The 70,763-nt window shown below is 47.8% G+C and overlaps 6 protein-coding genes across 12 annotated transcripts in view; all 6 read right to left on the bottom strand.

Annotated features, from left to right (window-relative positions):
* LOC135820741 (uncharacterized) overlaps positions 1 to 6,886 on the bottom strand; it is a 12,193-nt gene extending 5,307 nt beyond the window's left edge. The window contains exons 1-2 of one of the 2 annotated variants that reach the window (XM_065333757.1): positions 6,860 to 6,886; positions 6,679 to 6,744 (exon numbers count right to left, since the gene is read on the bottom strand). The gene's annotated coding sequence lies outside the window, so the exon portion shown is untranslated. Of the gene's footprint in view, positions 1 to 6,674; positions 6,745 to 6,859 lie in introns of both variants that reach the window. The other variant, XM_065333755.1, reaches the window with a different exon arrangement.
* A 14,896-nt stretch (positions 6,887 to 21,782) lies between these two features.
* Positions 21,783 to 37,583, bottom strand: LOC135820742 (uncharacterized). 4 transcript variants are annotated; one of them, XM_065333761.1, is made up of 2 exons: positions 37,518 to 37,583; positions 21,783 to 24,163 (listed from the first exon to the last, which is right to left on the bottom strand). In XM_065333761.1, the coding sequence occupies exon 2, from the start codon at positions 24,056 to 24,058 to the stop codon at positions 22,457 to 22,459; it is 1,602 nt and encodes a 533-aa protein (XP_065189833.1). In that variant the 5' UTR covers positions 24,059 to 24,163; positions 37,518 to 37,583; the 3' UTR covers positions 21,783 to 22,456. The 4 variants fall into 4 exon arrangements, with proteins under 4 accessions (XP_065189833.1, XP_065189832.1, XP_065189831.1 ...); XM_065333760.1 differs by having other exon boundaries at positions 37,514 to 37,583; XM_065333759.1 differs by lacking the exon at positions 37,518 to 37,583 and adding an exon at positions 24,585 to 24,693.
* Positions 37,584 to 41,657: 4,074 nt separating this feature from the next.
* Positions 41,658 to 44,628, bottom strand: LOC135821327 (uncharacterized). The gene is made up of 2 exons (XM_065334385.1): positions 43,673 to 44,628; positions 41,658 to 43,364 (listed from the first exon to the last, which is right to left on the bottom strand). Exon 2 carries the CDS (start codon positions 43,257 to 43,259, stop codon positions 41,658 to 41,660), a length of 1,602 nt encoding a protein of 533 aa, XP_065190457.1. The 5' UTR covers positions 43,260 to 43,364; positions 43,673 to 44,628.
* Positions 44,629 to 50,136: 5,508 nt separating this feature from the next.
* On the bottom strand, positions 50,137 to 53,053 carry LOC135820743 (uncharacterized). Of its 2 annotated transcripts, none has more exons than XM_065333763.1 (2): positions 52,963 to 53,053; positions 50,137 to 52,531 (listed from the first exon to the last, which is right to left on the bottom strand). In XM_065333763.1, the coding sequence occupies exon 2, from the start codon at positions 52,424 to 52,426 to the stop codon at positions 50,825 to 50,827; it is 1,602 nt and encodes a 533-aa protein (XP_065189835.1). In that variant the 5' UTR covers positions 52,427 to 52,531; positions 52,963 to 53,053; the 3' UTR covers positions 50,137 to 50,824. The 2 variants fall into 2 exon arrangements, with proteins under 2 accessions (XP_065189835.1, XP_065189834.1); XM_065333762.1 differs by having other exon boundaries at positions 52,834 to 53,049.
* Positions 53,054 to 56,576: 3,523 nt separating this feature from the next.
* On the bottom strand, positions 56,577 to 59,475 carry LOC135820745 (uncharacterized). 2 transcript variants are annotated; one of them, XM_065333765.1, is made up of 2 exons: positions 59,403 to 59,475; positions 56,577 to 58,971 (listed from the first exon to the last, which is right to left on the bottom strand). In XM_065333765.1, exon 2 carries the CDS (start codon positions 58,864 to 58,866, stop codon positions 57,265 to 57,267), a length of 1,602 nt encoding a protein of 533 aa, XP_065189837.1. In that variant the 5' UTR covers positions 58,867 to 58,971; positions 59,403 to 59,475; the 3' UTR covers positions 56,577 to 57,264. The 2 variants fall into 2 exon arrangements, with proteins under 2 accessions (XP_065189837.1, XP_065189836.1); XM_065333764.1 differs by having other exon boundaries at positions 59,274 to 59,465.
* Positions 59,476 to 63,704: 4,229 nt separating this feature from the next.
* On the bottom strand, positions 63,705 to 65,915 carry LOC135821328 (uncharacterized). Its single transcript, XM_065334387.1, has 2 exons — positions 65,843 to 65,915; positions 63,705 to 65,411 (listed from the first exon to the last, which is right to left on the bottom strand). Exon 2 carries the CDS (start codon positions 65,304 to 65,306, stop codon positions 63,705 to 63,707), a length of 1,602 nt encoding a protein of 533 aa, XP_065190459.1. The 5' UTR covers positions 65,307 to 65,411; positions 65,843 to 65,915.
* Between the last annotated feature and the right edge of the window lie 4,848 nt (positions 65,916 to 70,763).

The raw sequence follows: 70,763 nt of genomic DNA on the forward strand, positions 1-70,763 counted from the left end.
GTTTGTAATGAGCCTGAAGTGTGTCCTTTTTATGAGTATTATCGCATTTTTGTCTCAGAGGAAACTGTTTATCTTTCTTTACGGAGTTGTTGTTGCTGTTCATTTTGCTACTCTTTCTTTTTCCCTCCCCTTATTTTTATTTATCGCCGTGGTTGGCAATCACCCACTCTCTTAACATTGGCCGGTGTTTCCACCGAGTCTTGAGATGTTGTTATAAATAAATAATACGGAGCATCAGCAAATCGAATATTCGAGTGAAATTCGAGAATCGTCACGTAAAGCACTCAATCAGTCGAAACTAGGGCTTTGTTCGACTGAAAAATGCCCGCAAACAGAAAATACTTTTCGAATACTTTTCGAATGCTCCGCGCGTGCTCTAGTACACGGCGCACTACGACTACGAGTACTCATTCTAGTTGCGCATGTAGCTACTAGTTCTTACCAGGGAGTACTACTCGTAGTTGCACATGTCAGTGCACAAGGCACAGTCGAACCGGACTTCTTGTCAATCTTGACGCTTTCCTCTCTCTCGAACTGTGAAAAGTTTTATCAAGTGTGCATTTTGTTTCATTTCAAGTATCCTGGAATCATGGCTTTGTCACCAACTACCAGCTCCGGTATGCCTCCTGCTCCCAGTACTGCAGTAGCCCTGCTGGCGTTGTCTCGGCATCTGCGTCTATGGTGAGTTCCCCCCAGGGAGAGGGCAACTCAAAGTGTGCCAAATATTCGAGGGTCGACCTTACCATGGATCTCATTCTGCTGAGGCAGTGTAGGGCCCACCCTCAGCTATTCGTCCGCGGGTCTCCTGATATGCAAGGGATAGCGGAGGAGCTCGGCCGAGATCCGCCTTTTCAAGGGGTCTCCAAGAGAGATCCTATCGCCAATAGCCTGAATCGGATGAAGCATCCGCCGCTTCGCGTCATCCCCAAAGGCAATGAGAAACAACAGCAACTCCGTTCATTGCACATCTCAAACGCCAGTCCTCAACTGCTCAAGCTAAAAAAACTCGATTCGAAAATACTGGACTGCGCTACATGCTGAACCTCTTTTTCATTCGAATTTTCTCTCTGATTTTCTTTTTGCCATTCGAATAATCAAATCGAAAATTCGATTTGCTCATGCTCCGTAATAAAATAAATATAATAATCATTTAGGGCGGAGCATTGTACACAAGAGAGAGATTGGAAGCTTTGTTACAACTCAGAGTTGTAACAATGCTTCCAATCTCTCTCTTGTGTTATGTATTCTTTATGACTGTATTCTTTTTTGTATTCTTTAATAAGGGGGCGGCCTACCCATAAATTTCATATGGCATTCAATTGACCGTAACTTTGGTGTTTCTCAATGGATTTGAGTGAAATTTTGACCACACACTCCTGCCACTATGCTAGCCCTCAGGACATGATTTACAAGTTCTTGCGCATCACTGACAGGCTTTCCGGGCCGGAAAAACTCAAATTTCCGGCATAGTGCCGCGGTGTGCGAGCCACCCAGGAGCCAAACAAATGCATTTACAATTTTTTTCACATTTTCGTGCCCATTCTGTCCGTGCGCGGGACCCAAACCTAAAACAAGTCCAGAAGCAGCCATGGGATGGTGGGGTAGGGCCCCACAACGTGGCCCTGCAATCTGTCACAACGGAACGAGTGGGCGTTCTCTCACAGACTCCCACAGACCCAAGTCAATTTTTGAATTTTTTTAGGTTTAGCACGTGCTACGAGGTCGTACCTTTGATACAGGCGGGATGGACGAGACAGAGAGAGTGCAGAGGAAGCGGAGGATGGAACGGACGGCGGAGGGAGCAGTGAGTCGGAGAGCAGTGATGGGAGTGATGGTGAGAGTGCCGGTGAGAGTGTTAGTGTTGTGCGTAGGTTTCGTGGTAGCAAGTCTTCAGTGTACAATCATCTGCTGGCTAGTCCTGATTGTTGCGGTGCGTATTCTGACTCTTCGTTCACTGTATTGTGCCGTGGTCGTCATGGTTATGGACTACAGTTAAAAGTGTTGGAAGCTTTCTATCAGCGTCTGTACAAGCCTAATTTGTGTGTACAGAAAGATAGTATAATTGGGTTGAAATTGTTCAAGTAACGTGTCGTGTTTAGTGCGGCCAAGCTTGGCCGTTAATGTTCTAGGTGTAATGTACTGCTGTTATGTGTTATCACGTTGTCTTTCCTTCCTTTCTCCTTTGTTCATTTCTCGCTTTGATTGTTAAAATTCACACTTGTAAATTTCACTGTTGTTGCTCTTAGTGTTATTTCTCTAACTTAGATTTTCTATAATAGTTCAATTTTTGTTTCAGTGTCCTTTAGTACAACGATGATTCCTGATGAGTGTTGTACGAAAACTTGTTTGAATCCCTTTCTTTCTCTACACAATTTCTTCACATTTTTCATCGTTTTATTGCACATTGTCTCCACAGTTTTACAATACATGAATACAGTGTACACAAATGTCGATCCAGCTTGTATTACTTTTGGTTTGCTCCTTCTTTTCTTTTTATCTCCTTATACTGTAAATCAACAAATTTTGGCCGATGAGAAATAGAAACCTCTCTATTAGAGAGGTTAAGATGCACGTTATTTCCGACGTGACGCGCAATTTCACGTCAAATTTGAAATCGATCGGTATTTTTGCTCTAACATGCATCCATTGCTCAATCATGCATCATTTGCCTATATGACAAACTTTGGCCTGCGATTTACTTTGGCCGGTTGGTACCAAGCGGCGAAATCAGCGAAATAAATTAAATCGCCAACGAAAATTAGTCGATTTTAATACAGTATTAATAAATCGGATTTTCTGGCCTTTTTGTAGTAATACATGTACATTGACCTGTTGAGCCAATGACGACGCCGAATGCATGGTTGCCTGTGGAGCACATTACATAACTTAGCAGTCTCCTAAAATACGTATCCTTTCCGACGACAAAAGAGTCTGCAGATTTAGTTTTTCTGCGCGTCGACCGGATGTCTGCGACGCGAAAGTTCAGCTCGCGTTATTTGGCTCGCACGTCGAAAAATCAACGCGAGTGGCCTGCTGCTCACGTGGAAATTTGGACATTACATAACTTTACAGTCTCCTATAATCCGCATCCTGTCCGACGGCAAAAGAGGCTGCAGATTTAGTTTTTCTGCGCGTCGACGTTACTGAAGTACTCTCTCTCTCTCACTCACTCTCACTCTCTCTCTCTCTCTCTCTCTCTCTTTCTCCACCCCCCCCCCTCTCTCTCTCTCTTTCTTTCTCCTCATCCATTCTACCTCACCTTCTCTTGTCTTTATCGCACTAAATCACCCCCCTCTTTTAGGCTATGGTGCGCAAGCTCACGTTAACGCCGAGACCATAGGTCGGTGTTGTGGGCTTGCCTCACCAGCACAGGCTTGCTTTGCAGCCCCTACTCTCCCTGCTGTTTTGTCATTGTATACTCTGTTGTCTTCTCCCCTTCTGAGGAGTAGGTTGTGTACTTAGTAAAAAAATAAAATAAAATAAAAAATAAAAAAGTAACGTCTTCTGCATAGCTACGGGAATAAAAGTATTGTGGCCAGCTGTCTTTGCTGGTACGGTACGGTACGGGACAGATACGGGATAGCGCCAGGCGTGACACAAACACACAAACAAACACCAAATTAAAGCTGTGTGGACCCTGGCTAGCGCCAGACGTTACTGAAGTAACGCCTTCTGCATAGCCACGGGAATGCATAAATAATACGAAGCATCAGAAAATCGAATATTCGAGTGAAATTCGAGAATCGTCACGAAAAGCACTCAACCAGTCGAAACTAGGGCTTTGTTCGACTGAAAAATGCCCGCAAACAGAAAATACTTTTCGAATACTTTTCGAATGCTCCGCGCGTGCTCTAGTACACGGCGCACTACGAGTACTCATTCTTGTGCATGTAGCTACTAGTTCTTACCAGGGAGTACTACTCGTAGTTGCACATGTCAGTGCACAAGGCACAGTCGAACCGGACTTCTTGTCAATCTTGACGCTTTCCTCTCTCTCGAACTGTGAACAGTTTTATCAAGTGTGCATTTTGTTTCATTTCAAGTATCCTGGAATCATGGCTTTGTCACCAACTACCAGCTCCGGTATGCCTCCTGCTCCCAGTACTGCAGTAGCCCTGCTGGCGTTGTCTCGGCATCTGCGTCTATGGTGAGTTCCCCCCAGGGAGAGGGCAACTCAAAGTGTGCCAAATATTTGAGGGTCGACCTTACCATGGATCTCATTCTGCTGAGGCAGTGTAGGGCCCACCCTCAGCTATTCGTCCGCGGGTCTCCTGATATGCAAGGGATAGCGGAGGAGCTCGGCCGAGATCCGCCTTTTCAAGGGGTCTCCAAAAGAGATCCTATCGCCAATAGCCTGAATCGGATGAAGCATCCGCCGCTTCGCGTCATCCCCAAAGGCAATGAGAAACAACAGCAACTCCGTTCATTGCACATCTCAAAATGCCAGTCCTCAACTGCTCAAGCTAAAAAAACTCGATTCGAAAATACTGGACTGCGCTACATGCTGAACCTCTTTTTCATTCGAATTTTCTCTCTGATTTTCTTTTTGCCATTCGAATAATCAAATCGAAAATTCGATTTGCTCATGCTCCGTAATAAAATAAATAAAATAATCATTTAGGGCAGAGCATTGTACACAAGAGAGAGATTGGAAGCTTTGTTACAACTCAGAGTTGTAACAAAGCTTCCAATCTCTCTCTTGTGTAATGTATTCTTTATGTATTCTTTTTTGTATTCTTTAATAAGGGGGCGGCCTACCCATAAATTTCATATGGCATTCAATTGACCGTAACTTTGGTGTTTCTCAATGGATTTGAGTGAAATTTTGACCACACACTCCTGCTGCCACTATGCTAGCCCTCAGGACATGATTTACAAGTTCTTGCGCCTCACCGACAGGCTTTCCGAGCCGGGAAAACTCAAATTTCCGGCATAGTGCCGCGGTGTGCGAGCCACCCAGGAGCCAAACAAATGCATTTACAATTTTTTTCACATTTTCGTGCCCATTCTGTCCGTGCGCGGGACCCAAACCTAAAACAAGTCCAGAAGCAGCCGTGGGTGGTGGGGTAGGGCCCCTCAACGTGGCCCTGCAATCTGTCACAACGGAACGAGTGGGCGTTCTCTCACAGACCCAAGTCAATTTTTGAATTTTTTTAGGTTTAGCACGTGCTACGAGGTCGTACCTTTGATACAATATCCAGTGCTGGGACGTCCACAGCAAGCCATTTCCACAGCGCTGCACACCAAATCCAGGATACCCTCAGAAACCGGCAAAGACTACCACTCATGTTCCGCTACTGCCTAGTACTGAATCCTACCTGACTTCTTGACACGACTGAAACTTGCCAAAGTCACTAAATCAACGTCAACTACAATAATCAAGCCACATATCTGCAACGTCACGAGGGTGCTGGCAAACGTCCTGCCGCCGTGCAGCCCAATACATGGCTCAAAAACGTGATATTTTGGACTTGGAGCACAATTCTGCACACTTTCGCGTGTTTCCATGATACGACAAGTTGCGCACGGTCTGCTCACATTCAAATACAGTGCTGCCAACAAATGACAGCGCACAACAAAAAAATCTTTCCTTACAAGGGCACATTTTCGGCCATAACTCTTGAACGGCTGGTCAGATCGAGACAAGATTTTCAGAGATTATGCAGCTGTTCATGCTCTTTCAACTGATGTAGCACTCGATATGAATTTACAAATTCGATTTTCAGGGATTTTACGACCAGGGCGCCCCCTTAACTGCGAATAAGAGAGCAATAAGAGTAATTATGAATAATCTACCTTCGAACAAGACGAGAAACCTGTCAGTAGTATAGGAATAAACGTCTACATGCGAACAAGACAGCAATATGAGTAATATGAAAACTCTAGTTGATTCAAATGCTGGTCACACCTGGCACAGTGGCAGTATGGCGGTAAATACATATCTGCCCTCACACGTTCTCTAGGCTGCAAAGTAAGTTATTCTAGCACATAGCTCTCCTTCTCACCACCACCAGCACACCATCAGTTCGCGCCTTGCGCCTAGTCGATGCATGGCTGGCGGTATCCGACAAAGCAGGCTGGCCCATACTGCCAGGTGTGTGTTTTACCAACAGTTGAATCAACCATAAGTACTGCTGCATTGGTGTCCTCAACTGCATATCTCATGAATATCCTCTGCCTGCGAAAAAGACGAGAAACTAACTTGTCAGCAGTAAAGGAAACTTCTAGCTGCGAACAAGACAAGCAAACCTCCACCCGTAATCCGAGCATGCATTACAGTCTATGCACAGTTGAGTCACAGTGTACAGTGGATACATTTGTATACTGAGCTTGGTGTACGCCCACACATTGTTATGTACTGAGCTTGATGAGCTTGATTCTACATTATGTGGCGCCAGACATTACTGCAATGTACGCCCACACGTCCCCCAGCTAGTACAGGGCAGTATAGCTGATACCAAAATGCCATCAAACGTCCTGAAGACGTCGTTGGCAGAGCGACTGATCGTACTTGTAGTGAGTTTTAGGTACACCTTTCCATCTAAGATATTACTAGTGGATCTCGCTAAGTGTGTATTGTGACACTAGTACTCACTCAGCTGAAGCACACTGTTACAGCCAGTTGGAAAAGAAATTAAAACTTCCTAGTCAAAGAGATAACAAACAGAACTTACTCACTGCAGCTGTTCAGCAGTCCTTCAGTTCTTCCAGTGTCCAAGAACGTCCAGCCTATCCTTCATAAACCTGTACATGCACAGACAGAGGCACGAGCAGTTGCTGTTTCGTAACTCTGAGTTTCACGAACTGAATCGATCATCAGACGAAAATTTAACCAGTAATAGAAATTTAATGTACATACAGGTAGCGGCACTTGTCTTCCGCAATCTTGGAATACTCAAAATCTCCAATTGAACAACACGTGTGGCCTTTTTCTCCTTCTACTATTGCCTCAAATTTCCACGGTTTCCTTTCCTAAAGAATAGCGTTGTTGGTTGGTTGGTTGGTTGGTTTTTATTTCACTTCGCACATTCAAACGGGATAACGACCCAATAAAATGACGGCGAAGGCTTAGCCTAGAAGTGGCTATGGAAGAACATAGTAAAAGCTATGGAAGCACATAGTAAGAGAATAGGATACTAATAACTGCGGGTAAACGGGGGGAGAGAGAGAATACGATGTATCTGTGATACTACGTGCGGGTTACTGAACTGCACGGGGAGGGAGAGCAGACCGATCAGCAGCAACTCGAACTACTCCCTACAGGCGTATGGTACACATGCATGCTTAAACTCAGGTAGCCGGGTAATTGTGTGGACCTCACCAGGGAGAGCGTTCCACAGCAGAGCACCAGCAACAGAAAATCTCCGCTGACCGCGGCGGCTACGGTTTGCCTGGCTTAGTAGGCCATTTGACTGCTGATGGCGGGTAGGGGTGCTTTGTGCCGGGGTCAGAAGCTGGGCGAGCACAGGGCTGGTGCGGGCGTGGATGCACCGCCAGATGGTGATCAATATTTTCTGCCTGTAGAGCTCGCTGACACGGTACAGGGAGTGAGCAGTGAGCAGCGGCTGCATGGCTGTCCGGGGCGGGTTGCCATCGATACAGCGGATGGCTCTGTTTTGCGTGGTTTGCAGTCGTTTCAGTTGACCCTCTCGCATTGCGGCTGAAAAACAGCAGGAGCCATAAAGCAGGTCGGGCATTATGACCGCCTTCACATACACCTGACGAGAGCGTCTTGATAGGCTTCGGCGTGCCCGCCACAAGGCGCCAATTTTCTTGGCAACCTTGGTGACCACATAGTTTACATGGGTGTCCCAATCTAGGCGATTGTCAAGGTGAACGCCGAGGTAGCGCGCAGAAGACGCTGAGGGGAGGAGACAGTCGCCGCTTTTGACTGTTACTTTCTGTACATGCCGCTGGGGAGAGATAGTCAGAACCTGGCTCTTGGTGGCGTTCAAGATGAGGCCTCGGGACTTCAGCCAACCGGCCAGAGCAGTTGCCGCTGTGGTGAGGGTTCTGGACGCTTCCGCCGCTGAGGCCTGGGAGTCGTACAGGGCTATGTCATCTGCAAATTGTACACTTGGCACAGGCGAGGAAACCAAAGGGACATCGCGTGTGTATATACTGAAGAGGACAGGGCCGAGAACAGAGCCTTGGGGTACTCCGCAGGTGCAAGCCAGAGCAGGGCTGGTTAAAGGCGAGATGAGGATCTGCTGCTTGCGGCCGGACAAGTAGTCGACGAACCAACTAAGGGCTTTTCCAGAAATTCCAACCGCAAGGAGGTCTTGAATTAACTTGTCGTGGTGCACTTTATCAAAAGCCTTCGACATGTCTAATAGGCACAGCCCTGTGGTCTTGCCACTGTCTCTCGCCTTCTGCAGATTATCAGTCAGCACACAGAGGGCGTCTTCCGTGGAACATTTCTTGCGGAAGGCAAATTGTGTTTCGGGTAATGCCTGGGTCAAGTCCAAATGACGAACTAACTGGTGTTGCACTACCCTCTCCAGCAACTTGGACACTATTGGGAGAAGGGATACAGGTCTATAGTTGGTGGGGACTGATGGGTCACCGGCCTTGTACAGTGGCACGACAGACGCCAATTTAAATGCGGATGGAATGGTTCCAGTCCTCAGCGAGGTGCAGAACAGCACAGCAAGAGAATATGAAAGCAAGTCAGCACACTGCTGTAGCAAAGAGCCCGGTATGCCGTCACTACCTGTGGCTTTCCGCGCATCCAACTTCTCAAGGAGACGTCGGACGTCAGCAGGAGTCACAGGATCAAGTTCGGTCAAGGAGACGGGTCCAGCGGGACCGTGCGGGGTACAGAGTTGTTCAGGACGGTTGGGATCGGTGACAATGGAGTGGAACGTGTCGGCCACCTCGCTGATGCTACAACTAGGATCTTGGCGGCGACGTGAACGCCCAGTGACTGCATTTAGAATGGCCCAAGACTTCCTAGGGTTGGCCACATTTTCTTCGCACTGACGGGAGAAGTACCCGTTTCGCTTGCGCCGATACGCGTTCCGAGCAGTGCTACGTGCTTGTTTAAACTCTGCATACAGTGTGCCGTTTGTCCTATCCTTCCGCCAACGGCTGTGCAGCCGCCGTTTACGCTGTTCGAGCTGGTGCAGCTCTCTGTCAGACCAGGGAGGTATCGCCCTCCGGGAAGGCTTAGAGTTGTGCAGCGGGGCATGCTTGTCCAAAACGTACAGGAACTTAGTGTGCCACTCTTTCCACATGTGATTTACATCATTGTGATCCGAAAAATCATGTAGAGAAGCCTCAAGGATATCTTGCCGAAAAGAGTTAATGTCAACGCCACGTATATTCCTGGTCAGCCGCGACGTCGTGGATGACGCGGGTGGAACGTCAACGGCAAGCTGAATAAAGGCTTCCACAGCGCTGTGGTCACTAATATCAGTGGGCACAACCGTTGCTAGGGACACTAGCGCCGGGTTGGTCAATATGAGATCAATCATCGTGCCTTCAGGGCACTGTGGAGTTTCACGGGTCGGCTGCATGACGATGTTCTGGAGGCCAAACGCAGCACAGAGGTCGGTGAGGTGTTTGTGCTGGGGTGCCGGATGGGCTGGGTCCATATTTACATTAAAGTCTCCAACTAGGGTCACGGAAGAAGACTGCACAGCTGCTCGTACAATATCTGCTTCCAAATCTGCCCAGTAAGACACTGGCTCCCCCGGTGGCCGGTACACGCAACCAACCAGGTGCCGACTTGGTTTTCCGTTTATTTCTACCCAGACTGTTTCTGTAGATTCAGAATGCAGATCTGGGCGGGATCGAACTGGGAGATCTTGACGGTAGTAGAAGCAGACTCCGCCACCCAAGCGTTGAGTGCGGTCTTTTCGAATCAGATTGTACCCGTCAATACTGAGCTCTCCGTCTGTAATCTCGGGATCTAGCCATGTCTCTGATAGACCCAAGATGTCGTACTGACGCGTGCGGATGAGGCTGGCAATCTCTGGCAGTTTGTATCTTAAGCTACATGCATTGAGCGTGGCTATTTTCATGCCAGACTGAGTCGGCGTAGATGCATGGGGTATAAAAGGTGGTGCATGAGGATTGAGAGGGAGAGTCATAGTAGGGGCTAAAATGTTGATGCAGATAGATACAGACAAATGCGGAATAAACCTCTAACAACTTACAAGCTGTCCCTTCGCCTGCTCCCGAGCTTTCGCTGTGGCATACTCATCCGAAGCCTTGTGACGAGTTGACGAATGGCTTTGCTCTCCTCTCTCCTCACTTTGCTCTCCTCACTCTCAGTCACCTGGACCTGCTTTGTAGCAGGAGTAATAACACGCGCTGGGAACGTGTGTTTCCCACGAGCCAGCTTGAAGCCTTGGTCATCGGGTGATGGGTGACCAGCTTTGCCTCTACTCATCGGGAACGCGGGTGTGGATGAAGATGTGGGGGCAGTCGCCTCGGTTCGAGCACTCGTGCAGGGAGTGTGAACTCCCAACGCATTGGCGTACGTCCAAGGTTGTGGTGCATCAGGGACATGATCCTGTGCCTCCTTGTTCACATTGCCTTCTTGTTGCTGTTTTGCTGGTGTTGGTAGCGCTGCCACTTCTTGGTTTTCCTGCCCCTGCCCAAGTGGTTCTTGGGGTGGTCCAAGCTCGCTTGTTGACGTTGCAGCTCCCGGACTGGGCTTGGTGCCTTGCTGCGAGATCGCCCTGCAATCCCTCGCCACGTGGCCGGGGGTGCTACATTTCCAGCACGTGGGGGTCTGCCCTTTGTGCCAAACTCGCAGTTTGTACCGGCCTACGGTGATGGAGCTGGGGACTGCGATTGTGGGTACCATGGTGTAGTATACGATACCTGTACTGAAGGTGCAGCCCTCAACCGTCTTTTTCTCGTTCTTCGCGGGCCCCAAGAGTGTCCCAAAACGACTCAGTGAAGACGCAATGGCCGACAGCGCCATGTCCTCCGGAACTCCAAACACATGCACCGTTTCAGCAGTGCCATCCCCTGGCAACAATTCCAAGGTCTTCCCTTGGGCCGACAGTCCGCGGGTGAGCAACGTGTCACGGGCAGCTGTCGAGGCAAGAGTTACTTTACACGTACCTCTCCTGCCCTGAATATCAATAACTCGGATGTCCGTGCTCCGAACCCCTGCTCCGAGAAGCAGCTTGACGAAGAAGGCATGGTCCTCTGACGCAAGATCCTTACTAAGGTTGATGCAGCAATTCCTGGAGGTACTGCTAGACATACTTGGGACATAAGCTAAGAAAACCGCAGAGCGAGAAAATCTGCATCCGCACTCAAATTTGAAAAATTGCACTCATGTAAGTCTGCGTTGTAACTTGACTGTATTATTAGTGGCCTGTACGCTACAATACGCTGTTACATACATATAGACACAAAATTACCTGTGCGTCTTCTACTAAAGTCAAATAAATACAGACAGCAGAGCTAACCTTTCTCAACGCGAGGAATGTAGTTATGGTGTCAATGGGTACGTTTACAGCTACTATACTCCCAGCTAAAGCACGTATTGATAGCTGATGTGCGGGGTAGCGCGGCGCCCACATATCTTCCACTTGAACTCTGAGCTTCATGCGGCGCTAGGCAATCATCAGACACTTGAACTGATACTCGAATCTACCCAGCAGTAATTGCCAGTATGCTTATGATAGCACCCGCTACGACTGGTACGACCATGGCCGTACCATTTTTCGAAAAGCGCGGTCCACCCGAAACGTGCAAAACCGTAATAAAAAATCAGGATCCATCGATGCATAAGCACCCTTCCAAAACCCCACCCACGCCCCTGTTATCAAGATATAGCCTTAGGGCCATACTAGTAAGCATAAACAAATTCAGCGCTAAATCTGGTGACGTAATTTTTGGGGAGAAAGCTGGCTCAGGCCAACGTCACCGGATTTATCATTGCTATTATTTGGAGTCAAGTGGTTTGCTTCACTGTCCGAAGAGTGCTCAATGCCCATGTAGGGCAGAGCCTTGTACACAAGAACAAGAGAGAGATTGAAAGCTTTGTTACAACTCTGAGTTTCACGAGCGGTCGGATTTCAGTTTCCAGCGTGACTGTAGCATTGGGTTATAGAATACCACTACTACATGGTCTAGCTTTGGGAAAGGGCTACATGTCACGTGACATCTCCAAAGTGATAACGAGTTGAGCAAGACGCACACAGGCTAGTAGTCCTATTACGGGTGGATCCGATTATACATGTACATGTATGTCCAGTGCAAGAATAGTAACTTTCATTTTTCACTCACAAAGCAACTGTTCAGTACATGGGGTAGTGGTCTACCAGAGCAATCACACTCACCACCGTAGTGGTTTTCAGAAATGAGTAGAAGCAAAAAAAACACACTCGCAGCCACTTAATAGATAAATAGCCGAAAAACATCTAAATCCATCAAAGAACCGCCAGCAAGCGAGAGAAAAGGCCGTAAAATCAAGTGAAACAGCATGGCCAGTGGTGAGCATGGGTGACTGGGCAGCAGGGGAGCGCCTGAAAACAATGACTCCCTATATTTCTAGCCGCGACCGATCAACCGGGCTAGAGGAAAAACACGCCTTTCGGCCAAAAAAACCTTTCTATTTCAATAATTCCTGCCCCGCTGCCAGTCGGACCCAAGAATAGAGACAGCAAGAAATGGTAAGTTATATCCAGTGTATGTCATAATCATAAGCCACACACATTGGCACAGAATATCAATAAGAACAGCGGAAGACCCCCATGAAACCAGGGTGGGCGGGCAACCTCAACTACCAAGAGGAAAAACAAAGACCACGATGGCAGGTTCAATGGAGTTGCGCAGAACAAGAGAAAACGCATGAAAATATTTGCGCGCGAAAAATACGTTTTTTGGACTCTTTCACTACGCTCAGCCGTGAAAAAAACAAAAACGCAGACAGCTCTGTGGTTACATGAAGAGGATAAAAGAGTAGCAGTAGAAGAAGTAGCAATGGTCAAGAACGGCCACTGCAGTATACTATTTAAATAGAAATTATTAGAAATAACACCAGCTATTGACACCGGGAATGTAGCCATGCTTGCTCATGACCTGAACAAACTGGCTCGCATCGCTTCCAAAGTAGGCAACAATGACTTGCTGGTGTGTGATGGCATCATCATTGGTACTATCACCTGGCAAGTGAGACTCTAGTGGCTTCCGCAGAAAGCAGTGCGGGTATTCGAGTAGCTTGTGGAAGAAGCTGGAGAAGAATGCCACATTCACAACAAACACTCCCGAGTCATACTCTCCAGCGTTGAACTTATCCATGGCTGCACCAACGTAGACTGCCAGTTCGTCATGGTCGTCAAAGCGGGGTCCGGAGAAGTTTCCCCAAACTGTTCCTCTCCATGGTTTCATGTATCCATGGGACATGTGCGTTGTTTCTGCATCGATGACACACTCCTCGTTGCTTGTCTCCGCTGGGCACACGGACACATCAAAACCAGGCCTAACCAATCGCCTGGCAATACCAGCCAGTTGTCCTTGTGTGATGGATATTGGAATAAGTGCTGGTAGTGGTGGTAGTGCGTTGTCTGGTGAACGAACAGCAATGCCACTGATTTCATGCCGTTCATACTGTTGGCCGTGTTGCTGGTCATTGACCATGCCGTGGCCATTGTTACCACTGGTACTCATCACATGTCTGCTTGGGTGATTGCGATGTCTGCTTGGGTGATTGCGATGTCTGCTTGGACGATTGCGGCGCTTTGCTTGACCTGCGTGTGTCGTCCGACTGTTGGTCTCGAACATTGGTTGCTCATCGGCGTCGTCATCAGTGTATCTGTAGGCACCATTGTAATCAACGTCACCATGCGCCTCACAGTCGATATCATGTTGCTGGGCTTGAGAGTAACCAACGGATCTGCGCTCATGTTCCCAAACTGGCTGCCTGCTCTTGTTACTGCTAGCCACCTGGGACAAAGCAGAGGAAGGTAGGCTCTCCTGCATTTCAAAGTCATCACCATGGAGATGATGCTTTGGCATGGTGTCCGCATTGCTGGTGCCGTTGCAGAGTATAGATTTGCCCTTGGCCAGGATCTCCTTTGCTGTCAATTGATGTATGTTCTCTGGTGGTGTTGATTCCAGAATTGCTTTCCAGAGCTGAAACACCTTCACTGCATTGTCTTCCAAAGAAATATTGTTGAACACTCGGAAATGCGACAAAGCCGTCGGAACTAACATGTTGGGGTCTTGACTGCGGATCATTCGTGCTATCTTGTACCCGCGAATATACTCATAGGCGTTGCTTCGTGACAGGCCAACCTCAGTTTTCGTCCACACGTGAAAACAGCTAGTGCTTAGAAGATGCTCGTCGTATAGAATGGAATGGAGGGCTTGTCCGACGGCATAGTACGAACAACGTTCATTCTGCTTGATGATGCCTTTCCAGTGCAACAGCCTATCACCGACAGTCTGCGCCGTTAGTGCTGGAGCTACTCCTTCACTGCTTGCTGGCAATTGCGCCTCCAGTGATGGTGGCGAATCCCAATTGACCATCACGTCCATCACCACTTCACAAGGCGAGGTCGCCCCGTGATTCTGCACAACCTTTGCTGCGGTCGACATTCTCGCTTCAGACTCTCACCTTCGTTCTTTCCTGAAGTTCTGCTTGGAAAGTCTGATGTCGTTGAGGTGCCGGTTGAGTTTCCGTCAGGCTTTTGGTCAATGCACCTGAAAACAAGACAAATATACCAGTATTAAGTCAAGAAAAGAGTACTATGTGAAAACCTCTAGCTGCAAACAAGACAATAAGCCTGTATTCAAAGTAGAAAGTATTCTTGCCCATGAACAAGACCCGAAACTTGTATGCCAGCGATGAAATAGGAAAATTGATTGGATGTCGTTGAGATCCCGCTTGCGTTTCCGTCAGGTTTTTATTCAATGCACCTGTGCGTTTCGGTGTTACTGTGACAAGGAAGGAAATGACACTGATAGCACTGCAGTAGCTGATAAGCTGTAAAATCCAATCTTACCGATGTGTTTTGAGTTTCTTCTCGGAAGCGATCCCCTGGCACCTCCGATACGATCGATTCGATCCCGAGCAGCTTGTCTACCACTGGTAGTAATTTATTTATTCCTCTAGACGCGAGTACTTCACAAACCTTCTGTCTTCTTCTTCAATCTAGCCGAGATGAGCGCACCGTACAGCTCCGCAATAAAACAAGGTCCAACTGAAAGAACATTAGGCTTGACTGTCGTTTATGTACAGCTGCTGAAATACAGGCGAGCTTGTCCCATTGGTCACAGCCATGCTTGACACAGGGTGTATTCCGCTTTGGAACAATCATGATGTCCAGTGGTCGCGGGGGAGTTAGACCCACTTACGTTCTCTGCTGGATTGTGCACTTCAGTATACGATGTAAATAGAATAATATTATGTAATGTCGATTACAAAATCGTCGTGTGTGCTTGTGGGCTTCTTCATTGCCGCTATTGTATGCATTCTTTATGTATTGAAGTTGATTGTTCCAACTAGCAGGCACAATGTTCCTCAGCCTACTCAAGCTCAACTGATGAGGGGTGAATTCCCCGAAACACTGTGTACTGAGCAGGGAGTGGTACTTTCATCTGCGTCTATGGTGAGTTCCCCCCAGGGAGAGTGCAACTCAAAGTGTGCCAAATATTTGAGGGTCAACCTTACCATGGATCTCATTCTGTTGAGGGAGTGTAGGGCCCACCCTCAGCTATTCGTCCGCGGGTCTCCTGATATGCAAGGGATAGCGGAGGAGCACGGCCGAGATCCGCCTTTTCAAGGGGTCTCCACTCAAAGTGTGCCAAATATTTGAGAGTCGACCTTACCATGGATCTCATTCTGCTGAGCCAGTGTAGGGCCCACCCTCAGCTATTCGTCCGCGGGGCTCCTGATATGCAAGGGAAAGCGGAGGAGCTCGGCCGAGATCCGCCTTTTCAAGGGGTCTCCAAGAGAGATCCTATCGCCAATAGCCTGAATCGGATGAAGCATCCGCCGCTTCGCGTCATCCCCAAAAGCAATGAGAAACAACAGCAACTCCGTTCATTGCACATCTCAAAATGCCAGTCCTCAACTGCTCAAGCTAAAAAAACTCGATTCGAAAATACTGGACTGCGCTACATGCTGAACCTCTTTTTCATTCGAATTTTCTCTCTGATTTTCTTTTTGCCATTCAAATAATCAAATCGAAAATTCGATTTGCTCATGCTCCGTAATAAAATAAATAAAATAATCATGTAGGGCAGAGCATTGTACACAAGAGAGAAATTGGAAGCTTTGTTACAACTCAGAGTTGTAACAAAGCTGCCAATCTCTCTCTTGTGTAATGTATTCTTTATGTATTTTTTTTGTATTCTTTAACAAGGGGGCGGCCTACCCATAAATTTCATATATATATGTAATATAATAATTGCTTTCAGGTTCGGCCTCATTTTCTCTGTGCTGCGCTGATGAGTTCAAAAAGAACGAAACAGCATGCTGTCCGCAGATTGAGTATATATAATATATTTTTTTTACTTACGCCACACTGCGGCTTCCAATCATGACATGGCATTCAATTGACCGTAACTTTGGTGTTTCTCAATGGATTTGAGTGAAATTTTGACCACACACTCCTGCCACTATGCTAGCCCTCAGGACATGATTTACAAGTTCTTGCGCCTCACTGACAGGCTTTCCAGGCCGGAAAAACTCAAATTTCCGGCATAGTGCCGCGGTGTGCGAGCCACCCAGGAGCCAAACAAATGCATTTACAATTTGTTTTCACATTTTCGTGCCCATTCTGTCCGTGCGCGGGACCCAAACCTAAAACAAGTCCAGAAGCAGCCATGGGTGGTGGGGTAGGGCCCCTCAACGTGGCCCTGCAATCTGTCACAACGGAACGAGTGGGCGTTCTCTCACAGACTCCCACAGACCCAAGTCAATTTTTGAATTTTTTTAGGTTTAGCACGTGCTACAAGGTCGTACCTTTGATACAATAGGGAGGTTTAGTTCCCACGTAACGGAAACGCGTACGTGGGTGATCCACGTAAAGTGGATGAAGGGCACCCACGTTGCAATGTTGTGTTTAGTCACACGGAACAAACAAAAGCATAAAGCGAAAGGCCCAAACCTGGTCAAAGACGAAGCTACCCGGGCCTACCAAGCTCATCCAATATTTTGATTTCGTGCTTCGGAAACTTCTTCAGCTGAGCACCCTCACAGCTCGCACAATGCGCTCCATTCTGATTTTCACCCACGTTTTGGCGGAACGTGGGTGAGCCTCCATACACGGTAGGTCGTGAATCAGAAAACGTCTGTACGTGGGTCACTGAGTATCACGTGGTACACACACGTAAAGTACCCACGGATTACGTGGGACTAAACCTCCCTAATATCCAGTGCTGGGACGTCCACAGCAAGCCATTTCCACAGCGCTGCGCACCAAATCCAGGATACCCTCAGAAACCGGCAAAGACTACCACTCATGTCCCGCCACTGCCTAGTACTGAATCCTACCTGACTTCTTGACACGAAATCAACGTCAACTACAATAATCAAGCCACATATCTGCAACGTCACGAGGGTGCTGGCAAAAGTCCTGCCGCCCTGCAGCCCAATACGTGGCTCAAAAACGTGATTTTTTGGACTTGGAGCACAATTCTGCACACTTTCGCGTGTTTCCATGATACGACAAGTTGCGCACTGTCTGCTCACATTCAAATACAGTGCTGCCAACAAATGACAGCGCGCAACAAAAATTCTTTCCTTACAAGGGCACATTTTCGGCCATAACTCTTGAACGGCTGGTCAGATCGAGACAAGATTTTCAGAGATTATGCAGCTGTTCATGCTCTTTCAACTGATGTAGCACTCGATATGAATTTACAAATTCGATTTTCAGGGATTTTACGACCAGGCTGCCCCCTTAACTGCGAATAAGAGAGTAATAAGAGTAATTATGAATAATCTACCTTCGAACAAGACGAGAAACCTGTCAGCAGTATAGGAATAAACGTCTACATGCGAACAAGACAGCAATATGAGTAATATGAAAACTCTAGTTGATTCAAATGGTGGTCACATCTGGCACAGTGGCAGTATGGCGGTAAATACATATCTGCCCTCACACGCTCTCTAGGCTGCAAAGTAAGTTATTCTAGCACAGAGCTCTCCTTCTCACCACCACCAGCACACCATCAGTTCGCGCCTTGCGCCTAGTCGATGCATGGCTGGTGGTATCCGACAAAGCAGGCTGGCCCATACTGCCAGGTGTGTGTTTTACCAACAGTTGAATCAAGCATAAGTACTGCTGCATTGGTGTCTTCAACTGCATATCTCATGAATACCCTCTGCCTGCGAAAAAGACGAGAAACTAACTTGTCAGCAGTAAAGGAAACTTCTAGCTGCGAACAAGACAAGCAAACCTCCACCCGTAGTCCAAGCATGCATTACAGTCTATGCACAGTTGAGTCACAGTGTACAGTGGATACATTTGTATACTGAGCTTGGTGTACGCCCACACATTGTTATGTACTGAGCTTGATGAGCTTGATTCTACATTATATGGCGCCAGACATTACTGCAATGTACGCCCACACGTCCCCCAGCTAGTACAGGGCAGTATAGCTGATATCAAAATGCCATCAAACGTCCTGAAGACGTCGTTGGCAGAGCGACTGATCGTACTTGTAGTGAGTTTTAGGTACACCTTTCCATCTAAGATATTACTAGTGGATCTCGCTAAGTGTGTATTGTGATAATAGTACTCACTCAGCTGAAGCACACTGTTACAGCCTGTTGGAAAAGAAATTAGAACTTCCTAGTCAAATAGATAACAAACAGAACTTACTCACTGCAGCTGTTCAGCAGTGCTTCAGTTCTTCCAGTGTCCAAGAACGTCCAGCCTATCCTTCATAAACCTGTACATGCACAGACAGAAACACGAGCAGTTGCTGTTTCCTAACTCTGAGTTTCACGAACTGAATCGATCATTAGACGAAAATTTAACCAGTAATAGAAATTTAATGTACATACAGGTACCAGCACTTGTCTTCCGCAATCTTGTAATACTCAAACTCTCCAATTGAACAACCGTTTCGGCCAGCTTCTCCTTCTGCTATTGCCTCAAATTTCCACGGTTTCCTTTCCTAAAGAATGGCGTTGTAACTTGACTGTATTATTAGCGGCCTGTACGCTACAATAAACTGTGACATACATATAGACACAAAATTAGCTGTGCGTCTTCTACAAAAGTCAAAGAAATACAGACAGCAGAGCTAACCTTTCTCAACGCGAAGAATGTAGTTATGGTGCCACGGGTACGTTCACAGCCACTATACTCCCAGCTGTAGCACGTATTGAGAGCTGATGTGCGGGGTAGCGCGGCGCCCACATATCTTCCACTTGAACTCTGAGCTTCATGCGGCGCTAGGCAATCATCAGACACTTTGTTGTTGTTGTATACTTTATTTATAGTGGAAATCAAAACAGGCAAAATGCCTAATAACATTGGACCCACTGTGAATAACATGTTAAAGGATATTGTGGAGAAAAAAAAAAAAAAAAAAAAAAAAAAAAAAAGTAGATACAAGAGAAAAGAGAAAGGAAAAAATCACGGAAGGTTGGTTGCAACGAACAGATACATGTATCAATCCAGTAAGCATTGGAAAACCTATGTCGCTGATAATAATTATATACTGCAAGGCTTGAGATTTAAAATCCAAATACCTATTTGAACAACACTTGAACTGATACTCGGATCTACCCAGCAGCAATTGCCAGTATGCTTATGATAGCACCCGCTACGACTGGTACGACCATGGCCGTACCATTTTTCGAAAAGCGCGGTCCACCCGAAACGTGCAAAACCGTAATAAAAAAATCAGGATCCATCGATGCATAAGCACCCTTCCAAAACCCCTCCCACGCCCCTGTTATCAAGATATAGCATTAGGGCCATACAAGTAAGCATAAACAAATTCAGCGCTATATCTGGTGACGTAATTTTTGGGGAGAAAGCTGGCTCAGGCCAACGTCACCGGATTTATCATTGATATTATTTGTAGTCAAGTGGTTTGCTTCACTGTCCGAAGAGTGCTCAATGCCCATGTAGGGCAGAGCCTTGTACACAAGAACAAGAGAGAGTTTGAAAGCTTTGTTACAACTCTGAGTTTCACGTATTACTACGATCAATAAAAATAGGCCTCGACCAAATATGTTTGCGCATATTTCCGCATATATGGCTTGTGGAGCGACAAAGGGAATAAAGCCAGCATATAATTCAAATATTCTAAAGAAAATGAGGCCAAAACATTCATATTATGGACAAAATGCGTTCAGAAATACCTTTTATGGATGAATTTGGAATGGTTGAGGCGTTTGCTACATTTCCCCATGGATGAACACTATCGCTACGGTTGCTGGGGACACACCCCAGCCATACTATTCCGCATGTGTTTTTGATATGCACCATAAGCATGATAGCCGTGAAGCAAATGAATATTCCAAGGTTCTAATTTTACTGAAATGATCTACACTTTCTGCTTATGTCGAGCATTTTTTGGCATAATTTGGCATATCTTGCTAAGCCTTTGGCACTATTATGGACGTTTTCCCTGATATGCGACGAGTATAATATGCTCTTTTTTTGTAGCATATTTGGTCGAGGCCTAACTACGATCATCAGGCAGTGGGGTTCCCTGATGATCGTAGTAATACTTGAAACTCAGAGTTGTAACAAAGCATCCAATCTCTCTCTTGTGTATTATTATTAAATTTTGTATTTGTCCGTTGGGACCATCTTGTACCAACGCGTATAGCCGATTGGTTTCTAGTCTTGTGTGCAAATCATGAGATTTCATAACAAAACCTGCGCTGGTTACAGGGAGTGTGTTTAGTGCGGCAGTGAACTGGTTACAGTGTACTCATTTGCTCGGTGTGAGCTGGCAATGCACTTCCATGTCCATGATCTAGTCCATGTAGCGAGTTTTAAGTACACGGTTACATGATGATGTTAGTTTGACAGCATGAAACAAGGTGGAGGACACTGTGTTCGAAAACAGTCACCTTACTAGAGCTACAACCATCCACGGTTGGTAGAGCCCCGGTCCGTTGGGACCATCTGAACCATAATTATGCGTGTTGAACCCAGTTCTATAATACTACACTGCTGGCAACTGAAATCCGACCCCTGAGCGGTGCGCTCACATCGCAAAGACCCAACACGGGATGGTGAAACTAGGAAACAGAATAATAATCTGATATCGATACTAGTAATGTGCATCCACCGCTCAGGTGGTCGGATTTCAGTTGCCAGCGTGACTGTAGCATTAAGTAAGTAAATTATCGTATCCGTTCCCGAAGGGAACTCACGACGGCCGCTAACACCCGATAAACCCTAGCGGCAGATGCAGCGCCTTACGGTGGGGGTGAGTGGGCAAGTCTCACAACCACTGGCACAAGTGCCGAAAACGACCCCATTAGCTGCATCCATGTACCCCTTGTGCCTGGCCACAAGTTCCCAGTTGACTGTGGGTAGCAGCACGGCTGGAAAAACCGCTCCCAGGCAGGACTTGAACCAGGTACCTCTCGTATCTCAATCATGGTCTTTGACCAACCCACTGTGCCTGCCTGGTCGCATTGGGTTATAGAATACCACTACTACATGGTCTAGCTTTGGGAAAGGGTTACATGTGACATCTCCAAAGTGATAACGAGTTGAGCAAGACGCACACAGGCTAGTACGGGTGGATCCGATTATATGTCCAGTGCAAGAATAGTAACTTTCATTTTTCACTCACAAAGCAACTGTTCAGTACATAGGGTAGTGGTCTACCAGAGCAATCACACTCACCACCGTAGTGGTTTTCCAGAAATGAGTAGAAGCAAAAAACTACACTCGCAGCCACATACAATGTAATAGATAAATAGCCGAAAAACATCTAAATCCATCAAAGAACAGCCAGCAAGCGGGAGAAAAGGCCGTTAAATCAAGTGGAACAGCATGGCCAGTGGTGAGCATGGGTGACTGGGCAGCAGGGGAGCGCCTGAAAAACAATGACTCCCTACATTCCTAGCCGCGACCGCTCAACCGGGCTAGAGGAAAAACACGCCTTTCGGCCAAAAAACCTTTCTATTTCAATAATTCCTGCCCCGCTGCCAGTCGGACCCAAGAATAGAGACAGCAAGAAAGGGTATGTAATGTCCAGTGTATGTCATAATCATAAGCCACACACATTGGCATAGAATATCAAGAAGAACAGCGGAAGACCCCCATGAAACCAGGGTGGGCGGGCACCTTTAACTACCAAGAGGAAAAACAAAGACCACGATGGCAGGTTCAATGGAGTTGCTCAGAACAAGAGAAAACGCCGTGAAAAAACAAAAACGTTCACAGGCTCAGCTCTGTCGTTACATCAAGAGGATAGAACAGTAGCAATACAAGAAGTAGCAATGATACCGTATGTCCACTACACTGCATAATTTGTATTTCTATAGGAATGATTAGAAAGGACACCAGCTATTGACACCAGGAATGTAGCCATGGTTGGTCATGACCTGAACAAACTGGCTCGCATCGCTTCCAAAGTAGGCAACAATGACTTGGTGGTGGGTGATGGCATCATCATTGGTACTATCACCTGGCAAGTAAGCCTCTAGTGGCTTCCGAAGAAAGCAGTGCGGGTATTCGAGTAGCTTGGGGAAGAAGCTGGAGAAGAATGCCACATTCACAACGAACACTCCCGAGTCATACTCTCCAGCGTTGAACTTAGCCATTGCTGCACCAACGTAGACTGCCAGTTCATCATGGTCGTCAAAGCGGGGTCCGGAGAAGTTTCCCCAAACTGTTCCTCTCCATGGTTTCATGTATCCATGGGACATGTGCGTTGTTTCTGCATCGATGACACACTCCTCGTCGCTTGTCTCCGCTGGGCACACGGACACATCAAAACCAGGCCTAACCAATCGCCTGGCAATACCAGCCAGTTGTCCTGGTGTGATGGATATTGGAATCAGTGCTGGTAGTGGTGGTAGTGGTGGTAGCGCGTCGTCTGGTGAACGAACAGCAATGTCACCGTTTACATGCCGTTCACACTGTTGGCCGTGTTGCTGGTCATTGACCATGCCGTGGCCATTGTTACCACTGGTACTCATCACATGTCTGCTTGGGTGATTGCGATGTCTGCTTGGGTGATTGCGATGTCTGCTTGGGTGATTGCGATGTCTGCTTGGGTGATTGCGGCGCTTTGCTTGACCTGCGTGTGTCGTCCGACTGTTGGTCTCGAACATTGGTTGCTCATCGGCGTCGTCATCAGTGTAGCTGTAGGCACCATTGTAATCAACGTCACCATGCGCCTCACAGTCGATATCATGTTGCTCGGCTTGAGAGTAACCAACGGATCTGCGCTCATGTTCCCAAACTGGCTGCCTGCGCTTGTTACTGCTAGCCACCTGGGACAAAGCAGAGGAAGGTAGGCTCTCCTGCATTTCAAAGTCATCACCATGGAGATGATGCTTTGGCATGGTGTCCGCATTGCTGGTGCCGTTGCAGAGTATAGATTTGCCCTTGGCCAGAATCTCCTTTGCTGTCAATTGATGTATGTTCTCTGGTGGTGTTGATTCCAGAATTGCTTTCCAGAGCTGAAACACCTTCACTGCATTGTCTTCCAAAGAAATATTGTTGAACACTCGGAAATGCGACAAAGCCGTCGGAACTAACATGTTGGGGTCTTGACTGCGGATCATTCGTGCTATCTTGTACCCGCGAATATACTCATAGGCGTTGCTTCGTGACAGGCCAACCTCAGTTTTCGTCCACGCGTGAAAACAGCTAGTGCTTAGAAGATGCTCGTCGTATAGAATGGAATGGAGGGCTTGTCCGACGGCATAGTACGAATAATGTCTATTCTGCTTGATGATGCCTTTCCAGTGCAACAGCCTATCACCGACAGTCTGCGCCGTTAGTGCCGGAGCTACTCCTTCACTGCTTGCTGGCAATTGCGCCTCCAGTAATGGTGGTGAATCCCGATTGACCATCACGTCCATCACCACTTCATACGGTGAGGTCGCCCCGTGATTCTGCACAACCTTTGCTGCGGTCGACATTCTCGCTTCAGACTCTCACCTTCGTTCTTTCCTGAAGTTCTGCTTGGAAAGTTGGATGTCGTTGAGGTGCCGGTTGAGTTTCCGTCAGGCTTTTGATCAATGCACCTGTAAACAAGACAAATATACCAGTATTAAGTCAAGAAAAGAGTACTATGTGAAAACCTCTAGCTGCGAACAAGACAATAAGAAGTAGAAAGTATTCTTGCCCATGAACAAGACCCGAAACTTGTATGCCAGCGATGAAATAGGAAAATTGATTGGATGTCGTTGAGATCCCGCTTGCGTTTCCGTCAGGTTTTTAATCAATGCACCTGTGCGTTTCGGTGTTACTGTGACAAGAAAGGAAATGACACTGATAGCACTGCAGTAGCTGATAAGCTGTAAAATCCAATCTTACCGATGTGTTTTGAGTTTCTTCTCGGAAGCGATCCCCTGGCACCTCCGATACGATCGATTCGATCCCGAGCAGCTTGTCTACCACTGGTAGTTATTTATTTATTGCTCTAGACGCGGCTACTTCACAAACCTTCTTATCTTCTTCTTCAATCTAGCCGAGATGAGCGCACCGTACAGCTCCACAAGAAAACAAGGTCCAACTGAAAGAACATTAGGCTTGACTGTCGTTTATGTACAGCTGCTGAAATACAGGCGAGCTTGTCCCATTGCCATTGGTCACAGCCATGCTCGGCACAGGGTGTATTCCGCTTTGGAACAATCATGATGTCCAGTGGTCGCGGGGGAGTTAGACCCACTTACGTTCTCTGCTGGATTGTACACTTCAGTGTACGATGTAAATAAAATATTATTATGTAATGTCGATTACAAAATCGTCATGTGTGCTTGTGGGCTTCTTCATTGCCGCTATGGGGCTGTTAAGTGATAACGTCACAGTACCTTCGATACGCATAGCAACGATCCCACTGGGGACAAACAAAAGTAGCGTCGTCTCCACCAAACCAGTTGTCAGTGGCAACATTATAGGAATCGTGTACATTTCTTCGTTTCTTCTTTGCTGTTTTCAGTGAGTGTTTGGTTTTCTCTTTGTCCTTGATCTCGACGGTGTTGTCGTGCTCATTACCTTACTGAGGCGTCTCTTATGACTGTAGCCAGTGTCACGGAGGATTTTATTGGCGTGACGAGGTAGAACGCCGAGATCGAGCGTGAGAAACGCTCTGCATTAGTAGCTCCTGTAGAATGTCTTCTGGGATGGCGTATCCATGGTCAACAAAGCCAAGGTGCAAGACAGCATAAGAGATCGTGTAAACGATGTGAACTCCAAAAGGTAAGCTCCTGAACAAGTGGAAAGATATGTGTATTTACAAACTCTCTCTTCATCCATCGATTGCCGCTATGCATTGCATTTTGTCTTCACAGATAATCTGGACAAATAAATTGTAACTGGAGAGTGCAATCGTGCTTGGGACCCATCCCAATGTCATCACATGGCTGTGGTGACTAGTGTATACCTGTACCTGGGAGAGTTTTTCCTCAACTGAGACGGAGTGTAGGTGGATGGATTATGAGAAATGCGAAGATGTGGAGTAAGTTGTGTCGAAGAAATGTGTAATAAAATATAATTTACTTTACACTCAAACATACACTGTACATGTATGTACATGTACCATCATGATAATGATTCCATCTTCATATCTCCCCAACAGGTACGCCATACGCACCAAATACATGGTGTGTGTGCACACGCGCGCTTGCGGGCGCGTACATGCACACACTCTCATGCGTGGCAGAGTTGGCCGGATGAACAGACCACGCATTTGCACGAGGTGTCCGTTATGTCATTGGAATGCTGTACTTTATGACTTTATTCCAAAAGAGTATGTCTTGCCCCTGCCAAATGGAGTTTGTGTCTATGCTCAGCGGGTATCGGGCCACGACGCCACACTGCAGTCAGCCCCGGCATTAAAATAGCACTTCATGGATTATTTTAACTACTTTCCTTTGCGTTTACATGTAGTAGTTTGTTGAGCCCGTGGTTTTATTTCTGTGTTCTGTTATGATTGGCCTCTGGAAATAATCGGAGTGGATGTCATTTTTGTCATATGTGTGTGCCTTGTGCAACAGGTTCAAGGCTAGATGCACTTCACATTCGGCGTGCGATCTCGGTGTCTGGGACCTGATAACGTCTTGGTTGGATGGGTAATCGAGGATGATACTACTCGGCACACCAATGTACATGTCAATGTAATTTTTTACTTTTTCAGAGCTGCACTATTTACGGAAGAATGTGTCTGTTAGAGAGGAAATAAATAGTATTCACAAACAAGTCCCACTTATTGTTTCTGTTCGTACAAGGAAATTGCAATTTTTTGGTCATATTGTTCGTTCCGGCTGTTTGTCATTGACTGTTCTTCAGGGTTGTGTTGCTGGAGGTCGTGGCCGAGGCAGGCTCAGAATGTCATGGCTTGATATTCATGGACTGCACTTGACGTGCAGTCCCTGCTCGCTGCTGCACACGATCGATTTTTATGGCGCCCGCTTGTTCATACTTGCTCCGTGACGACCCGACGGCCTTAGGGCGATGGGCTTGTGATGATGACTATTTACGTCTTGATGCTTACTTCGGTGCTAGCGTGTTTCCCCCGGATTATTTCTATCATCATGCGTGTTCTTGGGCTGAGCGAGCACATGCACGAGTGTGCAGCTATAACCCCGTGTATCTTTGGTTACACTTTCTTCTGCAATGCATGTACCTTGTAACAGTATGTGCTTGCACTGCTTTGTGTGGCCTGCGTATTTCAGGACTATTCAGTGCATTAGACCCAGGTTGGTTTGGTTGCCGGATGATCTCTTGTTGCGTCGCTCTGTGTTTTGTATTCATCAATTTTTGGGCTTGAGAATTGAGCTGGTGTGTGGTTCCTAATATCAAAACATCATGCTGGTGCTGTGTGTTTTGATTATCGACTGTCCGAGCAGTCGCGATTCATTACCAGAACGGTCAATACTGTAGTCTCTTGACGTGTTTGTCTTTTTGTGTTTTCGCCGGGGGAATTAGCGGTGACGTTGCACATGGAACGGCAGTGTTGCATCACTGGACGACCCTGCCTCTGCATCTGACTTCATGTCCCCAGGATCTGGTGCAGATACACCAGACAGTCACTTCCTGTAAACACGCAAACAGCAAAAGAAGAGATCCCGCAAATCAGGAAAAAACATTGTGGAAAATATCGAGTAGAACATACACCATTCAATAATCTGGAGTAATTACAGCGAGACAAACATTTCAGTGCTCTCTCTCTCTCACTCTCTCTCTCCATTCTTCCAAAATACCCTGTAACAATTCCTTAGAATTATTTCATTTCAATATATTCTCAGGACATCATTCTGAACATAATAACTTCTTCCATGGGTCTTCAATCACCACGGAGAGCGAGAATATATCTAAGTCATGCAGTTTACGGGAGGTGCGAGCTGTAATGGATATCCCACTCACCCCCACCGTTAGGCGCTGCATCGGCCGCTTGGGAGGGCCGGGTTCCACTGCGGCTCCGGTGCACGTCTTTCGCGGTTTGAAACGTCATCACCCACCGCGACGACAACCGCCTGAGTTGGGATGTACACGTCAGCGCCATAGTGACCAAAGTTGCGAGGAAGATAGGCGACTTGTGGCGAGCCCGTCGATGCCTCTCCCGCAGCTCGCGCAAGATCATGCCGGATATGATATATGGTGCCTGCAGCTTCTCTGCAGCCCTCCGCGGGACCCAACTTCAGCGTCTGCAAGCCATGCAAAACCAGGCGATCCGATGCATTGATGGCAGCCCGCCATGTTCCGCGATGCAGCCCCTCCTGGCTGCCAACTCGATTTACCGCGTCACTGAACTTTTTAAACAAAAGCTCCTGATCTTCATTTGGCGTTGTTTAAATGACTCCACTAGCCTTGCTCTAGCCCAGCTTCTCAAACCAGCAGCATGCAGCGGCAGAAGTACGCGCCATCAGGATGCCAATGATCTGCTCAGCCAGCCAGCTCGCAGTCGGTGTGGCCAAACGAGATTCGCCACCGCAGGAGCATTTCTGTGGAACAGTTTGCCTAGAGAGGTGCGTACCGTATCCAGATTGAAAGATTTTAAGCTAGCCTGCCTTCCTTATGTATGCCTGAAATAGGTTGTGTTTCGTCAGGTTCTGACATGTTCCTTTCTTCTCAGTATTCTCGCTCGCATAGTACTCCACTTCTATGATAATATTGCCTATGCTGTTGCTCATTAGGATTTTGGCAAATTCTATCCTTCGCTTTCATATAACTGGGCCAGGAACCCGTTTGAACTTGCGAAGTAAAATAAAATCAATCAATCAATCATCAGTACCATAGTGACCGCGGCTCGAGCTGGAGCGCAGGCTCACCGCGAGCTTTTGCTACGATTCTTGATCAAAAACTGCGAGCCGCGGTCGCGGCTCGACCTGTTTCCCGTACTTTGCATTGTTTTGTACGCGAAAATTTTAAAATTCAAATTTTAATTCGTTGCGCAGGCCAGAACACGAGGATTATTTTGATTTCGCCCGCGCAGCTGCGCAGGCAGGTAAAATGTCATCAAAAAATGTGGAGCACGACCGCTAGGCCTTGACAAATTATGCTAATATTTTCGTGAAATTATGCTTTTCGCATTGCTGAAAAAATTGCAGAATTGTGCTATTTTTATGCTAAAAGGTATCATATTATGCCGCATTGTGCTCACATATGCTGCTAATGTATAATGGTTCTGTGCAAAATAACAGGGGAATTTTTTGTAGAGGGCGTTGTACTGTAGTAGCAAAAGTTCAACGGGCTCAACGCACCGTCCGACCTAGCTACGACCGTCACTGATTGTAGTGGACTGGACATGTTATCAAGGGAGTCGTAAACCTACAACTTTCTGGTGCATCTACTTGTACTTGTAGAACATGGACAACTGTATGGAATTTGATGCGAACAGGCGGATTGTTCCAATTTTATGCGATTCGTATGCAATTTGCCTCAAATTATGCGATTATTCGATTTTGGTAGGAATTATGCGAAAAATTTTGCTAGCATAATCTGTCAAGGCCTAACGACCGCGGTACCGCGAATGGCCAGTGTCAGTGGAACCGCGCTGCTCCGCTGCATGCAGCCAAGTGCCGCGGAGCAGCAGCGGAGCCTCAAAACTTTCGTGAAGCGGCGCGCTGAGGCAGTGGGATCAACGGCCAGTGTTCACAACAGCAGCATCCACACAACGCAGACGGGAAAGGTGTCAGCTAGGATTTGTATAGATGCCACAGACCTGAGCCTCGTGACAACTCCGGACTTCTGGCCAAGGCCTCTATACGCCCGGCCATGGGAGTACCGAGACCGCCCGAAGCCCAATCGACAACACCCTGCCGGCGCTGCGAGAGGTGACCCTACATTGGATGGTGCTGACAGCGCTGACAGCGACAGCACGGCATCTGCTGGCACCCCGCAATGATCAGTGGAGCTCCGCCGCTCCGCTGGCTGGTGACCAATGCATTTGGCCTCACCAACAAGCTGGGAGAGCTGCAGCATGCACTGCTCAACGATAACGTCGACATAGCGGTTATCACAGAAACGAAGTTCTGGGCCCAGACCGTAGCCTCTGAGACAATATTTCCAGGATACTCGCCTCCCATCCGACGTGACCGGGATGCATTTGGTGGCGGCATTGCTGTATGGGTGAAGTCCGGCCTCCCAGTAGTGCACCTCGACCAGATTCCCACTGATGACCACGAAGTCCTCTGGCTCGCCGTGGCAGAGTCCTCAAAGCCAACGCTGAGCACCTTGCAGTGCCACTATGCTTGCTCTTCCGCCAGTGCATGACGTCGGGGACACAACCACAGTCTTGGAAAGTGGCAAGTGTCGTCCCAGTCCATAAGAAACGGTCAAAGTCAGCCCCGTCGAACTATCGGCCCATTTCCCTCCTGTCGCTCATCTCCAAGACAATGGAAGCAGTTGTTAACCATGCTCTCACCAACTTTCTCGAACGAAATAATATACTCTCAAACCACCAGTTCGGTTTTCGTCGAGGGTTAGGACCTGCTGATCTCCTAACAGGACTACACCACCAATGGAGCAAGATAGCAGCTGCTGGCGGTGCTGTACGTATTGTTGCCGTCGACATTGCGGGGGCCTTCGATAAAGTCTCCCACGCAGGTGTCCTTCACAAGGCAAAGGCTTACGGAGTGTCCGGGAACCTCCTCAAGTGGCTCCACAGCTACCTGGCGGATAGACGAATCCAGGCCGTTGTGAGTGGACAAACCTCACCTAAATTCCGAATCAGCTCAGGTGTGCCGCAAGGGAGCATACTGGGCCCCACTCTGTTCCTCCTATATGTCAATGACATGGAGGACCACCTCCCAGCCACAACCCAGCTCGCCATATATGCAGATGACACCACGCTTTATCAGTGCATCCCATCCCTGACCGCTCTCCCAGTTGGCCTAGCGCAGCTCCAGACTGCTGTGGATGCCTTAGCTGAATGGGGCCAGAGCTGGAAGATCGCATTCGAGCCGACAAAGTCGCAAGTCTTGACAATTTCGCATCACCGTCAACCCTGGCCGATTCCTCCAGCCACTTTCAATGGGGTGGCCATAGAGGAAGTGGAGGAGCTGAAGTTGCTCGGAGTGCTCTTTGATCGGAGCCTCTCCTTTCGCTCCCACATTCGACAGGTTGCAGTCCGTGGTCACCAACGTCTTGGCTTCATGAGGAAGGCCCTGCCCATTCTCGACAGCAAGGCCAAGTATGCAGTGTATCGCGGCTTCGTCCGCCCAGTACTTGAGTACTGCCCGCTTTCATGGTTGGGTGCGTCCCAGTCTACCCTGAACCAGCTGGACCGGGTACAGCACCGAGCCCTAAAGCTCATCGGCCCAGGGTCATACCTCCCAAGCCTCACTGTTCGGCGTCAAGTCGCAGCACTCACATTCCTGTACAAGCTGCATTGGATCGACGGTCCCCCAATCCTGACCACCATGACACTACCGAGGGCAGTTGCAAACCAGCACCGGCGCTCCACTCGCCACCAGCAAAAGAACCAGCACCAGCACCAACTAGCACCGACACTGCCCGCCGGAGCCCGTAATAGTGCTCTCCGATCATTCCCCCATGCCACGATCCAAGACTGGAATCGTCTCCCATCTGCCCTGCTACGCAACCTTCCCACGCAGAAGGGAATGCAGGCATTCAAGGAAGGCGCCTACAAGTCGCTCCGCAGCCGAGACTGGCGTTCAGCCACAGATGCCCTCTGAACACTCCCTGAACACCCTCTCTGCTTGCACCCTGGCTCCCCCCTTTTTTTATTTTTTTTATTTTTTATTATTTTATTTATTTTTTATTTTTATTTTTTATTTTCTTCCTCTATCACATGTATCATCTTTCCGTTTTTCCTTCCTCTATATAAATGTACCCCCCTCCCCTCCCCCTGTGCCTACTCCTCCCCAGTTTTTGGTGCTCTGAAGTGTCGCTGAAGCCGAGACCTCAGGTCGGCGGAGATGCTCCAGTTTTCACCACCACAGTTGCGTCTGCAACCACCTCTACCATGCAGTATTCTGTTCTCGAGGTTCGTGGTTTCTCGTAAAAAAAAAAAAAAAAAAAAAGAGTCTTTCCACGCAACAATCTGTTGTTATCGGTGCCTTGTATCGGCCTGGATCCTGTGCGGACAACGACACCTGTCTGATTGAGTATCTTGGACCTGCACTAGACGTGGCCCCCACTCACGGCACTCACATAGTGCTAGCTGGGGATTTTGATGTCCATCACGAGACTTGGCTCTGCAGTAGCAAAACAACTGTACCTGGAGAGGCCTTAGAAGAATTGTGTGCTGAGCATCAACTCCACCAGCATGTCTTGCAGCCGACTAGGGGTCTGAACACCCTGGACCTCATCCTCTCCAACATGCCCGTTCCTATCGACACCACTGTCAAAGCGCCACTTGGTCGCTCTGACCATGGGGTTGTTCTTGCCGACTTTTATCTCACCCCTGATGCTGAGCAAGCTACCTCCAGGACTGTCTGGCGCTACAATCAGGCAGACTGGGGGCGCCTGCGGGCCTTCTATCGCACTACTGACTGGTCCACCATTGTGACTGACGACCCTGAAGAGTCCTGCAGGAAGCTAAGTGACGTCATCTCCAGTGGCATGCAGAAATTTATCCCCGCCAAGCAGCTTGTTACCCGCCCAGCAGACCCCAAATGGGGGACTCCTGAGTGCACCACAGCATTGAACACTAAAGACAAGGCATGGAAGGCCTGGAGACACAATATTTTCAGCGAAGCCCCCAAGGCTTGCTTCATGCGCTCAGTAGAAGATGCTATCCTCGCGAATGTGCGAGCTCGCACATCCTGGGAACTGAGAGTTCGTCGGAAACTGTCACGCGGAGGCCTGAAAGACAAGCAATGGTGGTCGGTGCTCAAATCTGCTGCTGGCGCCAGTCATGGCTCGTCTATACCATGCTTGGTAGATGACGCTGGTCACCAACTCCGTATGAATGCTGCCAAAGCGAACTGCCTTGGTCGCTACTTCGCCAATAAATGTAGCCTTGGAGATGATGACTTGGGCCCGGGGGATCTCCCTCATGTTTGCCAACCCGGGGTCACCCCACTTAGCCGAATCCACTTCCGCCTGCAAACAGTGAAACGCCTCCTGAACCAGCTCGACGTTGGCAAGGCGTCCGGTCCGGACAACATCCCTGCCCGAGTGCTCAAAGAGTGCTCCCATGAACTTGCATCGCCTCTCACGTCTCTCTTCGTCCTGTGCTTCCGTAAGGGTGTCCAGCCAGAGGCCTGGAAGAGTGCTCGAGTTGTGCCAGTCTACAAGAAGGGCAGCCTATCCAACCCTAAGAATTACCGCCCAGTCTCCCTCCTCCCCATCATCTCCAAAGTGATGGAGCGTATTGTGAACTGTCAAATTGTGAATCACCTTGAAAAACATCATCTCTTGTCAACCAAGCAGTACGGATTTCGCAGTGGCCTTGGAACAGCGGACCTACTAGCAGTGCTTGGGCATGATTGGTCACTGGCAGCTGGTTCTGGTGGCTGTGCCCACGTCCTGGCTGTCGACATTGCTGGTGCGTTTGACCGCGTGTCGCACCCCGGCGTCCTACACAAAGCGGCCACTCTCGGTATTGGCGGTAGCCTGCTGCAGTGGCTACGGGACTATTTGCGGAATCGCACACTAAGCGCAATCGTCAATGGACAGGAATCTGCTCAATTCCAGATTAAAGCTGGCGTACCCCAAGGCAGCATCCTGGGACCCACCTTATTCTTGATGTATGTCAACGATGCTGAGACCTGTCTTTCCCCATCAACACGAATGGGTGTGTACGCAGATGACACCACGCTGTACACCATCATACGATCCAGACATGACTCTGCTGGCAGTATTGCAGACATGCAATCTAGCCTGGATCGATTGAGTAGCTGGGGAGAACAATGGCCAGTTCGCTTTGAGCCGACAAAGTCGCAGCTGCTGCATATTGGCCACCACCGCAACCCCTGGCCACTCCCAGACCTAACGTTCGGAGCCCATGATTTTCCTTGTGGGGACGAGCTGAAGCTTCTGGGAGTGACCTTCGACAGCAAACTCACCTTCAGACGCCACCTCCGCAATGTTTCTCTTCGTGCCGTAGCCCGACTAGGATTTCTGCGTCGAGCATCAAGTTTCCTTGGTCGTGAAGGACGCTTGACAACGTACAGAGGCTTCGTACGCCCTGTACTCGAATACGCACCATTGACATGGATGGGCGCAGCCAACTCTCACCTGCAAAGTCTCGACCGAGTACAGCGGAAGGCCCTTGCTATCATTGGTCCTGACGCCTTGCTGCAGAGCCTAGCTGCCCGCCGCCAAGTGTACGCTCTCACGTACATGTACAAGCTAATGTGCCTTCAAGACCATCCAGATCTCTCTGCGCTCGTGCCGCCTCGCCAGGAAGCTAGCCTCGTCCCGCGGACAAGGTCGCAGCTCCGTGTCCGCCACCAGCATCAGCTACAAGCAGTGCTCCTCCCTACGGCCCCCAACTTTCTCCAGCGTTCGTTCCCATATGGTGTAGTGGATGAATGGAACAGGCTTCCGCAAGACATGTTTCCGGATCCGATGCCCCAGTTGAAGTCTCTCCAATCCTTCAAGACGAAGGTCCATCGCCACTTGCGTCAAAAGAATTGGCTCTGGGCTACGGACTCCCTGTGAGGCTATGCCACCCGTCAATGAGCAACTACCCTCGTCCATCATCTCTTTCTTGTTTTATATTTATTTCTCTTCTCATCTCTTTCTTGTTTTATTTCTCTTCTCATCTCTTTCTTGTTTTATTTTATTTATTTATTTCTCTCTCTCTCTCCCTCTCTCTCTCTCTCTCTCTCTCTCTCTCTCTCTCTCTCTCTTTTTCAGCTGACCAACAGTCCTCTTAGAAGCAGACGGACACATGGATAAGAAGTGACCGGTGCGTTGGCAGCTGGTGCATTTGCGATCCGCAGCAGGGCAAGGTCGCTTGCTATGAGCGGTGCGGCCACAGTTGGGACACTTGTCCGGCGAGGGCTTGCTGCCAGACTTGGAAACCTTGGCTGCGGGTGCTCGAGCTTGCTTGGATGCCATTCCTTTCTGCTTCTTATAGCTGGAACGAACGGCACTCACGGACGCGTCTCCAGTGGCCTGACTGGGGATACGTGACGAGGTTTGACTGGCAGCCTCCTCGGCGCGGCATAGGTCGAGGCAGGTTGCCAGGGTTAGATCCTTCATTGCCAGCAGCTTGTGTCGAACGTCATCCTGCAGGATGCCGGTAACAATGCGGTCTCGCAGAATTTCATCCGTGTTAGCCTGGAGCGACTGCTGGCATGTTTGACACATACGCCCTGAGCATGTCGAACAGACATCCAACCCGGAGAAGTTGCACGCATGAAACAACTCCCTCAGGGATGTGTACCACGCGTCGAACGTCTCTCCAGGTTGCTGGGCACGGCGGTAAAATTCAATCCTGTTCAGCAGGGGGTTGCGCTGGCGCCGGATGAACTTGCGTAGTTCAACCATGGCCTCCGGGACATCATGGGTGTTTGGCACCACAATCACACCTTCACGCACGAAACGTCTCAGGTCCTCATCCAAGGCCTGCCTAAACGCGGCCATCCTTGTCTCGCGGGGCTGCGCTGACAACAGCTGACACCGGGAGTAGTCCTCCCAGGCCTCGCTCCACGATACAAATTCAGCTAGATTCGCCGACGACAACAATATGGGCCGATCCACAGCGACGAGGTTGGTGGATGGAGCAGGAGCAGACGAAGCAGGTGCACTCGTGCTGCTTGCTGATCCTTGCGACATTGACTGCAACAAAGTTTGGAGCTGCGCATCGCGCTGGGCAGATGCTTGCACTTGAGCTTGGATCAGCTGCACCAGTTGGTTGATGTCCGGTTGTGACTTAGCACCATCCGCCATGGCGAAATCACAACTATCGATATCGTACTACAAGGCTACGAAAAAATTCTAGAACTTCGAAACGGACAATTTTCGAAGCGAAACGAAAACGGGCAGAGAGCAACACTACAGGTGGGCTACTCTACAACTGCAATGGAACTACTAGTATACTAAAGACTACAGGTAAAGTAAGATGTTCACTGCGCCATGTTGTGTCAACAAACGCAAACACACGAGGTAGGGTTTGTGATTTATCTTTCAGAAGACAAAGAGAAAAGACTTCTTGTCCATAGCAAAGGACAGGCAGAAAACCGTGATGCATGTGTGTACTAGTATGCGTACACACGCGAGTGCAAAAGGGCAATGCGTACAACAGGCAGAACATAATTATATGGATACACCAGCTGGGCCATACTGCCAGGTGTGTGTTTTACCAACAGTTGAACCAACCATAAGTACTGCTGCATTGGTGTCTTCAACTGCATATCTCATGAATATTCTACCTTCGAAAAAGACGAGAAACGAACCTTTCAGCAGTAAAGGAAACTCCTAGCTGCGAACAATACAAGCAAACCTCCACTCGTAATCCGAGCATGCATTACAGTCTATGCACAGTTGAGTCACAGTGTACAGTGGATACATTTGTATACTGAGCTTGGTGTACGCCCACACATTGTCATGTACTGAGCTTGATGAGCTTGGATCTACGCTGTTCGCTCTTCCGCGCTACATTATGTGGCGCCAGGCATTACTGCAATGTACGCCCACACGTCCCCCAACTAGTACAGGGCAGTATAGCTGATATCAAATGCCGTCAAATGTTCTGAAGACGTCGTTGGCAGAGCGACTGCTCGTACATGTAGTGAATTTAAGGGACACCTTTCCATCTAAGATACTTCTATAGTCCATTTCAAAAAGATTAGCAATCAGGTTTTGGTCTTAAAAAGTATGAAGATAAGGGAAATTTGGACAACAAAGTACATAGAATGGCTTGTTAGGACACGGCAAATTGTTCTGTGAAGGTTTCGGAACAATTGGACCAGCCGTTAAGGAGTTAGAATTTCGGCCAGGTTTCCGGCCTTTTCCCATGGTTTACAATTTGCCGTGGATGTCAGTATCGATTTTTTATCAAAAACCACGATTTATCCTTTCCTTTTTGGCCTTGTGGTTATGAATGCTGCTGTCTGCTGACCATGAAGTTGTGAGTTCAAATCCCAAATTATCTTCAAGTCAAACTTTTTTTTCATTGTTTTCGTGATCACGCTGGTACAAAAAGTACAAGCCAAAGAAGGTGGCTGCGTCAAACGACTTGTTGTTGTTGGAACTCGAGTTTCCTGCCTAACTTACTGACACTTGGCTGGTTCACGCCATGTGAACACACCCACAACACTGAAACGGTGTGAGTGAACACGGAAGTCATTGCGCTGTAGCTACGTGTTGTTGAATACAACGGCACATCGATCGATCGATTTCTCTTTGAGAATTATTTTAGTACTTCAAGATCGCCAATTTTTTATTTGAATTGAGGAGTCAACGCCGTCTTCTATCAGCTTTCACAGGCGTCTGCTTTTCTCAAAATATCGTCGAAGTCACACGGATAGCTTTGCCAAGTCATGGCCTTGGGAATGAGTCTGTGTCGATGTCGTTTTCGTCACATCGTGAGAGCAAATTGCATCGCAGCTCAAAGAAATTGGGCACGAAACGAATTGGGACCCATCCCGCTCGTCAACATTTACCACACTTTCGACATGTCCTCTCTGACTCGATACGAGGAAGAACTCGTTTGTTGTAAACCAGACGTTCATGTACCGACGTGAGTGAGTTGTCATTTTTCATGCTTTCGCGCGGATTATTTCTTCGAGTTCACAGTGAGTTTTTCCAGCCAGCTCTCGAGCGCGCATACGGTAAGACGGCAAACTCCCCGGGCGATCGCCAGGATTGCTAATCTTTTTGAAACTGACTGTAGTGGATCTCGCTAAGTGTGTATTGTGATAATAGCACTCACTCAGCTGAAGCACATTGTTACAGCCAGTTGGAAAAGAAATTAGAGCTTCCTAGTCAAAGAGATAAGAAACAGAACTTACTCACTGCAGCTGTTCAGCAGTCCTTCAGTTCTTCCAGTGTCCAAGAACGTCCAGCCTATCCTTCATAAACATGTACATGCACAGACAGAGGCACGAGCAGTTGCTGTTTCGTAACTCTGAGTTTCACGAACTGAATCGATCATCAGACGAAAATTTAACCAGTAATAGAAATTTAATGTACATACAGGTAGCAGCACTTGTCTTCCGCAATCTTACAATACTCAAATTCTCCAATTGAACAACCGTTTCGGCCAGCTTCTCCTTCTGCTATCGACTTAGAGTTCTACTGTTAGTGGCCTGTACCGTGCTGTACGCTACAATCAACTGTTCCATAGACATAAAGTAGCTATGCGTCTTCCACAAAAGTCGAAGACATACAGACAGCATAGCAGAGCTAACCTTTCTCAACGCCAGCAATGATGTACCGGTAGTTATGACGCGACGGATACATTTCCAGCTACACAGTGCTGCTCAATGAAATCCAGTGACGTCACTCAAGTACACGCCTTGCGTTGCGCAGCCCTAGACCTGCGAACACTGCGCAGCAAAATGGTGCAAGGTGCAAACTTGAGTGACGCGGCTGGATTTCATTGAGCGGGACTGTAGACTGTAGTATAACTATAAGCCTTGCAGCTGCAGCAGCACGTACACGTAGATCACTGATCAGCACCGTACTGGGACTGAAGTCACGTCAGTGAGGATACTTGTAATCGATTTCTTGCCTTAGTAATTACAAGGACTACACATGTACTTGTTATCATGCTGGGCCTCCCACTGCGTCTTACGCCACTACATCATACATGTGCGCACTAAACACTAAACCAAGTAGCCATTACCATGATTACAATACTGATAACGTGCATTAATTATGTGTATGGCATCTCACGAGGCGGGCGGCGGCAATTCTCGCAACTGATCACGCCCACAGACCTCACAATCATGTCATAGTGATGCACTGCTATGTGTACAGTGGTAGATCTACATTGCTGGAGAAGTACTCAAGTACGCTAAAGTTGAGGGTAGGTGCTTGACCTCACAATGGCTCTAAACCTGGTTCAACCATTGTTGACGTGACATACAGGATAGCGCTAAAACCGTCACAGGGGTATTTGTATTTATCTATTCTCGATCTCCACAGGCCTTAGCCTAAATCGTGGGAATCTCCGTCAACAGCTTATGAAGAAGAAGCTGAGGAGAGAAATAGAAAATAATAATTAGATGTAGAATGATGCGGGGTGGTAGTAATATTATAACCCAGTGCTCTAGGGGTGGTAGTAATATTATAACCCAGTGCTCTAAGACATCGCTACTCTATGTGGAAACCAGAGGGCTCATAACGGGTGATAGCAAAGTGTGTGCGTTCAAGAGCGATAAAACATTTTGGGCTGGATACAGTACGAATGGCAGCTGGGAGGCAGTTCCATGTGGCAGTAGTGACAAAGAGAAAGGTGGCACGGTTGTGTGTGCTGGCTCTAGCAGGCCCGAGTAGATGTTGGGGGCGCCTGGCGCTGTTTGATACTGTGTAGCCTAAGTCCTCCAGGGTCGTCATCTGGCTATGGATAAGGTGGTGGAGCTGAAGAAGGCACTGAATCATGAATGTGTCTTCGCCATGCGAGACTGGGCCACTGGAGGTGCGCGAAAAGTGAGGCTTTCGGCTCCGTTTGAGAAGGGAGCGCGCCATACTGCCGCAGCATCACACGTGCAACTCTTGCCTGTAGCCGTTCTAGGGTAGTAGCCTGAGCACTGGAGAGTTGAAATAATTGCCAGAGGAATGAGGCGTATTCATTCCACAGGTCGAACAGGGTGATGAGTGATACAACACTGTAATACCGGTGAGTGGTGCGTTCTTGCAGGTGCAGGTGGATCAGTTCGCATTTGGGGGGACAATGGGCCAGTTCTAATTTCCTACTTTTACGACGGGGCAGCACCAGTAAAGGTTTTTCAGAACCGCTCACAGAGCGGTTTTTATACGGATAATTATTATTAATTTTGTAGTCAAGTGGTTTGCTTCACTGTCCGAAGAGTGCTCAATGCCCATGTAGGGCAGAGCCTTGTACACATGAGAGAGATTGGAAGCTTTGTTACAACTCTGAGTTTCACGTATTACTACGATTAGGCCTCGACCAAATATGCTTGCGCATATTTCCGCATATTTTGTGAGACAGTTCATATATGGCATATTGAGCGACAAAGGGAACATTGGAATAAAGCCAGCATATAATTCAAATATTCTGAAGAAAATGAGGCCAAAACATTCATATGATGGACAAAATGCGTTCAGGAATACCTTTTATGGATGAATTTGGAATGGTTGAGGCGTTTGCTACATTTCCCCATGGATGAACACTATCGCTACGGTTGCTGGGGACACACCCCAGCCATACTATTCCGCATGTGTTTTTGATATGCACCATAAGCATGATAGCCGTGAAGCAAATGAATATTCCAAGGTTCTAATTTTACTGAAATGATCTACACTTTCTGCTTATGTCGAGCATTTTTTGGCATATTTTGGCATATCTTGCTAAGCCTTTGGCACTATTATGGACGTTTTCCCTGATATGCGACGAGTATAATATGCTCTTTTTTTTTTAGCATATTTGGTCGAGGCCTAACTACGATCATCAGGCAGTGGGGTTCCCTGATGATCGTAGTAATACTTGAAACTCAGAGTTGTAACAAAGCATCCAATCTCTCTCTTGTGTATTATTATTAAATTTTGTATTTGTCCGTTGGGACCATCTTGTACCAACGCGTATAGCCGATTGGTTTCTAGTCTTGTGTGCAAATCATGAGATTTCATAGCAAAACCTGTGCTGGTAACAGGGAGTGTGTTTAGTGCGGCGGTGAACTGGTTACAGTGTACTCATTTGCTCGGTGTGAGCTGGCAATGCACTTCCATGTCCATGATCTAGTCCATGTAGCGAGTTTTAAGTACACGGTTACATGATGATGTTAGTTTGACAGCATGAAACAAGGTGGAGGACACTGTGTTCGCAAACAGTGACCTTACTAGAGCTACAACCATCCACGGTTGGTAGAGCCCCGGTCCGTTGGGACCATCTGAACCATAATTATGCGTGTTGAACCCGGTTCTATAATACTACACTGCTGGCAACTGAAATCCGACCCCTGGCCCTGAGCGGTGCGCTCACATCGCAAAGACCCAACAAGGGATGGTGAAACTAGGAAACAGATATCGCTATAATGTGAAGCCACCGCTCAGGTGGTCGGATTTCAGTTTCCAGCGTGACTGTAGCATTGGGTTATAGAATACCACTACTACATGGTCTAGCTTTGGGAAAGGGCTACATGTCACGTGACATCTCCAAAGTGATAACGAGTTGAGCAAGACGCACACAGGCTAGTACGGGTGGATCCGATTATACATGTACATGTATGTCCAGTGCAAGAATAGTAACTTTCCATATTTTTCACTCACAAAGCAACTGTTCAGTACATGGGGTAGTGGTCTACCAGAGCAATCACACTCACCACCGTAGTGGGTTTCCAGAAATGAGTAGAAGCAAAAAACTACACTCGCAGCCACATACAATGTAATAGATAAATAGCCGAAAAACATCTAAATCCATCAAAGAACAGCCAGCAAGCGGGAGAAAAGGCCGTTAAATCAAGTGGAACAGCATGGCCAGTGGTGAGCATGGGTGACTGGGCAGCAGGGGAGCGCCTGAAAAACAATGACTCCCTACATTCCTAGCCGCGACCGCTCAACCGGGCTAGAGGAAAAACACGCCTTTCGGCCAAAAAACCTTTCTATTTCAATAATTCCTGCCCCGCTGCCAGTCGGACCCAAGAATAGAGACAGCCAGAAATGGTATGTAATGTCCAGTGTATGTCATAATCATAAGCCACACACATTGGCATAGAATATCAAGAATAACAGCGGAAGACCCCCATGAAACCGGGGTGGGCGGGCACCTTTAACTACCAAGAGGAAAAACAAAGACCACGATGGCAGGTTCAATGGAGTTGCTCAGAACAAGAGAAAACGCCGTGAAAAAAAAAAACGTTCACAGGCTCAGCTCTGTCGTTACATCAAGAGGATAGAACAGTAGCAATACAAGAAGTAGCAATGATACCGTATGTCCACTACACTGCATAATTTTTATTTCTATAGGAATGATTAGAAAGGACACCAGCTATTGACACCAGGAATGAAGCCATGGTTGGTCATGACCTGAACAAACTGGCTCACATCGCTTCCAAAGTAGGCAACAATGACTTGGTGGTGGGTGATGGCATCATCATTGGTACTATCACCTGGCAAGTGAGCCTCTAGTGGCTTCCGAAGAAAGCAGTGCGGGTATTCGAGTAGCTTGAGGAAGAAGCTGGAGAAGAATGCCACATTCACAACGAACACTCCCGAGTCATACTCTCCATCGTTGAACCTCTCCATTGCTGCACCAACGTAGACTGCCAGTTCGTCATGGTCGTCAAAGCGGGGTCCGGAGAAGTTTCCCCAAACTGTTCCTCTCCATGGTTTCATGTATCCATGGGACATGTGCGTTGTTGCTGCATCGATGACACACTCCTCGTCGCTTGTCTCCGCTGGGCACACGGACACATCAAAACCAGGCCTAACCAATCGCCTGGCAATACCAGCCAGTTGTCCTGGTGTGATGGATATTGGAATCAGTGCTGGTAGTGGTGGTAGTGGTGGTAGCGCGTCGTCTGGTGAACGAACAGCAATGTCACCGTTTACATGCCGTTCACACTGTTGGCCGTGTTGCTGGTCACTGACCATGCCGTGGCCATTGTTACCACTGGTACTCATCACATGTCTGCTTGGGTGATTGCGATGTCTGCTTGGGTGATTGCGATGTCTGCTTGGGTGATTGCGATGTCTGCTTGGGTGATTGCGGCGCTTTGCTTGACCTGCGTGTGTCGTCCGACTGTTGGTCTCGAACATTGGTTGCTCATCGGCGTCGTCATCAGTGTATCTGTAGGCACCATTGTAATCGACGTCACCATGCGCCTCACAGTCGATATCATGTTGCTGGGCTTGAGAGTAACCAACGGATCTGCGCTCATGTTCCCAAACTGGCTGCCTGCTCTTGTTACTGCTAGCCACCTGGGACAAAGCAGAGGAAGGTAGGCTCTCCTGCATTTCAAAGTCATCACCATGGAGATGATGCTTTGGCATGGTGTCCGCATTGCTGGTGCCGTTGCAGAGTATAGATTTGCCCTTGGCCAGGATCTCCTTTGCTGTCAATTGATGTATGTTCTCTGGTGGTGTTGATTCCAGAATTGCTTTCCAGAGCTGAAACACCTTCACTGCATTGTCTTCCAAAGAAATATTGTTGAACACTCGGAAATGCGACAAAGCCGTCGGAACTAACATGTTGGGGTCTTGACTGCGGATCATTCGTGCTATCTTGTACCCGCGAATATACTCATAGGCGTGGCTTCGTGACAGGCCAACCTCAGTTTTCGTCCACGCGTGAAAACAGCTAGTGCTTAGAAGATGCTCGTCGTATAGAATGGAATGGAGGGCTTGTCCGACGGCATAGTACGAACAATGTCTATTCTGCTTGATGATGCCTTTCCAGTGCAACAGCCTATCACCGACAGTCTGCGCCGTTAGTGCCGGAGCTACTCCTTCACTGCTTGCTGGCAATTGCGCCTCCAGTGATGGTGGTGAATCGCAATTGACCATCACGTCCATCACCACTTCACAAGGCGAGGTCGCCCCGTGATTCTGCACAACCTTTGCTGCGGTCGACATTCTCGCTTCAGACTCTCACCTTCGTTCTTTCCTGAAGTTCTGCTTGGAAAGTTGGATGTCGTTGAGGTGCCGGTTGAGTTTCCGTCAGGCTTTTGATCAATGCACCTGTAAACAAGACAAAATTTAATATACCAGTATTAAGTCAAGAAAAGAGTACTATGTGAAAACCTCTAGCTGCGAACAAGACAATAAGCCTGTATTCAATGTAGAAAGTATTCTTGCCCATGAACAAGACCCGAAACTTGTATGCCAGCGATGAAATAGGAAAATTGATTGGATGTCGTTGAGATCCCGCTTGCGTTTCCGTCAGGTTTTTAATCAATGCACCTGTGCGTTTCGGTGTTACTGTGACAAGAAAGGAAATGACACTGATAGCACTGCAGTAGCTGATAAGCTGTAAAATCCAATCTTACCGATGTGTTTTGAGTTTCTTCTCGGAAGCGATCCCCTGGCACCTCCGATACGATCGATTCGATCCCGAGCAGCTTGTCTACCACTGGTAGTTATTTATTTATTGCTCTAGACGCGGCTACTTCACAAACCTTCTTATCTTCTTCTTCAATCTAGCCGAGATGAGCGCACCGTACAGCTCCACAAGAAAACAAGGTCCAACTGAAAGAACATTAGGCTTGACTGTCGTTTATGTACAGCTGCTGAAATACAGGCGAGCTTGTCCCATTGGTCACAGCCACGCTCGACACAGGGTGTATTCCGCTTTGAAACAATCATGATGTCCAGTGGTCGCGGGGGAGTTAGACCCACTTACATGTACGTTCTCTGCTGGATTGTGCACTTCAGTATACGATGTAAATAAAATATTATTATGTAATGTCGATTACAAAATCGTCATGTGTGCTTGTGGGCTTCTTCATTGCCGCTATGGGGCTGTTAAGTGATGACGTCACAGTACCTTCGATACGCATAGCAACGATCCCACTGGGGACAAACAAAAGTAGCGTCGTCTCCACCGAACCAGTTGTCAGTGGCAACATTATAGGAATCGTGTACATTTCTTCGTTTCTTCTTTGCTGTTTTCAGTGAGTGTTTGGTTTTCTCTTTGTCCTTGATCTCGACGGTGTTGTCGTGCTCATTACCTTACTGAGGCGTCTCTTATGACTGTAGCCAGTGTCACGGAGGATTTTATTGGCGTGACGAGGTAGAACGCCGAGATCGAGCGTGAGAAACGCTCTGCATTAGTAGCTCCTGTAGAATGTCTTCTGGGATGGCGTATCCATGGTCAACAAAGCCAAGGTGCAAGACAGCATAAGAGATCGTGTAAACGATGTGAACTCCAAAAGGTAAGCTCCTGAACAAGTGGAAAGATATGTGTATTTACAAACTCTCTCTTCATCCATCGATTGCCGCTATGCATTGCATCTTGTCTTCACAGATAATCTGGACAAATAAATTGTAACTGGAGAGTGCAATCGTGCTTGGGACCCATCCCAATGTCATCACATGGCTGTGGTGACTAGTGTATACCTGTACCTGGGAGAGTTTTTCCTCAACTGAGACGGAGTGTAGGTGGATGGATTATGAGAAATGCGAAGATGTGGAGTAAGTTGTGTCGAAGAAATGTGTAATAAAATATAATTTACTTTACACTCAAACATACACTGTACATGTATGTACATGTACCATCATGATAATGATTCCATCTTCATATCTCCCCAACAGGTACGCCATACGCACCAAATACATGGTGTGAGTGCACACGCGCGCTTGCGGGCGCGTACATGCACACACTCTCATGCGTGGCAGAGTTGGCCGGATGAACAGACCACGCATTTGCACGAGGTGTCCGTTATGTCATTGGAATGCTGTACTTTATGACTTTATTCCAAAATAGTATGTCTTGCCCCTGCCAAATGGAGTTTGTGTCTATGCTCAGCGGGTATCGGGCCACGACACCACACTGCAGTCAGCCCCGGCATTAAAATAGCACTTCATGGATTATTTTAACTACTTTCCTTTGCGTTTACATGTAGTAGTTTGTTGAGCCCGTGGTTTTATTTCTGTGTTCTGTTATGATTGGCCTCTGGAAATAATCGGAGTGGATGTCATTTTTGTCATATGTGTGTGCCTTGTGCAACAGGTTCAAGGCTAGATGCACTTCACATTCGGCGTGCGATCTCGGCGTCTGGGACCTGATAACGTCTTGGTTGGATGGGTAATCGAGGATGATACTACTCGGCACACCAATGTACATGTCAATGTAATTTTTTACTTTTTCAGAGCTGCACTATTTACGGAAGAATGTGTCTGTTAGACAGGAAATAAATAGTATTCACAAACAAGTCCCACTTATTGTTTCTGTTCGTACAAGGAAATTGCAATTTTTTGGTCATATTGTTCGTTCCGGCTGTTTGTCATTGACTGTTCTTCAGGGTTGTGTTGCTGGAGGTCGTGGCCGAGGCAGGCTCAGAATGTCATGGCTTGATAATATTATTTCATGGACTGCACTTGACGTGCAGTCCCTGCTCGCTGCTGCACACGATCGAATTTTATGGCGCCCGCTTGTTCATACTTGCTCCGTGACGCCCCGACGGCCTTAGGGCGATGGGCTTGTGATGATGACTATTTACGTCTTGATGCTTACTTCGGTGCTAGCGTGTTTCCCCCGGATTATTTCTATCATCATGCGTGTTCTTGGGCTGAGCGAGCACATGCACGAGTGTGCAGCTATAAACCCGTGTATCTTTGGTTACACTTTGTTCTGCAATGCATGTACCTTGTAACAGTATGTGCTTGCACTGCTTTGTTTGGCCTGCGTATTTCAGGACTATTCAGTGCATTAGACCCAGGTTGGTTTGGTTGCCGGATGATCTCTTGTTGCGTCGCTCTGTGTTTTGTATTCATCAATTTTTGGGCTTGAGAATTGAGCTGGTGTGTGGTTCCTAATATCAAAACATCATGCTGGTGCTGTGTGTTTTGATTATCGACTGTCCGAGCAGTCGCGATTCATTACCAGAACGGTCAATACTGTAGTCTCTTGACGTGTTTGTCTTTTTGTGTTTTCGCCGGAGGAATTAGCGGTGACGTTGAACATGGAACGGCAGTGTTGCATCACTGGACGACCCTGCCTCTGCATCTGACTTCATGTCCCCAGGATCTGGTGCAGATACACCAGACAGTCACTTCCTGTAAACACGCAAACAGCAAAAGAAGAGATCCCGCAAATCAGGAAAAAACATTGTGGAAAATATCGAGTAGAACACACACCATTAAATAATCTGGAGTAATTACAGCGAGACAAACATTTCAGTGCTCTCTCTCTCACTCTCTCTCTCCATTCTTCCAAAATACCCTGTAACAATTCCCTAGAATTATTTCATTTCAATATATTCTCAGGACATCATTCTGAACATAATAACTTCTTCCATGGGTCTTCAATCACCACGGAGAGCGAGAATATATCTAAGTCATGCAGTTTACGGGAGGTGCGAGCTGTCATGGATATCCCACTCACCCCCACCGTTAGGCGCTGCATCGGCCGCTTGGGAGGGCCGGGTTCCACTGCGGCTCCGGTGCACGTCTTTCGCGGTTTGAAACGTCATCACCCACCGTGACGACAACCGCCTGAGTTGGGATGTACACGTCAGCGCCATAGTGACCAAAGTTGCGAGGAAGATAGGCGACTTGTGGCGAGCCCGTCGATGCCTCTCCCGCAGCTCGCGCAAGATATATGTAAAGGCTATTGTCATGCCGGATATGATATATGGTGCCTGCAGCTTCTCTGCAGCCCTCCGCGTGACCCAACTTCAGCGTCTGCAAGCCATGCAAAACCAGGCGATCCGATGCATTGATGGCAGCCCGCCATGTTCCGCGATGCAGCCCCTCCTGGCTGCCAACTCGATTTACCGCGTCACTGAACTTTTTAAACAAAAGCTCCTGATCTTCATTTGGCGTTGTCTAAATGACTCCACTAGCCTTGCTCTAGCCCAGCTTCTCATATCTTACATTGCAGCCTAGAGAGCGTGTGAGGGCAGTTATTCTAGCACATAGCTCTCCTTCTCACCACCACCAGCACACCATCAGTTCGCGCCTTGCGCCTAGTCGATGCATGGCTGGTGGTATCCGACAAAGCAGGCTGGCCCATACTGCCAGGTGTGTGTTTTACCAACAGTTGAATCAAGCATAAGTACTGCTGCATTGGTGTCTTCAACTGCATATCTCATGAATACCCTCTGCCTGCGAAAAAGACGAGAAACTAACTTGTCAGCAGTAAAGGAAACTTCTAGCTGCGAACAAGACAAGCAGACCTCCACCCGTAATCCGAGCATGCATTACAGTCTATGCACAGTTGAGTCACAGTGTACAGTGGATACATTTGTATACTGAGCTTGGTGTAAGCCCACACAGTGTCATGTACTGAGCTTGATGAGCTTGATTCTACATTATGCGGCGCCAGACATTACTGCAATGTACGCCCACACGTCCCCCAGCTAGTACAGGGCAGTATAGCTGATATCAAAATGCCAACAAACGTCCTGAAGACGTCGTTGGCAGAGCGACTGCTCGTACATGTAGTGAGTTTTAGGTACACCTTTCCATCTAAGATATTACTAGTGGATCTCGCTAAGTGTGTATTGTGATAATAGTACTCACTCAGCTGAAGCACACTGTTACAGCCTGTTGGAAAAGAAATTAAAACTTCCTAGTCAAATAGATAACAAACAGAACTTACTCACTGCAGCTGTTCAGCAGTCCTTCAGTTCTTCCAGTGTCCAAGAACGTCCAGCCTATCCTTCATAAACCTGTACATGCACAGACAGAGGCACGAGCAGTTGCTGTTTCGTAACTCTGAGTTTCACGAACTGAATCGATCATCAGACGAAAATTTAACCAGTAATAGAAATTTAATGTACATACAGGTAGCGGCACTTGTCTTCCGCAATCTTGGAATACTCAAAATCTCCAATTGTACAACACGTGGGGCCTTTTTCTCCTTCTAGTATTGCCTCAATTTTCCACGGTTTCCTTTCCTAAAGAATAGCGCTGTAACTTGACTGTACTATTAGTGGCCTGTACGCTACAATACGCTGTTACATACATATAGACACAAAATTACCTGTGCGTCTTCTACAAAAGTCAAATAAATACATACAGCAGAGCTAACCTTTCTCAACGCGAAGAATGTAGTTATGGTGTCACGGGTACGTTTACAGCTACTATACTCCCAGCTGTAGCACGTATTGAGAGCTGATGTGCGGGGGGCCGGGGGGGGGGGGGGGGGAGCGCGGCGCCCACATATCTTCAACTTGAACTCTGAGCTTCATGCGGCGCTAGGCAATCATCAGACACTTGAACTGATACTCGGATCTACCCAGCAGTATGCTTATGATAGCACCCGCTACGACTGGTACGACCATGGTCGTACCACTTTTCGAAAAGCGTGGTCCGCCCGAAACGTGCAAAACCGTAATAAAAAAATCAGGATCCATTGACGCATAAGCACCCTTCCAAAACCCCTCCTACGCCCCTGTTATCAACACATAGCCTTAGGGCCATACTAGTAAGCATAAACAAAGTCAGGGCTAAATCTGGTGACGTAAATTTTGGGGAAAAAGCTGGCTCAGGCCAACGTCACCGGATTTATCATTATTATTATTTGTAGTCAAGTGGTTTGCTTCATTGTCCGAAGAGTGCTCAATACCCATGTAGGGCAGAGCCTTGTACCCAAGAGAGAGATTGGAAGCTTTGTTACAACTCTGAGTTTCACGTATTACTAAGATCATCAGGCAGGGGGGTTCCCTGATGATCGTAGTAATACTTGAAACTCATAGTTGCAACAAAGCATCCAATCTCTCTCTTGGGTATTTTAAATTTTGTATTTGTCCGTTGGGACCATCTTGTAGCAACGCGTATAGCCGATTGGTTTCTAGTCTTGTGTGCAAATCATGAGATTTCATAGCAAAACCTGCGCCGCTGGTAACAGGGAGTGTGTTTAGTGCGGCGGTGAACTGGTTACAGTGTACTCATTTGCTCGGTGTGAGCTGGCAATGCACTTCCATGTCCATGATCTAGTCCATGTAGCGAGTTTTAAGTACACGGTTACATGATGATGTTAGTTTGACAGCATGAAACAAGGTGGAGGACACTGTGTTCGCAAACAGTGACCTTACTAGAGCTACAACCATCCACGGTTGGTAGAGCCCCGGTCCGTTGGGACCATCTGAACCATAATTATGCGTGTTGAACCCGGTTCTATAACACTACACTGCTGGCAACTGAAATCCGACACCTGAGCGGTGCGTTCACATCGCAAAGACCCAACACGGGATGGTGAAACTAGGAAACAGAATAATAATCTGATATCGATACTAGTAATGTGCATCCACCGCTCAGGTGGTCGGATTTCAGTTGCCAGCGTGACTGTAGCATTAAGTAAGTAAATTATCGTATCCGTTCCCGAAGGGAACTCACGACGGCCGCTAACACCCGATAAACCCTAGCGGCAGATGCAGCGCCTTACGGTGGGGGTGAGTGGGCAAGTCTCACAACCACTGGCACAAGTGCCGAAAACGACCCCATTAGCTGCATCCATGTACCCCTTGTGCCTGGCCACAAGTTCCCAGTTGACTGTGGGTAGCAGCACGGCTGGAAAAACCGCTCCCAGGCAGGACTTGAACCAGGTACCTCTCGTATCTCAATCATGGTCTTTGACCAACCCACTGTGCCTGCCTGGTTGCATTGGGTTATAGAATACCACTACTACATGGTCTACCTTTGGGAAAGGGCTACAAGTAATGTGACATCTCCAAAGTGATAACGAGTTGAGCAAGACGCACACAGGCTAGTACGGGTGGATCCGATTATATGTCCAGTGCAAGAATAGTAACTTTCCATATTTTTCACTCACAAAGCAACTGTTCAGTACATGGGGTAGTGGTCTACCAGAGCAATCACACTCACCACCGTAGTGGTTTTCCAGAAATGAGTAGAAGCAAAAAACTACACTCGCAGCCACATACAATGTAATAGATAAATAGCCGAAAAACATCTAAATCCATCAAAGAACAGCCAGCAAGCGGGAGAAAAGGCCGTTAAATCAAGTGGAACAGCATGGCCAGTGGTGAGCATGGGTGACTGGGCAGCAGGGGAGCGCCTGAAAAACAATGACTCCCTACATTCCTAGCCGCGACCGCTCAACCGGGCTAGAGGAAAAACACGCCTTTCGGCCAAAAAACCTTTCTATTTCAATAATTCCTGCCCCGCTGCCAGTCGGACCCAAGAATAGAGACAGCAAGAAATGGTATGTAATGTCCAGTGTATGTAATAATCATAAGCCACACACATTGGCATAGAATATCAAGAAGAACAGCGGAAGACCCCATGAAACCAGGGTGGGCGGGCACCTTTAACTACCAAGAGGAAAAACAAAGACCACGATGGCAGGTTCAATGGAGTTGCTCAGAACAAGAGAAAACGCCGTGAAAAAAACAAAAAAGTTCACAGGCTCAGCTCTGTCGTTACATCAAGAGGATAGAACAGTAGCAATACAAGAAGTAGCAATGATACCGTATGTCCACTACACTGCATAATTTTTATTTCTATAGGAATGATTAGAAAGGACACCAGCTATTGACACCAGGAATGTAGCCATGGTTGGTCATGACCTGAACAAACTGGCTCGCATCGCTTCCAAAGTAGGCAACAATGACTTGGTGGTGGGTGATGGCATCATCATTGGTACTATCACCTGGCAAGTGAGCCTCTAGTGGCTTCCGAAGAAAGCAGTGCGGGTATTCGAGTAGCTTGGGGAAGAAGCTGGAGAAGAATGCCACATTCACAACGAACACTCCCGAGTCATACTCTCTAGCGTTGAACTTATCCATTGCTGCACCAACGTAGACTGCCAGTTCATCATGGTCGTCAAAGCGGGGTCCGGAGAAGTTTCCCCAAACTGTTCCTCTCCATGGTTTCATGTATCCATGGGACATGTGCGTTGTTTCTGCATCGATGACACACTCCTCGTCGCTTGTCTCCGCTGGGCACACGGACACATCAAAACCAGGCCTAACCAATCGCCTGGCAATACCAGCCAGTTGTCCTGGTGTGATGGATATTGGAATCAGTGCTGGTAGTGGTGGTAGTGGTGGTAGCGCGTCGTCTGGTGAACGAACAGCAATGTCACCGTTTACATGCCGTTCACACTGTTGGCCGTGTTGCTGGTCATTGACCATGCCGTGGCCATTGTTACCACTGGTACTCATCACATGTCTGCTTGGGTGATTGCGATGTCTGCTTGGATGATTGCGATGTCTGCTTGGGTGATTGCGATGTCTGCTTGGGTGATTGCGGCGCTTTGCTTGACCTGCGTGTGTCGTCCGACTGTTGGTCTCGAACATTGGTTGCTCATCGGCGTCGTCATCAGTGTAGCTGTAGGCACCATTGTAATCAACGTCACCATGCGCCTCACAGTCGATATCATGTTGCTCGGCTTGAGAGTAACCAACGGATCTGCGCTCATGTTCCCAAACTGGCTGCCTGCGCTTGTTACTGCTAGCCACCTGGGACAAAGCAGAGGAAGGTAGGCTCTCCTGCATTTCAAAGTCATCACCATGGAGATGATGCTTTGGCATGGTGTCCGCATTGCTGGTGCCGTTGCAGAGTATAGATTTGCCCTTGGCCAGGATCTCCTTTGCTGTCAATTGATGTATGTTCTCTGGTGGTGTTGATTCCAGAATTGCTTTCCAGAGCTGAAACACCTTCACTGCATTGTCTTCCAAAGAAATATTGTTGAACACTCGGAAATGCGACAAAGCCGTCGGAACTAACATGTTGGGGTCTTGACTGCGGATCATTCGTGCTATCTTGTACCCGCGAATATACTCATAGGCGTGGCTTCGTGACAGGCCAACCTCAGTTTTCGTCCACGCGTGAAAACAGCTAGTGCTTAGAAGATGCTCGTCGTATAGAATGGAATGGAGGGCTTGTCCGACGGCATAGTACGAACAATGTCTATTCTGCTTGATGATGCCTTTCCAGTGCAACAGCCTATCACCGACAGTCTGCGCCGTTAGTGCCGGAGCTACTCCTTCACTGCTTGCTGGCAATTGCGCCTCCAGTGATGGTGGTGAATCCAAATTGACCATCACGTCCATCACCACTTCATACGGTGAGGTCGCCCCGTGATTCTGCACAACCTTTGCTGCGGTCGACATTCTCGCTTCAGACTCTCACCTTCGTTCTTTCCTGAAGTTCTGCTTGGAAAGTTGGATGTCGTTGAGGTGCCGGTTGAGTTTCCGTCAGGCTTTTGATCAATGCACCTGTAAACAAGACAAATATACCAGTATTAAGTCAAGAAAAGAGTACTATGTGAAAACCTCTAGCTGCGAACAAGACAATAAGCCTGTATTCAATGTAGAAAGTATTCTTGCCCATGAACAAGACCCGAAACTTGTATGCCAGCGATGAAATAGGAAAATTGATTGGATGTCGTTGAGATCCCGCTTGCGTTTCCGTCAGGTTTTTAATCAATGCACCTGTGCGTTTCGGTGTTACTGTGACAAGAAAGGAAATGACACTGATAGCACTGCAGTAGCTGATAAGCTGTAAAATCCAATCTTACCAATGTGTTTTGAGTTTCTTCTCGGAAGCGATCCCCTGGCACCTCCGATACGATCGATTCGATCCCAAGCAGCTTGTCTACCACTGCTAGTTATTTATTTATTGCTCTAGACGCGGCTACTTCACAAACCTTCTTATCTTCTTCTTCAATCTAGCCGAGATGAGCGCACCGTACAGCTCCACAAGAAAACAAGGTCCAACTGAAAGAACATTAGGCCTGACTGTCGTTTATGTACAGCTGCTGAAATACAGGCGAGCTTGTCCCATTGGTCACAGCCATGCTCGACACAGGGTGTATTCCGCTTTGAAACAATCATGATGTCCAGTGGTCGCGGGGGAGTTAGACCCACTTCCGTTCTCTGCTGGATTGTGCACTTCAGTATACGATGTAAATAGAATAATATTATGTAATGTTGATTACAAAATCGTCATGTGCGCTTGTGGGCTTCTTCATTGCCGCTATGGGGCTGTTAAGTGATAACGTCACAGTACCTTCGATACGCATAGCAATGATCCCACTGGGGACAAACAAAAGTAGCGTCGTCTCCACCGAACCAGTTGTCAGTGGCAACATTATAGGAATCGTGTACATTTCTTCGTTTCTTCTTTGCTGTTTTCAGTGAGTGTTTGGTTTTCTCTTTGTCCTTGATCTCGACGGTGTTGGCGTGCTTATTACCTTACTGAGGCGTCTCTTATGACTGTAGCCAGTGTCACGGAGGATTTTATTGGCGTGACGAGGTAGAACGCCGAGATCGAGCGTGAGAAGCGCTCTGCATTAGTAGCTCCTGTAGAATGTCTTCTGGGATGGCGTATCCATGGTCAACAAAGCCAAGGTGCAAGAAGACAGCATAAGAGATCGTGTAAACGATGTGAACTCCAAAAGGTAAGCTCCTGAACAAGTGGATGATGACTTGTGATGATGACTATTTACGTCTTGATGCTTACTTCGGTGCTAGCGTGTTTCCCCCGGATTATTTCTATCATCATGCGTGTTCTTGGGCTGAGCGAGCACATGCACGAGTGTGCAGCTATAACCCCGTGTATCTTTGGTTACACTTTGTTCTGCAATGCATGTACCTTGTAACAGTATGTGCTTGCACTGCTTTGTGTGGCCTGCGTATTTCAGGACTATCCAGTGCATTAGACCCAGGTTGGTTTGGTTGCCGGATGATCTCTTGTTGCGTCGCTCTGTGTTTTGTATTCTTCAATTTTTGGGCTTGAGAATTGAGCTGGTGTGTGGTTCCTAATATCAAAACATCATGCTGGTGCCGTGTGTTTTGATTATCGACTGTCCGAGCAGTCGCGATTCATTACCAGAACGGTCAATACTGTAGTCTCTTGACGTGTTTGTCTTTTTGTGTTTTCGCCGGGGGAATTAGCGGTGACGTTGCACATGGAACGGCAGTGTTGCATCACTGGACGACCCTGCCTCTGCATCTGACTTCATGTCCCCAGGATCTGGTGCAGATACACCAGACAGTCACTTCCTGTAAACACGCAAACAGCAAAAGAAGAGATCCCGCAAATCAGGAAAAAACATTGTGGAAAATATCGAGTAGAACATACACCATTCAATAATCTGGAGTAATTACAGCGAGACAAACATTTCAGTGCTCTCTCTCTCTCTCACTCTCTCTCTCCATTCTTCCAAAATACCCTGTAACAATTCCCTAGAATTATTTCATTTCAATATATTCTCAGGACATCATTCTGAACATAATAACGTCTTCCATGGGTCTTCAATCACCACGGAGAGCGAGAATATATCTAAGTCATGCAGTTTACGGGAGGTGCGAGCTGTCACGGATATCCCACTCACCCCCACCGTGAGGCGCTGCATCGGCCGCTTGGGAGGGCCGGGTTCCACTGCGGCTCCGGTGCACGTCTTTCGCGGTTTGAAACGTCATCACCCACCGCGACGACAACCGCCTGAGTTGGGATGTACACGTCAGCGCCATAGTGACCAAAGTTGCGAGGAAGATAGGCGACTTGTGGCGAGCCCGTCGATGCCTCTCCCGCAGCTCGCGCAAGATATATGTAAAGGCTATTGTCATGCCGGATATGATATATGGTGCCTGCAGCTTCTCTGCAGCCCTCCGCGTGACCCAACTTCAGCGTCTACAAGCCATGCAAAACCAGGCGATCCGATGCATTGATGGCAGCCCGCCATGTTCCGCGATGCAGCCCCTCCTGGCTGCCAACTCGATTTACCGCGTCACTGAACTTTTTAAACAAAAGCTCCTGATCTTCATTTGGCGTTGTCTAAATGACTCCACTAGCCTTGCTCTAGCCCAGCTTCTCAAACCAGCAGCATGCAGCGGCAGAAGTACGCGCCATCAGGATGCCAATGGTCTGCTCAGCCAGCCAGCTCGCAGTCGGTGTGGCCAAACGAGATTCGCCACCGCAGGAGCATTTCTGTGGAACAGTTTGCCTAGAGAGGTGCGCATCGTATCCAGATTGCAAGATTTTAAGCTAGCCTGCCTTCCTTATGTATGCCTGAAATAGGTTGTGTTTCGTCAGGTTCTGACATGTTCCTTTCTTCTCAGTATTCTCGCTCGCATAGTACTCCACTTCTATGATAATATTGCCTATGCTGTTGCTCATTAGGATTTTGGCAAATTCTATCCTTCGCTTTCATATAACTGGGCCAGGAACCCGTTTGAACTTGCGAAGTAAAATAAAATCAATCAATCAATCATCAGTACCATAGTGACCGCGGCTCGAGCTGGAGCGCAGGCTCACCGCGAGCTTTTGCTACGATTCTTGATCAAAAAACTGCGAGCCGCGGTCGCGGCTCGACCTGTTTCCCGTACTTTGCATTGTTTTGTACGCGAAAATTTTAAAATTCAAATTTTAAATCGATGAGCCTCCGTGGGCACCGTGCTTCTCCCTACCGCAGTCGTTTGGATGCTGCCACTCCTGTTGTGCTGGCAGTCAACGACTGTCAGTTGCGTGACTGAGACTCTTGCGGAGTAGCCGTGTCTAGCCACACTTTTTATTATCCGATGATCTTGTTTTGTTTGCTATGACTCCGTGATTTTCTGTTGGTTGCTTTTCTGCTGTGCGAATAAATGCAGTGTCGACAGTCGGAAAGTGAAAAAAGAAAAAAATTTAATTCGTTGCGCAGGCCAGAACACGAGGATTAGTTTGATTTCGCCCGCGCAGCTGCGCAGGTAGGTAAAATGTCATCAAAAAATGTGGAGCACGACCGCTAGGCCTTGACAAATTATGCTAATATTTTCGTGAAATTATGCTTTTCGCATTGCTGAAAAAATTGCAGAATTGTGCTATTTTTATGCTAAAAGGTATCATATTATGCCGCATTGTGCTCACATATGCTGCTAATGTATAATGGTTCTGTGCAAAATAACAGGGGAATTTTTTGTAGAGGGCGTTGTACTGTAGTAGCAAAAGTTCAACGGGCTCAACGCACCGTCCGACCTAGCTACGACCGTCACTGATTGTAGTGGACTGGACATGTTATCAAGGGAGTCGTAAACCTACAACTTTCTGGTGCATCTACTTGTACTTGTAGAACATGGACAACTGTATGGAATTTGATGCGAACAGGCGGATTGTTCCACTACTACATGGTCTACCTTTGGGAAAGGGTTACATGTGACATCTCCAAAGTGATAACGAGTTGAGCAAGACGCACACAGGCTAGTACGGGTGGATCCGATTATATGTCCAGTGCAAGAATAGTAACTTTCCATATTTTTCACTCACAAAGCAACTGTTCAGTACATGGGGTAGTGGTCTACCAGAGCAATCACACTCACCACCGTAGTGGTTTTCCAGAAATGAGTAGAAGCAAAAAACTACACTCGCAGCCGCATACAATGTAATAGATAAATAGCCGAAAAACATCTAAATCCATCAAAGAACAGCCAGCAAGCGGGAGAAAAGGCCGTTAAATCAAGTGGAACAGCATGGCCAGTGGTGAGCATGGGTGACTGGGCAGCAGGGGAGCGCCTGAAAAACAATGACTCCCTACATTCCTAGCCGCGACCGCTCAACCGGGCTAGAGGAAAAACACGCCTTTCGGCCAAAAAACCTTTCTATTTCAATAATTCCTGCCCCGCTGCCAGTCGGACCCAAGAATAGAGACAGCAAGAAATGGTATGTAATGTCCAGTGTATGTAATAATCATAAGCCACACACATTGGCATAGAATATCAAGAAGAACAGCGGAAGACCCCATGAAACCAGGGTGGGCGGGCACCTTTAACTACCAAGAGGAAAAACAAAGACCACGATGGCAGGTTCAATGGAGTTGCTCAGAACAAGAGAAAACGCCGTGAAAAAAACAAAAAAGTTCACAGGCTCAGCTCTGTCGTTACATCAAGAGGATAGAACAGTAGCAATACAAGAAGTAGCAATGATACCGTATGTCCACTACACTGCATAATTTTTATTTCTATAGGAATGATTAGAAAGGACACCAGCTATTGACACCAGGAATGTAGCCATGGTTGGTCATGACCTGAACAAACTGGCTCGCATCGCTTCCAAAGTAGGCAACAATGACTTGGTGGTGGGTGATGGCATCATCATTGGTACTATCACCTGGCAAGTGAGCCTCTAGTGGCTTCCGAAGAAAGCAGTGCGGGTATTCGAGTAGCTTGGGGAAGAAGCTGGAGAAGAATGCCACATTCACAACGAACACTCCCGAGTCATACTCTCTAGCGTTGAACTTATCCATTGCTGCACCAACGTAGACTGCCAGTTCATCATGGTCGTCAAAGCGGGGTCCGGAGAAGTTTCCCCAAACTGTTCCTCTCCATGGTTTCATGTATCCATGGGACATGTGCGTTGTTTCTGCATCGATGACACACTCCTCGTCGCTTGTCTCCGCTGGGCACACGGACACATCAAAACCAGGCCTAACCAATCGCCTGGCAATACCAGCCAGTTGTCCTGGTGTGATGGATATTGGAATCAGTGCTGGTAGTGGTGGTAGTGGTGGTAGCGCGTCGTCTGGTGAACGAACAGCAATGTCACCGTTTACATGCCGTTCACACTGTTGGCCGTGTTGCTGGTCATTGACCATGCCGTGGCCATTGTTACCACTGGTACTCATCACATGTCTGCTTGGGTGATTGCGATGTCTGCTTGGATGATTGCGATGTCTGCTTGGGTGATTGCGATGTCTGCTTGGGTGATTGCGGCGCTTTGCTTGACCTGCGTGTGTCGTCCGACTGTTGGTCTCGAACATTGGTTGCTCATCGGCGTCGTCATCAGTGTAGCTGTAGGCACCATTGTAATCAACGTCACCATGCGCCTCACAGTCGATATCATGTTGCTCGGCTTGAGAGTAACCAACGGATCTGCGCTCATGTTCCCAAACTGGCTGCCTGCGCTTGTTACTGCTAGCCACCTGGGACAAAGCAGAGGAAGGTAGGCTCTCCTGCATTTCAAAGTCATCACCATGGAGATGATGCTTTGGCATGGTGTCCGCATTGCTGGTGCCGTTGCAGAGTATAGATTTGCCCTTGGCCAGGATCTCCTTTGCTGTCAATTGATGTATGTTCTCTGGTGGTGTTGATTCCAGAATTGCTTTCCAGAGCTGAAACACCTTCACTGCATTGTCTTCCAAAGAAATATTGTTGAACACTCGGAAATGCGACAAAGCCGTCGGAACTAACATGTTGGGGTCTTGACTGCGGATCATTCGTGCTATCTTGTACCCGCGAATATACTCATAGGCGTGGCTTCGTGACAGGCCAACCTCAGTTTTCGTCCACGCGTGAAAACAGCTAGTGCTTAGAAGATGCTCGTCGTATAGAATGGAATGGAGGGCTTGTCCGACGGCATAGTACGAACAATGTCTATTCTGCTTGATGATGCCTTTCCAGTGCAACAGCCTATCACCGACAGTCTGCGCCGTTAGTGCCGGAGCTACTCCTTCACTGCTTGCTGGCAATTGCGCCTCCAGTGATGGTGGTGAATCCAAATTGACCATCACGTCCATCACCACTTCATACGGTGAGGTCGCCCCGTGATTCTGCACAACCTTTGCTGCGGTCGACATTCTCGCTTCAGACTCTCACCTTCGTTCTTTCCTGAAGTTCTGCTTGGAAAGTTGGATGTCGTTGAGGTGCCGGTTGAGTTTCCGTCAGGCTTTTGATCAATGCACCTGTAAACAAGACAAATATACCAGTATTAAGTCAAGAAAAGAGTACTATGTGAAAACCTCTAGCTGCGAACAAGACAATAAGCCTGTATTCAATGTAGAAAGTATTCTTGCCCATGAACAAGACCCGAAACTTGTATGCCAGCGATGAAATAGGAAAATTGATTGGATGTCGTTGAGATCCCGCTTGCGTTTCCGTCAGGTTTTTAATCAATGCACCTGTGCGTTTCGGTGTTACTGTGACAAGAAAGGAAATGACACTGATAGCACTGCAGTAGCTGATAAGCTGTAAAATCCAATCTTACCAATGTGTTTTGAGTTTCTTCTCGGAAGCGATCCCCTGGCACCTCCGATACGATCGATTCGATCCCAAGCAGCTTGTCTACCACTGCTAGTTATTTATTTATTGCTCTAGACGCGGCTACTTCACAAACCTTCTTATCTTCTTCTTCAATCTAGCCGAGATGAGCGCACCGTACAGCTCCACAAGAAAACAAGGTCCAACTGAAAGAACATTAGGCCTGACTGTCGTTTATGTACAGCTGCTGAAATACAGGCGAGCTTGTCCCATTGGTCACAGCCACGCTCGGCACAGGGTGTATTCCGCTTTGGAACAATCATGATGTCCAGTGGTCGCGGGGGAGTTAGACCCACTTACGTTCTCTGCTGGATTGTGCACTTCAGTATACGATGTAAATAGAATAATATTATGTAATGTTGATTACAAAATCGTCATGTGCCCTTGTGGGCTTCTTCATTGCCGCTATGGGGCTGGTAAGTGATAACGTCACAGTACCTTCGATACGCATAGCAATGATCCCACTGGGGACAAACAAAAGTAGCGTCGTCTCCACCGAACCAGTTGTCAGTGGCAACATTATAGGAATCGTGTACATTTCTTCGTTTCTTCTTTGCTGTTTTCAGCGAGTGTTTGGTTTTCTCTTTGTCCTTGATCTCGACGGTGTTGGCGTGCTTATTACCTTACTGAGGCGTCTCTTATGACTGTAGCCAGTGTCACGGAGGATTTTATTGGCGTGACGAGGTAGAACGCCGAGATCGAGCGTGAGAAACGCTCTGCATTAGTAGCTCCTGTAGAATGTCTTCTGGGATGGCGTATCCATGGTCAACAAAGCCAAGGTGCAAGAAGACAGCATAAGAGATCGTGTAAACGATGTGAACTCCAAAAGGTAAGCTCCTGAACAAGTGGATGATGACTTGTGATGATGACTATTTACGTCTTGATGCTTACTTCGGTGCTAGCGTGTTTCCCCCGGATTATTTCTATCATCATGCGTGTTCTTGGGCTGAGCGAGCACATGCACGAGTGTGCAGCTATAACCCCGTGTATCTTTGGTTACACTTTGTTCTGCAATGCATGTACCTTGTAACAGTATGTGCTTGCACTGCTTTGTGTGGCCTGCGTATTTCAGGACTATCCAGTGCATTAGACCCAGGTTGGTTTGGTTGCCGGATGATCTCTTGTTGCGTCGCTCTGTGTTTTGTATTCTTCAATTTTTGGGCTTGAGAATTGAGCTGGTGTGTGGTTCCTAATATCAAAACATCATGCTGGTGCCGTGTGTTTTGATTATCGACTGTCCGAGCAGTCGCGATTCATTACCAGAACGGTCAATACTGTAGTCTCTTGACGTGTTTGTCTTTTTGTGTTTTCGCCGGGGGAATTAGCGGTGACGTTGCACATGGAACGGCAGTGTTGCATCACTGGACGACCCTGCCTCTGCATCTGACTTCATGTCCCCAGGATCTGGTGCAGATACACCAGACAGTCACTTCCTGTAAACACGCAAACAGCAAAAGAAGAGATCCCGCAAATCAGGAAAAAACATTGTGGAAAATATCGAGTAGAACATACACCATTCAATAATCTGGAGTAATTACAGCGAGACAAACATTTCAGTGCTCTCTCTCTCTCTCACTCTCTCTCTCCATTCTTCCAAAATACCCTGTAACAATTCCCTAGAATTATTTCATTTCAATATATTCTCAGGACATCATTCTGAACATAATAACGTCTTCCATGGGTCTTCAATCACCACGGAGAGCGAGAATATATCTAAGTCATGCAGTTTACGGGAGGTGCGAGCTGTCACGGATATCCCACTCACCCCCACCGTGAGGCGCTGCATCGGCCGCTTGGGAGGGCCGGGTTCCACTGCGGCTCCGGTGCACGTCTTTCGCGGTTTGAAACGTCATCACCCACCGCGACGACAACCGCCTGAGTTGGGATGTACACGTCAGCGCCATAGTGACCAAAGTTGCGAGGAAGATAGGCGACTTGTGGCGAGCCCGTCGATGCCTCTCCCGCAGCTCGCGCAAGATATATGTAAAGGCTATTGTCATGCCGGATATGATATATGGTGCCTGCAGCTTCTCTGCAGCCCTCCGCGTGACCCAACTTCAGCGTCTGCAAGCCATGCAAAACCAGGCGATCCGATGCATTGATGGCAGCCCGCCATGTTCCGCGATGCAGCCCCTCCTGGCTGCCAACTCGATTTACCGCGTCACTGAACTTTTTAAACAAAAGCTCCTGATCTTCATTTGGCGTTGTCTAAATGACTCCACTAGCCTTGCTCTAGCCCAGCTTCTCAAACCAGCAGCATGCAGCGGCAGAAGTACGCGCCATCAGGATGCCAATGGTCTGCTCAGCCAGCCAGCTCGCAGTCGGTGTGGCCAAACGAGATTCGCCACCGCAGGAGCATTTCTGTGGAACAGTTTGCCTAGAGAGGTGCGCATCGTATCCAGATTGCAAGATTTTAAGCTAGCCTGCCTTCCTTATGTATGCCTGAAATAGGTTGTGTTTCGTCAGGTTCTGACATGTTCCTTTCTTCTCAGTATTCTCGCTCGCATAGTACTCCACTTCTATGATAATATTGCCTATGCTGTTGCTCATTAGGATTTTGGCAAATTCTATCCTTCGCTTTCATATAACTGGGCCAGGAACCCGTTTGAACTTGCGAAGTAAAATAAAATCAATCAATCAATCATCAGTACCATAGTGACCGCGGCTCGAGCTGGAGCGCAGGCTCACCGCGAGCTTTTGCTACGATTCTTGATCAAAAAACTGCGAGCCGCGGTCGCGGCTCGACCTGTTTCCCGTACTTTGCATTGTTTTGTACGCGAAAATTTTAAAATTCAAATTTTAAATCGATGAGCCTCCGTGGGCACCGTGCTTCTCCCTACCGCAGTCGTTTGGATGCTGCCACTCCTGTTGTGCTGGCAGTCAACGACTGTCAGTTGCGTGACTGAGACTCTTGCGGAGTAGCCGTGTCTAGCCACACTTTTTATTATCCGATGATCTTGTTTTGTTTGCTATGACTCCGTGATTTTCTGTTGGTTGCTTTTCTGCTGTGCGAATAAATGCAGTGTCGACAGTCGGAAAGTGAAAAAAGAAAAAAATTTAATTCGTTGCGCAGGCCAGAACACGAGGATTAGTTTGATTTCGCCCGCGCAGCTGCGCAGGTAGGTAAAATGTCATCAAAAAATGTGGAGCACGACCGCTAGGCCTTGACAAATTATGCTAATATTTTCGTGAAATTATGCTTTTCGCATTGCTGAAAAAATTGCAGAATTGTGCTATTTTTATGCTAAAAGGTATCATATTATGCCGCATTGTGCTCACATATGCTGCTAATGTATAATGGTTCTGTGCAAAATAACAGGGGAATTTTTTGTAGAGGGCGTTGTACTGTAGTAGCAAAAGTTCAACGGGCTCAACGCACCGTCCGACCTAGCTACGACCGTCACTGATTGTAGTGGACTGGACATGTTATCAAGGGAGTCGTAAACCTACAACTTTCTGGTGCATCTACTTGTACTTGTAGAACATGGACAACTGTATGGAATTTGATGCGAACAGGCGGATTGTTCCACTACTACATGGTCTACCTTTGGGAAAGGGTTACATGTGACATCTCCAAAGTGATAACGAGTTGAGCAAGACGCACACAGGCTAGTACGGGTGGATCCGATTATATGTCCAGTGCAAGAATAGTAACTTTCCATATTTTTCACTCACAAAGCAACTGTTCAGTACATGGGGTAGTGGTCTACCAGAGCAATCACACTCACCACCGTAGTGGTTTTCCAGAAATGAGTAGAAGCAAAAAACTACACTCGCAGCCGCATACAATGTAATAGATAAATAGCCGAAAAACATCTAAATCCATCAAAGAACAGCCAGCAAGCGGGAGAAAAGGCCGTTAAATCAAGTGGAACAGCATGGCCAGTGGTGAGCATGGGTGACTGGGCAGCAGGGGAGCGCCTGAAAAACAATGACTCCCTACATTCCTAGCCGCGACCGCTCAACCGGGCTAGAGGAAAAACACGCCTTTCGGCCAAAAAACCTTTCTATTTCAATAATTCCTGCCCCGCTGCCAGTCGGACCCAAGAATAGAGACAGCAAGAAATGGTATGTAATGTCCAGTGTATGTAATAATCATAAGCCACACACATTGGCATAGAATATCAAGAAGAACAGCGGAAGACCCCATGAAACCAGGGTGGGCGGGCACCTTTAACTACCAAGAGGAAAAACAAAGACCACGATGGCAGGTTCAATGGAGTTGCTCAGAACAAGAGAAAACGCCGTGAAAAAAACAAAAAAGTTCACAGGCTCAGCTCTGTCGTTACATCAAGAGGATAGAACAGTAGCAATACAAGAAGTAGCAATGATACCGTATGTCCACTACACTGCATAATTTTTATTTCTATAGGAATGATTAGAAAGGACACCAGCTATTGACACCAGGAATGTAGCCATGGTTGGTCATGACCTGAACAAACTGGCTCGCATCGCTTCCAAAGTAGGCAACAATGACTTGGTGGTGGGTGATGGCATCATCATTGGTACTATCACCTGGCAAGTGAGCCTCTAGTGGCTTCCGAAGAAAGCTGTGCGGGTATTCGAGTAGCTTGGGGAAGAAGCTGGAGAAGAATGCCACATTCACAACGAACACTCCCGAGTCATACTCTCTAGCGTTGAACTTATCCATTGCTGCACCAACGTAGACTGCCAGTTCATCATGGTCGTCAAAGCGGGGTCCGGAGAAGTTTCCCCAAACTGTTCCTCTCCATGGTTTCATGTATCCATGGGACATGTGCGTTGTTTCTGCATCGATGACACACTCCTCGTCGCTTGTCTCCGCTGGGCACACGGACACATCAAAACCAGGCCTAACCAATCGCCTGGCAATACCAGCCAGTTGTCCTGGTGTGATGGATATTGGAATCAGTGCTGGTAGTGGTGGTAGTGGTGGTAGCGCGTCGTCTGGTGAACGAACAGCAATGTCACCGTTTACATGCCGTTCACACTGTTGGCCGTGTTGCTGGTCATTGACCATGCCGTGGCCATTGTTACCACTGGTACTCATCACATGTCTGCTTGGGTGATTGCGATGTCTGCTTGGATGATTGCGATGTCTGCTTGGGTGATTGCGATGTCTGCTTGGGTGATTGCGGCGCTTTGCTTGACCTGCGTGTGTCGTCCGACTGTTGGTCTCGAACATTGGTTGCTCATCGGCGTCGTCATCAGTGTAGCTGTAGGCACCATTGTAATCAACGTCACCATGCGCCTCACAGTCGATATCATGTTGCTCGGCTTGAGAGTAACCAACGGATCTGCGCTCATGTTCCCAAACTGGCTGCCTGCGCTTGTTACTGCTAGCCACCTGGGACAAAGCAGAGGAAGGTAGGCTCTCCTGCATTTCAAAGTCATCACCATGGAGATGATGCTTTGGCATGGTGTCCGCATTGCTGGTGCCGTTGCAGAGTATAGATTTGCCCTTGGCCAGGATCTCCTTTGCTGTCAATTGATGTATGTTCTCTGGTGGTGTTGATTCCAGAATTGCTTTCCAGAGCTGAAACACCTTCACTGCATTGTCTTCCAAAGAAATATTGTTGAACACTCGGAAATGCGACAAAGCCGTCGGAACTAACATGTTGGGGTCTTGACTGCGGATCATTCGTGCTATCTTGTACCCGCGAATATACTCATAGGCGTGGCTTCGTGACAGGCCAACCTCAGTTTTCGTCCACGCGTGAAAACAGCTAGTGCTTAGAAGATGCTCGTCGTATAGAATGGAATGGAGGGCTTGTCCGACGGCATAGTACGAACAATGTCTATTCTGCTTGATGATGCCTTTCCAGTGCAACAGCCTATCACCGACAGTCTGCGCCGTTAGTGCCGGAGCTACTCCTTCACTGCTTGCTGGCAATTGCGCCTCCAGTGATGGTGGTGAATCCAAATTGACCATCACGTCCATCACCACTTCATACGGTGAGGTCGCCCCGTGATTCTGCACAACCTTTGCTGCGGTCGACATTCTCGCTTCAGACTCTCACCTTCGTTCTTTCCTGAAGTTCTGCTTGGAAAGTTGGATGTCGTTGAGGTGCCGGTTGAGTTTCCGTCAGGCTTTTGATCAATGCACCTGTAAACAAGACAAATATACCAGTATTAAGTCAAGAAAAGAGTACTATGTGAAAACCTCTAGCTGCGAACAAGACAATAAGCCTGTATTCAATGTAGAAAGTATTCTTGCCCATGAACAAGACCCGAAACTTGTATGCCAGCGATGAAATAGGAAAATTGATTGGATGTCGTTGAGATCCCGCTTGCGTTTCCGTCAGGTTTTTAATCAATGCACCTGTGCGTTTCGGTGTTACTGTGACAAGAAAGGAAATGACACTGATAGCACTGCAGTAGCTGATAAGCTGTAAAATCCAATCTTACCAATGTGTTTTGAGTTTCTTCTCGGAAGCGATCCCCTGGCACCTCCGATACGATCGATTCGATCCCAAGCAGCTTGTCTACCACTGCTAGTTATTTATTTATTGCTCTAGACGCGGCTACTTCACAAACCTTCTTATCTTCTTCTTCAATCTAGCCGAGATGAGCGCACCGTACAGCTCCACAAGAAAACAAGGTCCAACTGAAAGAACATTAGGCCTGACTGTCGTTTATGTACAGCTGCTGAAATACAGGCGAGCTTGTCCCATTGGTCACAGCCACGCTCGGCACAGGGTGTATTCCGCTTTGGAACAATCATGATGTCCAGTGGTCGCGGGGGAGTTAGACCCACTTACGTTCTCTGCTGGATTGTGCACTTCAGTATACGATGTAAATAGAATAATATTATGTAATGTTGATTACAAAATCGTCATGTGCCCTTGTGGGCTTCTTCATTGCCGCTATGGGGCTGGTAAGTGATAACGTCACAGTACCTTCGATACGCATAGCAATGATCCCACTGGGGACAAACAAAAGTAGCGTCGTCTCCACCGAACCAGTTGTCAGTGGCAACATTATAGGAATCGTGTACATTTCTTCGTTTCTTCTTTGCTGTTTTCAGCGAGTGTTTGGTTTTCTCTTTGTCCTTGATCTCGACGGTGTTGGCGTGCTTATTACCTTACTGAGGCGTCTCTTATGACTGTAGCCAGTGTCACGGAGGATTTTATTGGCGTGACGAGGTAGAACGCCGAGATCGAGCGTGAGAAACGCTCTGCATTAGTAGCTCCTGTAGAATGTCTTCTGGGATGGCGTATCCATGGTCAACAAAGCCAAGGTGCAAGAAGACAGCATAAGAGATCGTGTAAACGATGTGAACTCCAAAAGGTAAGCTCCTGAACAAGTGGATGATGACTTGTGATGATGACTATTTACGTCTTGATGCTTACTTCGGTGCTAGCGTGTTTCCCCCGGATTATTTCTATCATCATGCGTGTTCTTGGGCTGAGCGAGCACATGCACGAGTGTGCAGCTATAACCCCGTGTATCTTTGGTTACACTTTGTTCTGCAATGCATGTACCTTGTAACAGTATGTGCTTGCACTGCTTTGTGTGGCCTGCGTATTTCAGGACTATCCAGTGCATTAGACCCAGGTTGGTTTGGTTGCCGGATGATCTCTTGTTGCGTCGCTCTGTGTTTTGTATTCTTCAATTTTTGGGCTTGAGAATTGAGCTGGTGTGTGGTTCCTAATATCAAAACATCATGCTGGTGCCGTGTGTTTTGATTATCGACTGTCCGAGCAGTCGCGATTCATTACCAGAACGGTCAATACTGTAGTCTCTTGACGTGTTTGTCTTTTTGTGTTTTCGCCGGGGGAATTAGCGGTGACGTTGCACATGGAACGGCAGTGTTGCATCACTGGACGACCCTGCCTCTGCATCTGACTTCATGTCCCCAGGATCTGGTGCAGATACACCAGACAGTCACTTCCTGTAAACACGCAAACAGCAAAAGAAGAGATCCCGCAAATCAGGAAAAAACATTGTGGAAAATATCGAGTAGAACATACACCATTCAATAATCTGGAGTAATTACAGCGAGACAAACATTTCAGTGCTCTCTCTCTCTCTCACTCTCTCTCTCCATTCTTCCAAAATACCCTGTAACAATTCCCTAGAATTATTTCATTTCAATATATTCTCAGGACATCATTCTGAACATAATAACTTCTTCCATGGGTCTTCAATCACCACGGAGAGCGAGAATATATCTAAGTCATGCAGTTTACGGGAGGTGCGAGCTGTCACGGATATCCCACTCACCCCCACCGTGAGGCGCTGCATCGGCCGCTTGGGAGGGCCGGGTTCCACTGCGGCTCCGGTGCACGTCTTTCGCGGTTTGAAACGTCATCACCCACCGCGACGACAACCGCCTGAGTTGGGATGTACACGTCAGCACCATAGTGACCAAAGTTGCGAGGAAGATAGGCGACTTGTGGCGAGCCCGTCGATGCCTCTCCCGCAGCTCGCGCAAGATATATGTAAAGGCTATTGTCATGCCGGATATGATATATGGTACCTGCAGCTTCTCTGCAGCCCTCCGCGTGACCCAACTTCAGCGTCTGCAAGCCATGCAAAACCAGGCGATCCGATGCATTGATGGCAGCCCGCCATGTTCCGCGATGCAGCCCCTCCTGGCTGCCAACTCGATTTACCGCGTCACTGAACTTTTTAAACAAAAGCTCCTGATCTTCATTTGGCGTTGTCTAAATGACTCCACTAGCCTTGCTCTAGCCCAGCTTCTCAAACCAGCAGCATGCAGCGGCAGAAGTACGCGCCATCAGGATGCCAATGGTCTGCTCAGCCAGCCAGCTCGCAGTCGGTGTGGCCAAACGAGATTCGCCACCGCAGGAGCATTTCTGTGGAACAGTTTGCCTAGAGAGGTGCGCATCGTATCCAGATTGCAAGATTTTAAGCTAGCCTGCCTTCCTTATGTATGCCTGAAATAGGTTGTGTTTCGTCAGGTTCTGACATGTTCCTTTCTTCTCAGTATTCTCGCTCGCATAGTACTCCACTTCTATGATAATATTGCCTATGCTGTTGCTCATTAGGATTTTGGCAAATTCTATCCTTCGCTTTCATATAACTGGGCCAGGAACCCGTTTGAACTTGCGAAGTAAAATAAAATCAATCAATCAATCATCAGTACCATAGTGACCGCGGCTCGAGCTGGAGCGCAGGCTCACCGCGAGCTTTTGCTACGATTCTTGATCAAAAAACTGCGAGCCGCGGTCGCGGCTCGACCTGTTTCCCGTACTTTGCATTGTTTTGTACGCGAAAATTTTAAAATTCAAATTTTAAATCGATGAGCCTCCGTGGGCACCGTGCTTCTCCCTACCGCAGTCGTTTGGATGCTGCCACTCCTGTTGTGCTGGCAGTCAACGACTGTCAGTTGCGTGACTGAGACTCTTGCGGAGTAGCCGTGTCTAGCCACACTTTTTATTATCCGATGATCTTGTTTTGTTTGCTATGACTCCGTGATTTTCTGTTGGTTGCTTTTCTGCTGTGCGAATAAATGCAGTGTCGACAGTCGGAAAGTGAAAAAAGAAAAAAATTTAATTCGTTGCGCAGGCCAGAACACGAGGATTAGTTTGATTTCGCCCGCGCAGCTGCGCAGGTAGGTAAAATGTCATCAAAAAATGTGGAGCACGACCGCTAGGCCTTGACAAATTATGCTAATATTTTCGTGAAATTATGCTTTTCGCATTGCTGAAAAAATTGCAGAATTGTGCTATTTTTATGCTAAAAGGTATCATATTATGCCGCATTGTGCTCACATATGCTGCTAATGTATAATGGTTCTGTGCAAAATAACAGGGGAATTTTTTGTAGAGGGCGTTGTACTGTAGTAGCAAAAGTTCAACGGGCTCAACGCACCGTCCGACCTAGCTACGACCGTCACTGATTGTAGTGGACTGGACATGTTATCAAGGGAGTCGTAAACCTACAACTTTCTGGTGCATCTACTTGTACTTGTAGAACATGGACAACTGTATGGAATTTGATGCGAACAGGCGGATTGTTCCAATTTTATGCGATTCGTATGCAATTTGCCTCAAATTATGCGATTATTCGATTTTGGTAGGAATTATGCGAAAAATTTTGCTAGCATAATCTGTCAAGGCCTAACGACCGCGGTACCGTGAATGGCCAGTGTCAGTGGAACCGCGCTGCTCCGCTGCATGCAGCCAAGTGCCGCGGAGCAGCAGCGGAGCCTCAAAACTTTCGTGAAGCGGCGCGCTGAGGCAGTGGGATCAACGGCCAGTGTTCACAACAGCAGCATCCACACAACGCAGACGGGAAAGGTGTCAGCTAGGATTTGTATAGATGCCACAGACCTGAGCCTCGTGACAACTCCGGACTTCTGGCCAAGGCCTCTATACGCCCGGCCATGGGAGTACCGAGACCGCCCGAAGCCCAATCGACAACACCCTGCCGGCGCTGCGAGAGGTGACCCTACACTGGATGGTGCTGACAGCGCTGACAGCGACAGCACGGCATCTGCTGGCACCCCGCAATGATCAGTGGAGCTCCGCCGCTCCGCTGGCTGGTGACCAATGCATTTGGCCTCACCAACAAGCTGGGCGAGCTGCAGCATGCACTGCTCAACGATAACGTCGACATAGCGGTTATCACAGAAACGAAGTTCTGGGCCCAGACCGTAGCCTCTGAGACAATATTTCCAGGATACTCGCCTCCCATCCGACGTGACCGGGATGCATTTGGTGGCGGCATTGCTGTATGGGTGAAGTCCGGCCCCCCAGTAGTGCACCTCGACCAGATTCCCACTGATGACCACGAAGTCCTCTGGCTCGCCGTGAGTCTTTCCACGCAACAATCTGTTGTTATCGGTGCCTTGTATCGGCCTGGATCCTGTGCGGACAACGACACCTGTCTGATTGAGTATCTTGGACCTGCACTAGACGTGGCCCGCACTCACGGCACTCACATAGTGCTTTGCTCTCCGGTATGCCTACGCCATGTACATAACCCCCCCGTGTGCTCCCCAACGCATTCACGCTGCACAACTTTTCACTACTTTCACTTTAGCTCATACGTGTACATGTACATGTACATCCTTCAAAGCGGTGAACCCCTTGATAGGCGACAAGCCTCTGGGTCATCCTAATAAAGATATTATTATTATTACATAGTGCTAGCTGGGGATTTTAATGTCCATCACGAGACTTGGCTCTGCAGCAGCAAAACAACTGTAGCTGGAGAGGCCTTAGAAGAATTGTGTGCTGAGCATCAACTCCACCAGCATGTCTTGCAGCCGACTAGGGGTCTGAACACCCTGGACCTCATCCTCTCCAACATGTCCGTTCCTATCGACACCACTGTCAAAGCGCCACTTGGTCGCTCTGACCATGGGGTTGTTCTTGCCGACTTTTACCTCACGGCCCTGATGCTGAGCAAGCTACCTCCAGGACTGTCTGGCGCTACAATCAGGCAGACTGGGGGCGCCTGCGGGCCTTCTATCGCACTACTGACT

Source organism: Sycon ciliatum, chromosome 7 (genome assembly GCF_964019385.1).
Source record: "Sycon ciliatum chromosome 7, ocSycCili1.1, whole genome shotgun sequence".
NCBI lineage: Eukaryota > Metazoa > Porifera > Calcarea > Leucosolenida > Sycettidae > Sycon > Sycon ciliatum.

What these genes read in the sequence shown, in the direction of transcription:
- LOC135820742 (XM_065333761.1), bottom strand. Translation starts at nt 24,058, where the DNA reads ATGTCGACCGCAGCAAAGGTTGTGCAGAATCACGGGGCGACCTCACCG.
- LOC135821327 (XM_065334385.1), bottom strand. Translation starts at nt 43,259, where the DNA reads ATGTCGACCGCAGCAAAGGTTGTGCAGAATCACGGGGCGACCTCGCCT.
- LOC135820743 (XM_065333763.1), bottom strand. Translation starts at nt 52,426, where the DNA reads ATGTCGACCGCAGCAAAGGTTGTGCAGAATCACGGGGCGACCTCACCG.
- LOC135820745 (XM_065333765.1), bottom strand. Translation starts at nt 58,866, where the DNA reads ATGTCGACCGCAGCAAAGGTTGTGCAGAATCACGGGGCGACCTCACCG.
- LOC135821328 (XM_065334387.1), bottom strand. Translation starts at nt 65,306, where the DNA reads ATGTCGACCGCAGCAAAGGTTGTGCAGAATCACGGGGCGACCTCACCG.